Below are 71,399 nucleotides of genomic sequence, written 5' to 3' on the forward strand. Positions count from 1 at the left end.
TCTCCCTCCTCTGCCAGGGGGTGCCCCTTCCCCAGAGCAGTGCCAGTGTCCTAGCCCATGTCTTTTCCCCACCTCCAGAAAGTCTTTCTGTCCCTTCAAGAAAAAGGTAACGTTCCTGCGTGCGGCAGGGTAGCTGCGAGGCCTGGGGATGCGGTGAGCACCTTCCCGGGGCCGAGAAGCTGTTCATCTTCAGAGCAGTTCTCTTTCTTCCTTCCCACTTTGTGAAATTATTGACATTACCTCCCTAGGTCAGCAGTAAGGAGGTATTTACAATGGCAGGCTGACTTGCTATGATCGCATTTGGCAGCTTCAGACTTGGTGGGCTCAGATTTCATTTTAAAGACCCCTTCTGCCTCTCCGTATAATTGAAAGGCGAGCTTGTAGTACAGCGAGGATCCTAAATGGGTCAGATCAGCAGGCGGGCTCCAAAACAAACATCGTTAACGCCAAACCACTGAACCATATAGCGCGAGCTGACAGTGCCTCTTTTGCCTGCTGACTTTGACCACACAGATGCCGTCGTCTTAAAGAAACAGCCGGGGCCGACTAGCGCGGGGACCGCTGGCAGTGACAGCGGGCGAGGAGGGGGCAATGCCAGCACGTGGGGCAAAGCTGGGCTCCCTGCGCGGCCTGGCCAAGGACGGAGGGGTAACGACCCTCAGCAGAGTTGCATCGTGGAGCTGAGCAGAGAAAACATTGCCTGCTCTCTTCCTTGCCACTTTGAATCTCACAAAGTTGACCCCACTTCAGTTTTTGCTCTCTTTTAGGCCGAAAAGGAGGAAACTGTAAGACCACACCAGCTTTTTTTTCCCCTCCTTTCCTCTTTAATGCATCTGCTCAGCTTTGGGGTGAATCGTTCTCCGCTGGCAGCTCCTGGAGGGATGCACGCGTGCATCGTTCCGCTGCTCTGCAGCCTGAGCCGCAGTTACAGCAACGTGCGAGGGAGTACGGCCCCCAGCAAGAAGAAATAAAAAAAATACGAAACTCAAATATCCTCCACTTACAAATGGTGCCTATGGTCCATTTAGTTTCATATACACAAAGTAATATCGTTCATAGGCAAAATCCCGGGAGCCTCCCAGAATACAGAGAGGAACTGTGTTGCCTAGTTACCAGCAGTACACTGGCATGCTGAGATAAATCAAATCAATACAGCTCCAAATATTAAAGCCTTTAAAATAAAATCAAAGCCATGTCCATAATCCCCAATGCTTCCTCTTTAGCTCCTAACAAACATGGCGCTGTGCTTGTGCGCCTTGCGGGAGGAGAAGGCAACAAAGGAGCCGGCTATCGCACAAGCTATTGTCTCTTCTCTTTTTTCCTTTCTCTTTCCCCTCAATTATATACAGAGAATAGGTTGTGTCATCCCAAAAGAGAGACTGGGGCCGAGGGAAGGAGATGTACAACAAGAATGTCTTAATGGGTATGGAAGCAAGGGTGACTTCTTGCACCTCCCCAGTTACATACCCGTGATTATTCTTATGAGCCGTGATGCTATTGCAAAGCCTTTTGAGCTCTTTTCCTTCCTGTGTGAGCAAACGTACAGCCTGAGAAAGGCACGTGGTGGTAGGAATAGTTCTGGTTATAAGTGGCCTTCCTGAATGTGTCTGCCTTCTGCCTTTCTCACTTCTAGCAGAGAGGTTTCTCCCTGGGCAAGGTGCTCCAAGATAAACCTGGAAGAAAGGATTGCTGTGAATGGCATTTACAATTATTTCTATTCCAAGACTGCTACATCGTCATTAAGGCCAGTTGCACTTAGAACAGCCAGGCCTTGCATTGCTGGCAACGCTTGCACTGGAAAACAGATCTAGCAGGATGCCGGACTTGTGCTGCTGTTCCTCTGAGAAGCAACATCAGCAGCTATGCTTGCACAGCTCTGAGATCAGTCTGCTTTCAAACACCCTGAATGTGCATCTGCCCTGCAAATCCTGCTCAGCTCGTTTGCGTGGCAGGAGGCTTCCTAGCGCTAGGAACGAATCTGTGCCAGCGGTCTTGAATGGCGTTGTGGGAGTCCTGTCTCTGCTGAGAAATGGGGGAGAAGAAAAATCTACTCCATCAGCTTTCCTAACAATGACAGGCAATTAGCTGGAAGGACTTCTTAACTAAATTTATGTATCATGTTTCCTTCTCTTCTATTCCTTGTTTCGTGTACTTGATTTGTTTTGTGTGTTGTGCCTTCAGGACTCACTGGGGACACAGACATCAGAGAGCAGCCAATTTCTCCAGAGCCTTTCTGGGAAGCTTGTGCATCATCAGGATCCTAGGGCCTTGTTCACCCTCAGGACTTGACATACCAGTGTTGTGAGGAAGACTGACACACTGCTAGCTGTCCACAGAGATACGATGGCTTCATGCTTGGAGAAAAGGTTACGGAAGTGGATAACTTCAGTGCTTGAGTTCTGCTCTTAATTAAGCAGGGAAGGAAAAGAATCACATGTCCCAAAGGCTGAAGAAGAACAAACACAGCACAGGAAAGGAATCAGACTGGGTGTTTGGCTCACTAGAGTGAATAAAATCTGTGAAATGGTGATGGACCAAACTTGTTCATATAAAGTCACTTGCTGAGACAGATTTTTGTCATGGGCACAGAATGACTGGGGAAGTCCTTGCTCTGGAGTTGGATGCTGGCTGCTTTATGCCCATGTGAAGGGAAGTGGCCTGCCCAGACTCTGGGCTCCAGATCCAATAATTCTGGAGAACCAAAACCCGGGTTCTGTAACACCAATTTAAAGCAAGCTGCAGACCTTGGTACCTGGGTGCAGCACTGAGATAAGTCACTTACTGGAGTCTGAGAGTGGGTTAAGCTGTCTATATAGACACAGCCACTCAGAAGTCTGCCAGGATTAGATCACTGTTGTATTAGATTTGGTAGATATGCACATACAGCCTCCTCTCCCAGAAGATTTTAATGTAAGTAGACAAGTCAAAATAACGGTGAGAAAAAAGGCTGTAACCTTACTCCAGCTCGTAGAAGGCAAACTAAAGCACAACAAGGTTGAGTGGCTTGCCCACAGGGGCACAAGGGTAGCTGAGCTGGGAACCAAACCCAGATTTTCTGAACTCCAGCCCTAGAGAGTGCTCCAAGTGTCAGGACTGCTTTGAAGATGTATAAGCAGGAGTTTGAGCTGATAACTTGCTGGCACCAATTCTGCGCTCAGGCCAGCAAAGTCAGTCCCAGGGGCTGCCTGGCTGAGACAACTTAGGACAAAATGTGAACCCGTGTCGGCAATACAGCATGCAAATACCCAAAACCAGAAGCCTTGTAGAATCTGTCAGAGCTACTGCTTTTCTCTGCCTGTGCCTCTCTGGGTAACTTCACAACAGCAGGGACATGATTATGCTCCCTCGGCTTGGAGGAGGGACTGTGTCGTTCCTGGCTCCTCCATGGGCTACCTGTCTGCAGTAGGTCCTGCAGGAGATGTCCATGAAGGCTAACGGCAGCATGGTGAGGCAAAGCTTGCTGATGGGGAGAGAAGCATGTCTGCAGGGTGACTTTGAGAGGCCTGGTATGGCTCGTGCTCTGAATTGCCCTCCAAGGGAGCTGATCTCTCTCCACCGCTGTGAGTGGAGACCTGGGGCATTCGACCTTCCCGGGCTGCTGTGGGCTGTTGTGGGTAACCCTCTGCCTGCAGTCGCTCGTCTGTAAAAGGGGGTAACAGCACTGCCCGGCCTTGTGGGATGCTTCCGAGTGAACCACGCTCGTGACTGACAGCTTGAGCTGCTGGAAGTCAAGCTCTGGCAGATTTCTAGGCTCACAGGGAAAATCTCATGCTGTCATTGCTGTTCTTTTCTTCCTAAGGCTTTTGGAGATTATAGACAATCACGAGAGTCTTAGCAGGAGGTGAATGAGATTCTTCCCCCCCCCCATGCCCTAGCATCTCCTTGCGCTTTACTTGCAGCAAACAGCCTGGCAGTACCTCCAGCCTGGAGGAATCTCATCCTGAGAGGGATGCTGAGAACTTTCTTGACCAGCCCAGAGGGTTTTTATAATAGGACCACTAAGAGGGCAGGGATGAGTCTCTGGGAAGCCTTGGCTCAGAGAGGTGCTCCCCTTCTGTGCGATATCCCTGTCCTTTGTCTGCCTCTTCCCTATGAAACAGGATATCCAGAACTGCAAAATTGTTCTGGCCTTAACCAGCCCTACAGCAGCTCGAAAAGCATGAATTTTTAAGAGGTTCTCAAAAACACTCTCCTTTGTTTTTCCTTTTAATCAAAAATATCAGAAAGTTGGCAAATTGGCGGCCTCTTGCTGTTACTCACACCAGCTGACTCTTGTAGATAAACTTAGTTTGCCCTTCCACCTTTTCCTGGTGCTATACAGAGCAGCACAACCATTTCAGAAGGAAAATAGATAATTACAATATGCAGCTTCTGTTGCACTAAAAAGAAAGGAAAAGCCATAAAGAGCACAGGCATGCACAGACAGACACATTATGATCCTTGTTCCAAGAGAATGGTATCATGTACATTTTAATTGATTTGGTAGTGTTATCATTAAATCTCAAGAGGCCTTTTCTTTTCCCTTTTTAGCTTCTCCATGAAAAGCCACTCAGACAGGCCTATGCAAAGGGAATTGCTAGTCAGAAGAATTCAAATGATCACTGTCCAAACTGAGGTGAGAAAACACGTTTGCACTGAAAGCAGCCAGCTTAAATTAGCAGGCGGCAGCGTGGGATGCGAGCGGAGAAATGATTACAGACTGATAAAGACAGATGTAAGACATAAACAGCCGAAATTTGACTTAAATATTTATAAGAACCCAGGGTTCTCTTACAAATGTTATGTTTGGGAAGGAGATAGGGTGATTTATAATCACTGTTTGTGCTGCTCTCTGCTTTCATTGCTATTCACTCCATAGTCTGAGCTAACCTGGTTGTCCCACAAATTAGGTGCAAGTTTAAGGTCACATAAACAGTGCAAAGCTGCTGAGTGCTTTCCTGGGCATGCAGTCCATTACAGTGCAATGTGGCCTGCCTGGTGTGGGCAGTCCTGTTGTCACAAAGCTGGTCAGCTCTTCTGGTGAAAGATGGTCCTTCTGCTGAGTATCCTGGGTCACAGAACTGTCCCTACATTGGGATTATGAAGGGTTTACACTGGGAGTCTTGGTTTTGTTTGCCAACAGCACTTGCATTATTTGTACTGTGGTAATAGTTTATAGTGCAGAAACCTCTCATGGTGAGGGCTGTGGGTGGAGGACAGGGAGGTGCCTCCGTCCCACCTAAACTGCTCTCCTCTTGCATGTCCTCCTGCTAAAACCTAGGGCTGCTGTAAGTTAAATTGTAACCCTCATGTCACAACTCCTTTCATCCATGAAGACAAGCTGGATCCTATATACTAAAGGAAGGTCTTCACCTCCAGTTGCTGCAAACAGTGGTAGGGCCACTGCGGAGGTGGAGCTGGCAGGGCATGGGACTGAGCAGTGCAGTGGGAATAGACAGTTTTGGCAGAAATGAGCAAAGGTTGGTAGGAGAGAGGGTGAAGAAGCTGGGAGAGGAAACCAGAAGAGGTCTCTAGGGAAGCTGGGCATGAAGAGCTGAGGAGCAAACATGAGGCAGGAGACTGGACTGGCAGGGATGGGGCCAGCTAGACCTGGTGAATGGGACTGGGCTGGCTGGGGAGGAGAGCTTCTGCATGCTGGTGTGTGCCCCAGCTCTCCAGGAGCCTCAAATGCCCAGTTCTGCTTCAGCACACTCCTAGATGGGAATTAATTGCCACTCCAAAAAGTCCCAGAGGATGCGTGGTTAACCTCAGTGCTCCAGCCCTGCTCACAGCCGAGAGAGGAGAAATCTTTTCTGAGATTCAGGCTGTATCACAACTGTGATACACAGACCAGAGCCCAGACGCTCCCTCATTCCCGCAGCCTGGTGCCCAGCACAGCAGTCCCACTGCAGTGGCAAACGCTGCTCCGCAAAAGGCAAAAATGACAAAACCCAGCTAACAGGAGCTCGGAGCAGGAGAATTTGTCCCTGCACACACCTGAGCAGACCCAAAGGCCCCAGACCTCTGCCAGGCTCTGACAAGCCTTTGGAAAGTGAGGGCCTTATGCCCATGGCGCGTGTCGGGGTGTGACCTCCAAAGGCAAAAGCGCCCGCTTGCTAAACAGAGGAGAAAGAGCTGCTGCTATTAATTATTAATGAAATCTCACACACAGCATTAAAGACTTGGGCAATTCTTTTTGGCAAGTGTAATGAAAAAATTAATTGAATAATCATTCCGTGTAAATAGATTTAGATAAGCTTCTTTTTTTCCGTCTCTCCCCCACACCTTCCCCTTTCCAGTAGAAAAAAACCCTGTGATTTATTGCTTGGAATAGTGTTATAATTTAGAGCTTCCTGTGGTGAGCTGTGGACGTACTGGCTGAGGCTGTGAATTTCCTTGGTTTCAGACAGTCTTATTTAGGTGATGCAAAGTGGCATGAGGGGAGAAAAAGGCTGTTAAAATTTACTGCTATTAGAAACACTTTAAAAGAAACCTGAACGCTTGATTTATAGGGTGTTGGTTTGTTAATGGGTTAGAGGGCCTGATCCTGAGCCTGTTAATGTCAGGGAGCCCTTCCAGTGTTCTGGGGAGCTTTCTCTGTTAGAGATGACCTGCAGTGTGGGAGCACGTGGGATCCTCAATCCAGGACGAGGTCCTGGTTGTGCTGGGTGCTGTATGGTTACTGCAGAGAAGGAGAAAAAAAAAACCCTTTGCAGGTAGGACTGATTCAACATGTGCTACATGCATTTCTTGCAATTACTTTCATCTAATGTTTCTCAGGCACTTATCTGCTTCAATCCCTAAATGCTAATGTGAGGGGGGGGGAAAAGCATGACAAGCCTTCCAAGTTTTCTTTTATTTTTCCCTTCCCTATATGGAGAGTTTTAATTTTTCCAGGGAATTAGCCTGTCTTTGACCTTCAGACAGGGCTGGACTCCACATAAGATACTCGGGCAGGAGCTGCACTGCCAAGAGCCTCCAGGAAGGACACCAGACATTGAGCAATGGGGTGCTGCTGATCTGGGCGATGCTGGACCTAGCTTAGCCCTTCCCAGGGGAGGAACGAGTCTAGACCCCAAACTGATGCAGCACAGCTCCCTCTCCTAGTGAAGAAAAACCCTTTCTGTGCTCCCACCCTGGTCCCAGGTCTCTGCTCCCCTGCTAGGCTGGGCACTAGCTGCGCTTGCAATGAGAACCTGACTTTTTCCTTCTGTGTTTCAGTGAAAAATATCTTTGATTAAATTACATCTTGGAGTATCTTTTCTTTGTGATTTCAAGCATGGTATTCAGTTCTCCAGGCCTAATCCGGGTTATTTATAAGAGTAGAAAACATTTTTTTTTTTTTTGCCTGTACCCAAGGGACTGTGTAGTTTTCATAACTGCAAAGTAGCATAGCTTTAAGAAAGAACCCGGAGAGAATATCTTAAAGGATTTTTTTATGGCATTTAACATTAACAATCCCATTATTTAAAAAAAGAAAAAGAAAAAACAAACCACACTCTCTCCTGTTAGGCCCTGAGTTCACAGACGGCAGCAGAACTGAGAGAAATGGGAAAGGGATTTGGGATCAACCTGTGCTGAGCCCTGTTTGGTTCAGCAGGACACAGTCACTTGCCAAGCTTTGCTTAAAATGGCCAGATCCTTCCAGCTGTGTTCTGCCCAGTATTTAAGAGGATGTAGACCAGCTTTAACTCTGACTACAACTGCAGGCTTCTCCGGAGTAGTGTCACGATACGCGTTCCCTGGAGTCGTATCACAGTTTGACCCTGTGTCTTTTTCAGTTCCTGGTCTTGCTTGACAGTGAATTCCCAGCTTTCTTGTTGATCCCTGCAGTTACAATTAACTTCAAACAGTGTCTTATCATTAAATCAACCTACATGGAACCAGGCAGTTGCCTTAAAGAGAAACTGCTCTTACTTTTTTCTGCACTCAGTCAGCTATTGCCCCTCCTGCAAAAAAAAAAGGAGGAGGGAGGGGGAGGATTAAAAAAATTCTGTTGGAATAGAGCAAGCTCCATGTTGCTGCCTGCCACACCTGTGCCCCAGCACCAGGATTTTCTAACGAGGCTTCTTTGGCTTTAAATGACATGTCAGATATAATTTGTGCTGGTAATCTGAACTGTGTGCCTGTCCTCTGAAATGATGCAGCCGCTCGGCTCGTCGTTACCGCGGTGTCTGGCCGAGCTAGACGTTGCGGGCTCTGGGACCAGCGGCCGCTCTGCCGGGTATCTGCAATCGGAAAGGGAAGCTGGCTCTTTCCTGGGCTCGGTTTACGGGTCTCACAAACGCCCACGACTGTTCTCTAGGGTGTTTATTTCAGTAGTCAATGTGCATAAAATCATAACATTAATAACAGTGAGTCAAACCAAAATAATTAAGATTGCATCTCACTTGTGTTAAAGCACGAGCCTACCTACCCCAGCCCTCACCCTAAAGCAATCTCTGAAGTGGTAAAGAAGTTGCTTTGAGAGTTATAGGAGCCCCCAATAGCACAACTAGAGTTAATGAGCAGTTGCCCTTTGCCTCATAAAGTCTGTTTTTTCAGAGGTTTTATAACCTGGGTCTTCTAATTCACAGTGGGCTAAAGCTCTACATATAACTCGCTATTCTTGTATGATCCAGTCTAAAATCAGCAAAAATCAGTTGCTGGAGGGTTTTTTCTTTAAATATACCTGGAGTTCAGTCCTTAACTAGGCAATCCCAGGCTCATCGGAGCGTTACCTGCTACAATTTGGCTTCTCGGGCAAGTTGCTGCAGAAGGATGAAGTCTGTGGCCCCTGACAAAATCTCTTTGCCTACTGGGGAAAGCGCCCAGCCCTGTCCAAGCGCAGTCCCCTCTGATGACCTTGGGCATTGCCCAGTGGCCAACATGTGAAGACTTTCCTGCTTTGGTCCTCAGCGTGTTGCATAGAGCAAGAAATAGGTTTAAGCAATTCTGGTCCATGTGTTTTCAGGCACTGGGGGCTTCCTGCTAATAATCCCGACGTGGGGGAGCCCACAGACATGTGACTTCTGCACGTGGGTGCGTTGAGCCCCTGTTAAGCCTCTGCCTGATGAGGTCTCTGCTCATCAGAAAGGCTTCCTAGCTTGCAGTGAGTACGGTACCTAGTTATCCGGACAGGAAGAAAGGACTCTATCCAAGGAATTTCACAGCATTCCCTGGTTTTTGTCCTGCCAGCTCTCCCCAAGGCCAATGGGCTTTTCTGCTTCAAGCAAAACCAGCATCCCTAGTAGGGCCATATAGACTCCCTTCTGTTCTGTTTCCTACAGAGTCCCAGGTTTTACCAGAAATTTCAGATGAAAAACAGCAGAAATGCAGCATAAAACAAGGTCAAAAGGGAGATGACAACAACCCCTGACAGATACTGTGGGTTTTTTTCTGCTAATGTTTCATTGCCCTCCCTTATCTTTCATGTTTCTGAAAGTTTGGCTCCATGTCAACATTCTCTGTTAAAATGTCCCTCATGGAGTTTCAGAGCTCTCTTAAATTAAAAAATTGTAAGTAAAAAATGTTAGAAATCTATAACCAATGTAGCTTTGTCATCCTTCCCCCCTATCCCACCAAAAGAGCCAATTCAGCCCGATCCCTGTCGCCTACAAGGCACAGAAGCAGTTCAGGATTTCTCCTTATTGTCTGGGAAGCTCGGCCGTCTCCAGCTTCAGTCGTCCCAAGTCTCCCTGGACATGCAGCGCTGGGGAGGGAGGGCTGAGCTGGGAATACACGTGCGAAGCTGCTGTATCTGGAAAGCAGGAGACTGACGCCTTTGAGACATGAATCTTCTGTGACTCCATGAAAGAAACACAAGAAAGGAATGTTACACAGGGACAGGTAAAGCTTTGAAGGTTGTGTGTTGGACAAAGCCTTTTTTCCTCATGACAGCAATGATTCTCTTAGCTTCCTTCCTACCTGTCTCTCTGAATGCTCCTTATGCACAATACCAAAAATTTAGGCCACCTTTTCAAAAGCGTTCAGCTCCCATCTGGGCTGCTAAAGGGAGCTGTTTCTTTGGTAGGAGCCGAACGCTGTCGTTGCCGCTCTGACGCTGCTGCCTGGGGGCTGGGGGTTGTTCCAACTTCCACGTTTCTGAGGATCAGCGTCCCCTGAAACTAGCTCGTGATCTGGCTTTTAAAAAAGCTTTTTTTTTTTTTTTTACGGAATCTGGGTTAGGTGAACTTTTGCATTTTCCCAGTACTGCCATTCCTCCGGCTCTGGATCTGAAAGGTACGTCATGCCTCTAAATGTTTGTTGTTAAATAGTTTACTGGAATTTCTGTGCTTCTGTTTTCTCCATCATAAAATAAGTATATTAGGCCATCTCGCGGGATTATGCTGTGCGTGATTGATGAAAATCTCCACATAAAAAGGGCTGGAGTTGTACAAAGTGTTATTGCAAAGGTGATTAAGAACCAGATCCTTACCTGGTCAAAGTCTCTTTTGCTTTGTTAAAGTCAGTGGATTTGTCACTCAGTAAAATAAAAGCTGAGCCTGAGGTTAGCGTGAGAAACCACTCAGCATGAGAGGAGGAAAGCTAGTCAGCAGGTCCTGCCTTCCTCCTGAGCTCCTCCTCGAGCCACCAAAGCCCACCGCAGCACTCAGAAGTGACTTGAAGTTTGCAGAAGGAGGGATGGGGGTGCAAACCTCCCCTTGGGAGCAGCCTGCAGGAGGGAACCTCGGGGGGTGGCTAGGGCCTTGCTTGCTTGGTGGCAGCTCTTGAACCAAAGGGGGAATGAAATGGCATTTGAGGAAAGACCTCATTCATTCCCTGGAAGTGTCTGTTGCGTTACTTCAGCTGGGGGCTATGGGAAGCTGTGGCCAAGCAGCAGGGATGTTGTTATTCCACCATTCAAATGATTTATGAAAACTCACTCTCTAGATCCATAAAAATTCCCACGACTGGACTTGAGAGCGCCGTATCTAGCCAAGCTCTCACTTCCAGGAGCCTGCAAGGTGAAGCAAAGGACACGGCATTGCAAGTGCCACATCATTTTTCTGAGCTTGTTTATTTATCCGATATCTGCCTCCAACAATATAGTTAATGTCACCCTCTGTGAGAGGTTCTGCAGAGGAAATGCCTTGGCCGTGTACTGGTGGCATGGACTTGGGAAACGATGAGAAAGTCTCATCATGTGGGAGTGGAACAATAAGCAAGCGGGAGGCTCTTCCCCTCCAGAGCAGGCCTGCGGGAGGTGCTGAGCTACGCGGGTGGTGGTGTCGCCCGTGCACGGTGCTGTCGTCGTTTTCTCACGGGAGCCTCTGAAGGACGAATGAAACTTCAGGACAGGAAATGAAGCAGGCACTGCTTCAAGGAAAAAGCTGAAAAAGTGCATTTCAATCAGGGTGCAGAGGCCTTGATCCATCTTGCAGTTGTGTTGCTCTAACTCCAATCATTTCCAGCCTCCCTCTAGCTCTGCAGCCCTCAAATTCACATAAAAGAAACCAGGACGAGATTGAGTGCACAAATATGAAATGTAGGTACTAGAGATGTGTGAGTACTTGTGCAGCTACTGTAGGCTGTTCCCTGCCAAAATCCCATTCGTTTAAGCAGACCTCGGTCAAACGATAATGTATTATGTCATGGTGAGCTGGCAGGAGGTGCTGCAAGGTTTACAGCCTTCCTGCCTGTTCCCAGTGGGCCCTGTGAGGTGACAAAAGATCTGGGGAAAACTGGTGTATTTTTGACATACAAGTGGAACTTGATATCATAAAGGCTCAGATCCAAAGATGCCTGCAAAGTTCAAGTCACTTTTACAGATCGAGACACAGATGAGAAGTAAAAATGTCATGGCCCTGATTGCAATTCTAGGCCTGATGCAGCTCTGTCTCCTCTCTGGTGCGCTGTTGTCTCTAGCAGCTCTGCATTAAATTTGGCAGAATTTTCCTCATCCATCTCTGCGGTTTCAGACTGACGGTTTGATGACATTTTTCTGTTCTGCTTTGGGATTTCTGTTTTATCTTGGGGCTCTTTGCTTCCCCCAGGTCTGCAAGTCTGCATGGGAAAGGCTGGCAGTGGGCACCTCTGCCAGTGTGGCACAGGGGAGCTGCATGTCCCCAGCGGGAGATGGGGGCCTTGGAGGTTTCTGCTCACAGGAGGGACCCCATGTTTCATCTCTATTGATTCCTAGAGGGCCATCTCCCTGATGCTGGTAGGAGAGCTTTAGCTTCAAATTAATCCAGACTTCAGCTCAATGAGGTAAGATCAATGATATCAGGATAAACTCTCCCGAAAAATACTACAAGTTTGTTCACCTTAAAGCAAGACTAGCTTGTTTGAGCTGCCAGAAATGTGAGCTCATGGGCAGTGCTGTGGCTTCTGGCCCCTCTGTCCTATTAGCAGTGATGGATACAGTGAGCTCTCCTGGGCTGTGGTCATGACATTTGCATTATGCCCTCATGGGCTCCATTTAAAAAGTGCAAGCTTTGGTCATCACTCCCTATGCTTAGAGTTCATATTAAATATTTCCTATATTGACCCTTGCCTTTTATGACCCCAAGACACATTCTTACATTAATTATTACTTGAGACTGGAGCCATAGTTCAATGAAGTTAATGGAAGCTTCTATATTGGACTTTAAATGAGGTCTAAGACTTTGCATCTTTTCCTCTGATCCCTGTATCATGAACACGCAAGCTCCCCTGCACCAGCCCCCTCTCATGGGTAGAGCAAAAAGCCTTGACTGACGAGGGCTGGTTTGTCTGTCCAGGGTCTAGCATGGAAGCTTTGTAGCAAAGCATCGGACACCCAAGAACAGATCAGCTGTGCCAGTGTCCTTCATGGAGGTATTTATGTGGAAGTAAGAGAAGGAAAGACCCAGCTTATTATGGGGGATTATTGCTGTTAATGCAGGTTGCCATGGTGAGTAATTAAAATCTTCCCACACTTCCCATTCCTATACCACGGCAGGTGCCCTATATAGCAGATGTTTTACACACTACGTGCACAGGAGCAGCTTTTGTGCACAGAAGAAACCTGCTACATGGCTTCATCTCTAGCTCTGCTGGTCAATTAAAATGTCCCCTGTCTTGAGTTTAAATAATATTTTAAATGCTGTTTCACAAAATGTGGAGGAGCTGCAGGGCACAGGTTATAATCTGTAGACATTTACAGTCTTTGGGAACACTATATATTGTTCACAACTGTCATAAAGTTACATCATATAATTGCATTAAAGAAAAAGACCTCAGAGGGGCAGAGGAATGATGTGTGCCTTGTCTGGTATCAGGCAGAGGTCAGACAGCTGCTCGTCATGCAGGTGCAGTAATGAGTACCTGCAGGAGGAGCGTTTAATGGATGACAGTTCCCAGTTCCCCCAGCCTTTTAGTCTTGGCACTGAAGCCTGTGAGTCTTTCCTTTAACAGTGGAGCACAAATGGCATTAAGTTTTCCTTCCTCTCCTTCAGGATATGTCTGTGAAATGGTGTGATCTGGGGAGCTGAGGTCAAAGCTCTTGGTGCTGGAGCAAAGATCTATTGGGCCCTGGTAGTATAAAATAGGAAAACAATCAAGCCTCTCATGGCAGCTTGTGGATGATTTCTTTTTCTCCGTCCAACCTCTTCAGACTTTAATTTTATCTATGAGAAGCGTGACTGCCCAGGGAGCCCCTCTACACATTCTGGTTAAGATCATGGACTCTGTACGTGTTCATGCTGGGCACCGAGATTATTTCAGCTCTAAAGCTGGTCATTGCCTACTTTTCAGGACAGATCTAGGTATAGGCAAAACAGGTCACTGTCTCTTTGTGACAGCAAAATGGCCATACCTCAACCCCATTTGCCTGCTTCGCTCAATTAGGGCCTTGGAAAGCCAAATTAGCTACGGTCCCTCCCAAAGACTGACATAGGTAGAGCAGCAACCATTGCCATGTAGAAGAGGTCAGTGGTAGCAATCGCTGCTCCCTCATTAGTGCTCTTTGAGTAGCAGCAAGAGCAATGTGCCCGTCTGTCCAGGGCTCCCTCTGGCCTTCCAGCATGCCTTGACAGCATTTCTTCTTTCTTGCCTTCTTAGGAGAACACCTGGGTCACCTTTTCTCTACCACTGTCTTGAGCTAAAATTTCAAGGGTTGATGAGGTGGGGCTGGTCATGGAGCTAATTCCAGCTTTGAGCATGTGTCCAAAGAGAAGGATGCCGCTGGGGACAGCGAGATGGCAGCAGCTTAGAGCAAACACATTTGTCATGCCTCAGCAGTATGCTGCAGCTAACCAACAAATCATCCACTGGGGTAGGACGGTGACCGGAGGAGGCAGAACACAGCTCCTCTGATAGAATTGTGCGCCTTTTTTTTTCCTCATCTGCAGAGCAGATTTTGCAGCATTGTCTTTCATCCTGAGTACCTTTAAATGTTTTATAGGGTGTTACAGAGGTTTGTTACTTATGTGTGGGGTAGGTCTTCTGTGGACCACTCTGGTTCAGGCATCTCCTGCGTAGTCCCCTTGCGTTGTGTGGGATGAGTCACACGGGTAATTCCAGCCTTAATGGCCTAAGAGCATAGCTGCAATGTGCCCTGGGACCTGGCACTGCAAATGAGTGTCTGGGCAAGACCCACCCATCTCGGTCCTACCAAGAAAATAACACTTCCTTATTCTCAGTAATACAATAAGAATTAACCAGTTAAGACTAGATTCTCCTCACAAACGCTCCCCAGCAGAGGTAGAGAAACATCGTTGTAGATGAAGTGTCCTACTGATACGTATTGCAGCACACTCTGGAGGTTCTAACTTATTAGACCAGATACTGAACAAGCGTATGGTTAGAGGTATACGTTGCTCCAAAGACCACTCAGTCCAAATAGAAAAACTCTACTAAGGGTGAAGGAAGCATGAGGTTAAAAAATACTTGAGTTAATCAGCAAAGAACAGTCCAGCAGTGTCCTTATCTGATATGTCTAATAGGTATTGAATATCCTAATGAAAGAGGAACTGAAAAATGATCAGTTCATCATCAAATAGAAAATACAAGATTCATCATGTCCTAGTTCTTGCTTTACTGTGACTTGTCACACTGCTGCTTGCTGGAATTTCCCATTTCAACCATGAAAAAAATGATAGACCATTAGTACCCTGGTTTTTAATTGCTTTGTGGATTTTTTTAAAGTTCCTTTACTTTAATTGTCTAAAGGGGCTAGGAGAAAACACGAACAGTTGCTCATGTATTTATCAATAGACTCTTCCTCGTGTCCTCTTTGAATCGTTATTAGCAATGGTGCTGCTTCCTAGCGTGGGATACATGACAGTAAGAGAAACCATTGGCCATGTTTGGCAGCCCGGAGTACAGAAACTTGAGGTCCTGTTTGTTAACTTGCTGGAGTGTCCGTAGGCAGGGTACTGCTAGGAAGTGTCTCTCTGCTCTGGACAAGATTTTCAGGGTGTGAAAAATAGGGGATGAAGTGGAAGTTGTTTGAGGGCTGAGAAACTCCGCATCTGTCTTAACCTGTGCTGTTCAAAAGACCCTGAAGTAGTGATGTGGCTGCCCCTGTGACTTTCTGTATCTTCCTCTCCTAACCTTTCTGGGAAAAATCTCCACCACAATGGTTGAATAATTTTGCTGCATCCTGGGACTCCTTTGACCTCCCACTCATGCAGCTACTGCTACTTTGTCCCTCCCTGAAGAGCAGGGACACGCACTGGGCTTTGGCCGGGAACCTGGTGATCCAGAGGTCAAGAGCTGCACCTCCGGTGGGCTGCTTGCTGTGGCGAGAGTGAGAGCTCAGAAGACCTCAGAGACCAGGGAGCTGGTGGGGCAGATGGCAGCAAACCTGCTGTGCGCTCCTCTCCGTTATCCCCAATATACGCCTGACGTGGGGCTGCGGCGCAGGCGAGTCGTTGTATGGTATCGATCACAAAAGGAACAAAGGCAAAGCACAAGTAAAGCGCAATAATCATGTGAGAAGAGAGAAACTCCAGAAGTACACCACAGGTTCACTTAACTCCTACTTGGTCGATAAGCTGCTTATTGAAACGCATTATTCTTCTGTTCCTGATTCCCAGAAGTGTCTGAGCTGCCTGGAAGACCATAACAAAACAGGCTGCCTACTACGTCTGCCATTGATTTTAATGGAGAAAGACAGAGCACTGTGTAATAAAGTGTAAAAAGATGATTCCCCCAAAATGAATAGCACAGTAGTATAACAAAGATGGTGATTATCATGGAGTTGTTTCATACTCTTGTCTTTTCACAGTGAGCCTCTGGCTGCTTGACATCACCGTGCTTGTTTTATGGCTGCGATGGATGCTTGCTAATTTAGGGCCACAAGTGAAGCAACCGTACTGGAAGACAGTCCAGTCCCCATACAGAATGAAAAATAAGATCATTTAATGTGTGTTTCACTGCTCTGGTATTTTAATTCTTAGACTATTCATAATTTAAGAACAGGTATTTCCTTTTTCCTCTTCCATTTGAAGCTAGAGCTCCAGGTAAAACTGTATGAACTACAGATTTCTTTTGGATTTCCTGCCTAAACAGAACATAATGTTTTGGAAAAACTCCTTTCCCCCTCCCCCCCATAAATAAAAAAAATAGTTTCAGGTTTACCAAAAGTGTCTCATTAATGAAAAATGAAGTGTTTGGGGTTTTGGTAATGAAGGGCATAAGAGTGAGCAAAGCTATGCTTTTAAATTAAATTTAGGGAAATAAAAAAGCACAAATAGAAACACTCTGCCAAGAAAATATCTGAAAATTGAGCAATGATTTTAAGAGTAATCCCCCCCCCCTTTTTTTTAGTAATAAAGGAGCAAATATTAAGAACTGATTTAAAAGTCACTTTTGAAAAGTAAGATCTCAGACGCATACACAGACCATATAGATTCTGTCTTGGAGTTAGTTAGATTTTCTTTTTTTTTTTTTTTGTCATGTTTTGAAATAAGCTTGAACAGGGAGCTTGAACAGGGAACTTGAACAGGGAAAAAAATGCTTAATTCATTCTAAAAGAAGATATAGATGAAGAAAAAAGTTTATAGTTTTAGTAGCTATGCCAGCCCCATCCCAGATGCTGTTATTTGCCATAGGGCCGCAACGTTGGCTGCAGAAAGAGGAAAACATTCTCTAATCAGTCAGACCCCAGCTCCGGCTGGGGTAAGGCAGGGCGCGAGTGTGCACCAGGCGTCAGCCCTGGGTAGCTGGGAGGGACCGTGATGCAGAAAGCATCATGCCGCGATGCCAGGGTTAGAAAGCCCCTTCAGCGTAACATGATTGTGTTGGCTGTTGGAGCTGCTTGTGCTTTTATGAAAACCAGGTGTTGCTCTTTGCTAAGCCCCCCTCCAAAGTGCAGCGAAGTCATGGGAAAGATGCCCCGTGCCTGGTGCAGACTGTCTTCAGTGCCTGAACGATGCCAGCTCTTCTGCGTGGCGTCGACATCTCTGCGGGGGCTGCTGGGGTGCTTGTGAAGCCAGAAGTTGATGCCAGTAGCCCTGTCATTAAAACCCCTCTGGATGTTTGCTCAGTCCTTTGCTTCCCCAGCCATTTAAAATCAGGTATGCCCTGTCTGCCCAGGCCTATACAGCTGTTACAGGAAGCTCTTCCCAAGGATAGTTCTTAAAAACCATTTCACAGTGCTGGCCATTTGCCAGCATTGATGGATGCAATGTCCCAGCTTACTGGAAATTTGGTGAGTCAAGTGCAGAGAGTGAGCAGGGAAATACAGAGCAAGCGGTGCTAATGGCAGCGACTGCCCCACGTGCAGAACTGCACTGCGCTGACTGTGCTTCAAGAGCCACGTCTTGGATGCTGGGTCCCCCCAGATTTCTAGCTAGCCTAAATCTGAGCTTGCTTCAGAAGATGTGTTGGGGGTCTTGTTCTTCCACTGTTTGGATGAGCAACAGGAGCGAGCATTGGGGATCGCACTCCTGTCTTCCTCAGGCCCATGGACCTTTCCAAAAGCCCTCAGCTGCCCCAAGGTCTCAGCACTGCTGCATGTCTTGGTCTCTATAGCACCTTGGATGGTTTAACTTTGTTTATAACAAGCCTGAGAAGAGACGCTCAGATCTTCCCAGGACCTAATCCAAAGTCTGACCAAAGCTGGGGAAAGTACCCTGCATTGCCTTAGGGACAAGGACCTTTGCTCAGCACAGCAGCTTGCACTTTGGAAAGGGTCAGCATGCCTTTTCCGAGCTTTTGCAGAGTCCTTCATCCTGAGAAACTCCAAGGCAGTGAGGTGCCTGTGGGCCTCATTTCTGGAAGCGCTAAACCTTGACCATCCCTCCTCACCACCACTAGGACCCTTTGCTGAAGCCGCTGTCCGAACATGTGGCAGCTTCTTATTTAGTCTTGAATTTGAATCCCCCAGAAATCCTTCCGCTTTCCTCTGACGTTTCCTTTTCTAATAACTGACCGGCAACGCCAGCCACTCTAATTTCATTTATTCATCCCAAGATCTCACAAAGTCGGCCTACCCACGGCAAAACGCAAGGTGACAGCTGAAGAAAAGACGTGGTGTGCAAGCGTGGGTAGACAGGAAGGCCGAGCAAAAATTCATGGTGAATTGAATTTTTTTTTTCCTCTCTCTCTCTCTCCATAGGTTTGTGTCCCACCACCCCCACCTCGCAGGAGGCTGGTGTCACCCACAATAGCTTAGTTTTGAAAAGAAGGTGGATAGGTAAAGGAGAGAAGGTATAATTATGGGTGGAATCTGGGATTTTTTTATCAGATTGTGACACTGTAGAATGCTTTCTGCGCAAAGTATACTGTTGAAAAGGCAGTGATTGTGCCTTTCCCACCACCATTATCAAAGCTCCAGTCAGTCAAATCCTCCCTGTTATTAAATGCTGTTCTGCAAGTCTGCATTGTGAAGCTGAAGGATATAATCACAGGTGCCAGACATGGGGAGAGAGCTGATCCAAAGGTGTGAAAAAAAGAAAACACAAAGATGAGCTGAATAAAAACACATAAATGAGGTGTAAAAAATCAGATTACAGGGGGCAGAGGAGGTGGGAGTAAAATGAAGCAGAAAAAAATCCATTACTTAGGTTTCTTCTTTTTTTTCTTCCCCCTCTTTTGTTAACACAGAAGAAACAGGCGAGAATGTAAGGCAGCGCTTTGTTGGATTTGACTGCCCTTGAAGCGCGCAGTACAGACGTTAATTCATGCACTCCTCGACGGCTGCCTCATCGCCAGCAATGAGCAACGTCTCGGCGGTGTGACGGGCCCGTAGGCGTGAGCTGCCAGGAGCGCCCTGGGAAGGGGCAGGGGTGCTCAGCTCCTCACGGTGCTGGCCACCAGGTCCGCTTTTCCCTGCACGCAACCACCTGAAGATGCCTCAGCCAAGCACCTCATCAGCGGTGTCCTTCTGGACCTTTGGCGTGATGTTGGGGTGACGCCGCTTGGCGGACTGAGATTGAAGGAGAAACAGAGCAAGGGTTGAAGGCACTGTCTTAAAAAGATTGTCTAGAGCCATCAAGGACCTTGAGTCCAAACCTCTGAGAAGTATTAATACAGGCTTGGGACCTAGGTAGGATATTTTCATTTTTCTCTATCAAAGTGAATTAGAAAGTGGATTATGTCTATCAGAACCTCTGTTTCAGGAGGACTGAGCTGCTGTGCATTGCCTTCAGTGATTAAAAAACCCTCATATTCTGAATGATTTTAATTGTGAAGCCAAAAAATAATTTGAAAACTAGCTCAAACTGCTCTTTTCCAACAATGTCAAGCCGGAATGGCTTGCTGCCACTGAGCACTTCATTTCAGGGTGTTTTCAGAATCAAAGGTTGTTGAAGTGGACATATTCCTGTAGCAAATTTCCATTTTGATGAACTTGCATTTCTAGAAAACTTTCAAGCAGCATTAGCTCTGTCTTTTGAAGATAGCTAACACACAAAAATCCAATTTCCCTTATTTCCTTTAAGAGTGGATATATCTAGCCGATTATTCACAGTCCTTCTTCTATCACTCACAGCTGGCTTTGTGTATTTTACAAAACCTCTTGTCTTTTAACCAGGAACTTGACCACAATAAAATTGGAGTTTTGTTGCACACAGTCAGGCGTACGCATAGACTCCACCGGTGTAAGAGTGCTTATTTCAGCTTAGGCTAAGCCTGTTTGTAGTCGATCTCAATTAGGACAAAACTGATATAAGTACATCACGCAGCTGTTCTGCAATAGGTTTCAAAAATCCTTTGAAAATAACGCTCTGAGGTCAACCGGTGCAACTTTGAACAGAGGATGCTTGCTAACATTTTAGCTGGCTTTTAGAAACATTCCTGGGTAGAAGATCTATTAACAGGCAACACAATAGGTCACCTTTTCTGTGCATAAAATGCCAATAGCATATTAATGTAGCTCTCACAACCAACCAGCCCCTGCTCCCTGGGCAGGCATGCCGTCTTGCTTATATAACACAGAACATAGATTTTTCATTCTGCCCAAAGCACTGTGAAAATTTGGCCCTATTTAGGTCAATTGGAATTTTTGGATTTTGGCCCAACTCCTCCCAGAATTAAGCTTCGCTCAAACAAGTACACAGGTCTTGCTGGGGGAATTTCAGAGTGATGTTCACTAGCCTGTTTTACGCAAGAGAATAAGCGAAATGATGGTATTGCTTCCTTCTGCCCTTTGTATCTACCAGTCCAAACTCATTTGTCCGACATCATTACTCTTCCACCCCAGCAGTCCATGAGCAGTTTCCAATTAGCAGCTCATTCCTGTCCAGGCTCCTTTGTTGCTAGAAGTGACACCCCCCTGCTCCTTGCAAACATTTTTTTTTTTAGTTACTCTGAATCTTTGTGGTTCAGAGTAATACTTGTAAACCCAGCAGCACGTGCATTGGGTAGAGTTAATCTTGAACACAGCAGGTCATCTCTCAAGTTAGTATGACCTTGGTTCAAACTCTACTATATTTCAATCATTATGGATTTTCAGTGCCTCTTTTCTGAATGGGCACCTCCGAAATGAAATAATATGAGGTGCTATAGATCTGCTTGCCAGCAAGGTTATCACAAAGGCAGAAAGGACAGTGTGCCTGAGAGAGGATGCACTGTAAAGACTTCAAGGTCTTCTCATAAAGTTTGTGAAATACTACCACTATAGACATGCGTCATTGATGTTTAGGGTCAAGTTTTCAACCTGACCTATAGACTGGCTGAAATACGCAGCGGTATTATCGCGCGATCACTGTATTGTTCAGGCGAATGATGCATGAAAGCCCAAGCAGCCCATACGCAGTGAAGGGTCATTCGGGAAGAAGCATGGCTGCCCAAGGCAGCATTTCAAGGACACTCCAAAGACAGGCTTGACTGGCTACAGTTTGCCACTGATTTTCTGCTCGTAGCTACAGAGAGGCAGCTACAGAAATTGTGTGAAATAAGGCACCACAGGAAAGCCTGGAGAACCTGCAAAGCTACTAAGCACTACGTACTCCCCTTGCTATGCAGCTGTCTTCAACTACAAGAGACTCACTACAATGACAATAACATAATAGTCGTAGCTGGGCTGTCTCTGTATTTTTCGACTGCCAAGTGGGATTATATCCAAGTTTGGTATGGAATGACATAAACCATACACTCACCATTGGCTGAGTGAGATAACTGACTTTTGTCCCATTCCAAAACATGTTGCATTTGCTTGGGGCATTTTCCTGATGTTATTTGCAGATCCAGCAGGTTGGCTGATGAGATTAAAAGAATTTTCCAGCTAGTGCTTGCTTGGCAGGCTTTACCTCATCTTCTGGGATATACAGCTGGAGGAATTAGTAGTATTGTCATTCATTGGTAGTATTGCCATTCATGGTCATTAAGCCACATGCTTAAACTATGTGGCACAGCTTTTGGTATAGCCATGGAGAAAAAGCTAGAGTTTTTGTTTCACATGCAGAGATTTCTGCTACTTAGACAGAACTAAAATCCTATTTACCTGCTAGCAATATAGAGTCTATTAAAAAATCTTTAGGTCTGACTGTGTCTAGTGGAGATCAGTAACATACATGCAAGGAACTTTTATCCTTGGACATCCATGCTCACACAAAGAACACAGTAGATTTATGCATTTCCTTTTAGGTGTTTATAATAGCGATAGATTTCAATGGGAAAGCTCTTCACCAGCTTTAAAAAGAACAATGAAATACTGTAGTGAGGAGGGCCTGATTGCTGCTCCGTGGGGAACTCCTGCGCACATTATAGACTATCTGTCTTATACTATAATGACAGACAAGTAGATGACCTTTCTATGCTAATGATTTGGCTCCTCTATGAATTCATCCTATGTGATGCTGGCAACTTGTCTTTACTCAGTGATGGATCATGTCATGGGATCCCAGAGCTTTCGTATGTTAGTTAATGTTCTGTCAACACGAGCCCCTGAGAGAGTGTCCCATATGTCCTGTATGACAGTTAAGCTCTCTTCTCCAATAAAAGAGATGGTGACTAGTGACTCTCCAGAACCTGGCACTCTTCCTAAAACAGAACTGGTCACATCCCAACAGAAATGCTTTGTGTGTCCACTAGCTTGCACTCTGCTCATAGCATGCATCTTAAGTGCAATAGTGAAGTTAAAAATCTACAGTAAACTGAACGGGAAAATACCGATCCAGTTTAGAACAGAATTGCAAATCCCCAAATGATCACATCCTAGCAATAACTGATTTTTAATACCTGATGGTTTTATCTGCTCTGGTGCACTTCATAATGATAGGTAAATATGTTAGTGCATATAGCTACTCAAGAGCAGACATTTTGATTCTCCTATACTGAGTAAATACCATGTATCTGGCCTATCTGTCACATCACAGTTCTGCAATTAAGCAAAATCCGAGAGAACTGGGTATGCAGGTCATTTTCAGCAGTATTTGGGTGCTTAATTGCCCTTTGTACCTTCACATTTAATGATGATTTTTCTGCTTGTGATGGGACTAAGTGAAGTTTTCCTCTTCCCACCCTACAGCTTTGCAAGGTGCCCCAAAACTGCTTTTCAGCTGGGATGTGGGTTCAGCCTTCACAGACAATCGGTTCCTCGGCCTCTCAGTCCAACCTGCCCACAGGTGAGCTAACTGCTGCTGACCTACTCATTTGCTTTCTAATGTGAACATGCCCTCTATGTCTCTTCAGAGAGTTCAGCCAGGTGGAGGACAAAATGTGCCATGTGGGTTGTGATGTACAGCCTGAATGCCATCATCGACCTGCGTCGGGGCCAGTCCCACAGCTGGTGCACGGCGGGGTAGTACCACAGACTTCCCTGTAGGGAAGCTGCATTAAAGCAAGTTGAACCCAAACCCAGGTACTACATATCTGGGTGTTTCCATATTAGGTGAAGATCAAAATCAGAAAGAGGGTGGTAGAAGACATGATAAGAAATTTTTAATGTATAAAGATTTTTAATCTGGCACGCAGCTCCTTCACAAATGCTGAGGGGAAACCTTGTGATTGTAACGCACGGGAGAGGCTCCATAGTCACCTTGTTCATAACAGAAGCTGGTGTCACTACTTTTATCCCTGCACACGGCTGGAAGTAATCTGAGACATTTAATATAACTTCAGAACCATTAAGTGGGTTAAACCTATAAAATAACATGCACATTGTCCCATTTTAAATGAAGACAGTACTGCAAACAGTGTTCTCTTAGCCCAGTTCTGCACTTTCTTATACGCCTTTTTTTTTCTAAGTGGCTAATTTGCTTTGGTAGCTGTTGAAACCCACCTTCACTTGGCGATTGCTAATAAGCTGGTGTTGTTCAAATAAGCTGGTGTTGTTCAAACCACATTTCAGTTTTCCATAGCAAGAACCTGTAATCTACACGGGATTTCTAACAAAGGGCTGTAGACATCAGAGGGGTTAAATCATTTATCCACATGTAGCATCGGGCCACGTCATGATTTCTTAAAGAACTGCGGGCACTCCATGGCTCTCCCAGCCTTCATTTCACACACTGAGCCCTGCTGCCTTGCCCTTTTCTGGCCCTTCCAGGTCTCATTCTGCCTTTCCAAATTTCAGCCCGTCTGTTCGTCTTCCTGCCCTGCTGCAGCTCCCATGGTGTCATGCTGGGAGGTTGGTGTCATGAAGGCAATGGCGAAAATGGACTCACTTTGCATGGCTCAACAAGGAGGATTTCAGAATGGTTCAGCTGATGTCCGCTTTGTAATGTGCTCTTCTGATAATGTCCTTTCATTTCATGGAAATAAGAAGCTGCAGAATTATTGTCTCCTGTTTTATCGCGCTCGCACTGCATTTTGAAGAGGTTGTAAGATGCATCCCCATAATGAGATTAGCTGCCCTCATTGCTTTGCAGTATACGTTTTTATCTGGAGGTATATATAGAACAGGACTTTTGACTGCATAAAGGTGCTACAGTGAGGTTCAGACCCTAATGTATGACATTATCTCCTCTGATGATTGCAGCCAGTATCAGGCTATGCATAGAAAAGGCTGTTAACTGGCATTCGGTAGTTGCGTGCCAAAATGACATGCACTCACCGAGTAAATGCAGGCAGCAGTCTGCTCCCTAAGGTCAGATCCTTAGGTGATGCGAATCAGTGTAGCTCTGCTAAAACCAGTGGAGCAGTGCCAATGTACACCAGCTGGAAACCTAGCCCGTGCGTATGCTACAGGTGTTGCTGAACTGACGGGATTCCTGCTACAGGCACGGCTGCGAAAGCTGATGGCTCTTTCTTACATCCACTCAGCAGATTGAAATGACACACTGGTGAAAATCATGGAAGCAGCTGGAATTTGCTCTGGATGATTTTTGCTTTCAGAGTTTCTAAAACTCTGGTTTCAATGCAGTAGTGCAAGATACAGCTGCAAACTTTTTTCCCGGATTCTGTGATATGGACGGGGAGGAAAACTCCTGACCTGTTCTCAGGACGCTGGTGGGTTCAGGCTTGCAGGCAGATCCCTGGGCCATGCAGCTGCCCTGGGAGGTGAAAGGGTTTCACCACACTTCATCAGGGCCCAAGTGGTAGGGGAATGGTTCTGCAAAAGCTCTTGGGGTTGAACAAAATCTGTTCCTACTGAAGCAAACAGCGCAACGCCCATTGGCCTCATCTGGCACCAAGCATTTCCAGAGGCTGCTGATGGTCCTCCCTTCCCTTTCAGCCCCTCGGTGCTCGGCTCTCAGCATCTCCTCCTGCCAAAATCCTGGCTGCTCTGAGCAGGCCACGCTTAGGCAATTATGTGAACTCTGTGCTGTGCTTCAAAAAAAGAAAAAAAAACTTCCAAAGGCTGATTAATGCCATGCAATTAAAAACAAATCCAAACCCCAGCAATCGCTTGTGGGATAACATGCTATTCGGTGTGTCAAGTTTCAGGCAGAGGTGAATTAATATGGGTTTTGTATAACAGAAACACACGAGACATGGAAAGGTAGCGGTTTGCTGGGCGCCGCTCTAAAACACGGGCAGGGAGGGACCTGGCCAGGCTCGGCACAGAGGGTCGCAGAGGAAACCCCTCCGCCGCCACCCGCGAGATACTGGAGATGTTGTTTACATTGCTCTTTTTATAGACGAGGAAAATCCAGAAGATTGTTTTTTTCTGACTTCCAAATAAAGTAAGATCTATGAAACTCTAGTTTCCCCAGTAGACAAATAACAAATCTTTACTCTGTTCCTGGGGGTACTGCGCAGTTTAGAGAAAAGGAAGCATTATGTGGCAAAAGCAACACTTCAAAGCGCTCTGCGTGAGCACGAGGGAGCAGGGACGTTGTGCTTGCGAAATAAATAATCAGTCATCCCAGCTCTTTCAAAGCGACATACAGTTACTAATAGTACCGAAATACCACCTAAGAGGACTGCACAGTCACACCTCTCAGCAGCTAAAAAGCTACCTGCCACCAAGCCCTGAGATATAAATGGGTCATGAGTGGAGTTTGGTACGGTCAAAAATGACAGTTTTCTTTCTCAGTTTTTATTTAGAGCTCATCCAAAACCATGGTGGAGCAGGTGGCTAACCATGTCTCAAAATTCAGTGTCTTCATCCCAAAGCTGAAAGTCTTCATAGTATATTTTCATTAAAATTGGAAATTTCAGAGATTAGGCTTTCTGAGAGGAAAGTCAGCTGTTCAGCAAGAACCAAAACTACTAAAAATGCCAACAATATTTCTGTTTTTTCCAGAAGTCTTGGAGAAAGACCGACTGCAGAGAGAAGTATTTTAAAAATCAAGGAAATCACACGTATTATGTCAGTAATTTCATTTGTTCAAAAAAACATTTCTGTCCAAATGAAACCATATCCACTTGCTAGAGGGATGTGGCATGCAAAATATTTATTACTCTCATAATTTTTGTGCAGCCCTCGTTAGTGTTGTCAGCGCAGGCCTAGGAGTGAATGAATACGGGAACTGCTTCTATTTCAGATTTCAGCACAAAAGAAGGGCTTTTGTGCCCAAAAGCTGATCTACTTTTTCCAGCTCTACTAGCTGCTCTGAAAACAGAGCTTGCCTTTCTGATGGAAATTGTGGCATTTTATAAATGAAGCTGCACCTGTTTAGCTAATGGTGCAATATTTAAACCAATTAGTTCAATTTACATAGGAAACCATGCCCTGTTCGAAATAGCTTGTTTTGATTTAATTACGACTAAATCCTTATTAATAAATTTTTTTAAAGGCTGGTTCTGACCGCCCCTGTAACACCAGCCAAGTCACTTCATCGAGCTGCCCCGGCACGAAGCCCGACGGGACGCTCCGAGCACGGTGCCGGCAGCGCGGCCCCGCTGGGCCGGGCAGCTGGATCCGGGCGTTGATCCACCTCCTGCTAAAGGTGTCTGACATTTTTCTGCATAGCTTTAACTTCCAGTCGCTTGTTCCCTCTGTTTTGTTCCCTCTCTGATTAAATGATTAACATCAAAATGAAGTTTGCCAGCTTAAGCAGCAAGAGCAATGCATGGGGGGCCTTTGCATCGCCACAGCTGGCTTGCAATCACACCGTCATGCAGCACAGCTGTGTGCGGACACAGACCTATCAAATAAGGGTTGAAGCTGCCTGGCTTGGTGACATGAGGGGCTCAGGGTGACCAAAAACTGAGTACCTGTTGCATGGAGAGTTGGCGCTGTCTCTAGAGCTGCCAAGCCAGAACTCCGTAGCAGTCTGCGGTTCACTCTTAAAGTAAAGCAAATGAGCAAAGGTAATGCCTGGGGAGTCTGGGTGGGTTTGTGTCTCTGCAGACCTGCCAAAGCTTGCTTTTCCCTGGCATAACACACCTGGGGAAGGCAGCCTTCCCTTTCTGTTTGCCCTTTGACAGGGCTTTTTGTGAGAGGGTTTCAAATCATCGATTACCTCAGCAGATGTCCTCTCTGTTCTCTGAAAAATGCGTCATGTTCCTGCAGGAAAGCTATACCCTGTTCAGGCTGTGAAGAGCGGCCAGGACCCCTTATCTGTACTTTGAGCAGGAAATCCTTTCCCTGATGAATAAATTGGCTGTGATGGGTATGGTCCATCTCTGAGTTTAATGGGTGAAAATTCACTACAGGCAATGTAATTATTACAAATATTCTTTGTTTGCATTTTACTGTAACTATTGCATTTCACAGTGTAGAAAACTGAGGCATAGCAAGCATTGAAAAAGTAACACTGCTCTGTTTTCCAGGCTTGTTACTAGTTAACTGAACTTTATAATGTCTCTTGGAGCTCAGTAAATACTGTCAGGAATGAAAGAGTTAGCAAAAAAATATTTGTGTGTCTTCTAAGGATTGTTATTGAAAGGTAGAATATACTTCAAGCCTCGTAACCATAAGTGCTGAAGCACAGTCAAGACAGCATGGCAAGCTTCTAGGAGGATAAAACAATCCAAACCTATAATCCATGTTATGAGGTCATCGAAAGGACCAGTCATACCTAATATGATCAAAAATTAGATTTCTCTGGTCGAGAAAATTTGATCTGGCATTTTTCACAGTCTTAGTGTCTTTCCTTTGAAAGAGTCCTTTGTTCTGCAGGTCTCGGAATGAAATTAAATCACAGCTCGTGTAAATAATGATTTTGAATGGCTGGAAGCCAATCCTGTATCCTGTAGCTGCTTTTACCCTTCCCCCCCCCCCCCCCCAACACATACACACATCATGTTGAACTTCTCCCCATCCTCCAAGGTGGGAAAGATAGGAGGGTATTTGTTATTTCCCCAGAAACCTTATGGGAGGAATCGGGACTCGCAAAGGGCACGTTTGTGACTCTGCCGTGGGGAGACCATTAACTCTATAAGCAGAGCAGCAATTTATGGACCTCAGTGGTTTGGATGTTGCTGCAGCCGATAGAGTGAACTTGCTCTAATTTTTTGCCTTTTCATTTGTGAATCGTTCAGGAACCAATTCTGACTCAGTTCTCTTGGTTAAAGTTCTGCTTCAGACCCTTTGGCTGGAAAGCTGCACTCAATGAGCGGTTCAGTCCTCTGTGAGTACTCAGTGTTATTCATTTTTGCGTGGTATGTGACTGGTCACCTCGGTCATACTGTATCATTTTTATTTCCAGGTTGGTTTAAATTAGGGAGCAATGAATAACAGACTATGAAATTTGGGGTGAATGCTAATTCATGCTGACTTGTGTGAAGCTTTTGGGAATTGCAGACATTTCCCAAATGCCCTGTGGTTTTCCAAATGCTAGTGAGTCACAGCCAGCCACTTTCATTCATAAAAATATTTACAAGATTGTTTTTTTAACTATTTAATCAATTCTGCTGGAGTTGGAGTTTTGTTTTCTGACTGAAGTTCATGGAAATAGTTACACTAATGTCACTGGGACATGGATCTGGCCTAAGTTACCATAACAGCATGTAATTATATACAAATATAAAAAATGCAAAGTGCATTAACTCAGTACCTTCCAAAATTAAAAGCAAATGCTCAATTAAGATGAAAAAGGGCCTGGACTGAATTTTGCCTGGGAGACCCCCAAGCCAATGTAATTCTGGCTGTGATGTAGCTTCTTCTGGGACAGAGGAACACTTTCAGCATGTTGGTTTGGGCTTTTTCTTTTTTTTTCTTTCTTTCTTTTTTTTTTTTTTTTTTTCCTCCCCCACCCCCTACAGCATTAGTTGGGAGCTGTTCAAAGCTCCGGGATTTTGGAACAAGTCCTGGGGGAGATGGATTAGCAGGCAGTAGGTTGGCGAGAAGGTCAAAAAGACAACATATTGCATTGCTAAATGCGCACTGCAGTTATCTCAGCTGTGCGTCTCTATGCCTATCTATTATACAGCAGTACATTATATGTATGCATTTCTGCTTTAGGAAAATTCTTATCTCATGTGGTATGCACATCTCTTATCAGTCCCTGGAAATGAGCCATTGTAACTACCAGCAATCTCTCAGCATGGACAATGCGTTTTACTGAAATCTCCCAAATCTCTTAGCTTGACTGATATCGAATTTTTTTTCTCTCCCAAAACAGCACACTTAAATTTGAGTATCGAGGTTTGAATGCAGTAGCTGAGTGCTATCGAAACAGATGTATAAAGAGCAGAGGTAACTCAACTAACTGTGTCTAAGGCTCTGCCTTGATGCCAGCCCCTGCTGCAGACGGGCAGCGCTGCTGTAAGTCACAGAGGAGCGATGCGGCGTATCTCGGTTTTGGGCAGGGGAATGACTGAATAGGCTGCCTAAAGGACGGGTTTGTGCTGGCACCGGCGGCTTAAATCCCCCGTGTAATCAAGGCCTGACACACAATTGTAGACAGCTTAGAGAAAGTGCCTCGCTTGTCACTACAAGGCAGTTCATTGTCGCCCTGTCAGGCGGTGCCGGGGCTGCTGTCCTCTGGCCAAATCCCAGCCTGGGGCTGCAGCAGGCGAAAAATCATCCCGGTCAGGCAAACAGTGAGCTTGCAAGCTTTGTTTTATTGAAACCATCAAGCTTGGCTAAAATTTCCAGTCTTGGAGAAAAAGCCAATGACTTCATCCTTGGAGCTGCCTTCATGTAACCTTTGCTTTCACAGATCTATTAGGAAGCTCCCTGGGAGGGAAAGCCCAGCTGCCAAATAAATCACACCTTCCCAGCAGAGAGGTGTGAGATGCTCAACAGGAACCCAAGTTGCCTGGAACGAGAGAGACAAGGGATCTTCTGCAGAGATTTTCAAGCTTGTCGAGATGCCAGCAGGGCCAGATCCTCAGCCAGAGCCGGTGGATGTAGCTGCAGCAGTTCCTGGGGAGTTCTGTTGCTCTGCTCCCAGTGAGGATTTGGCTGGAGCTTGTGTGTATGTGGTAGGTAGGGAGGAGGCTGTAGTCAACTGTGGGACTCTTTATTTTTCTTTCTAATTAAAAGCAGATATATTTCTTTAAAACATTTGCAGTGGGAAACTATAATTTAGTTTTAGAATTTCCCATTTAATACTCCCCTAATGCCTGTGAAAAGCTTAGAGTTGCGGTTCATGATTTGAATCTTTATGGGCAATTAGAAGAATGACTTGGAGAAATGCAGGTACATATTTTCAGAACTTGAGGCAGGATGATGAGGGGAGGAGAAAACCTACGGACTGGGAACAGAGGAAACTTTGCTGTAAGGGGACGGGGGAGACCCTCCATTATGGCATTTTTTTTTTTTTTTTTTAAAGATTCTTGAGCATCAGTGTTGCATGATACGGGGGTCATGTCAGCAAAACATAATTCAAATTTTTTTGGACCAGAAGCCAGATTTCTACTTGCGTATCTCTCTGTAATGCACATCTTGTCTCCTCTGCATTTAATTTGCTGGATCTAACAGAGCCTATGTTGACTTGGGAGGAGAAAAAGAGAGACAGAACACACGTTCATCTTATTCATGCACTGATTTCAGAGGGGTTTGGAGAGCAGGATGAGAGAAGATTTTAGTCTTTGGGCCTGTATTCGCAATAGGCTAGCCTTTTTGCATAAGAATGTCGATGCTGCTGGATCGAGTTTCTGGTCCAGTGTTTTTCCTTGAAGACTTGTGAAATCCAGCTACTTCAGAAGATGACACAATAATCTGAATTGCTTTTTATCTTTCCTCTCCCACTCCAGTGAAAGGTTTATTGCTCCTGTATTAAGTGAGAAGAACGATTTCTGGCTGCCACAATTTTCGTTGGCTCACATGCTCTGTCTTTGTGGACTGTCTGCTCTGAAATCTTTCCTGTCCTTTGACTTTTCTTCATGTCTGATTTTGGATACTCTCCTGTGAGCTCCTTCTACTTCCACAGTATCTTTCTTGGAACAGGGTAACCAGCCCTGCCCGCAGTATTTCCCCTTGAGGGTATGCTGTCTGTTGTAAATGCAACAAGTCTTACAAGCCCATTTATAGCACTGGGTGTCTCCTGCATTTAGAAAAACAAATATCCCATGCCAAACTGTAATGCTATTTACTTCCAAACTTCCGCTGGCAAATAATTTTGCTCAGTGTGTCCCCAAAAGAACCGAGGAGAGACTGGGAAGCAAGTTCTGTCCTTCCAGGGAAGAAATGAATGAACTGAAGTTTCACCTCTGGCATGTTAATTCTTGGAGAAGTGACCAGAACTGGTGGCTGGTGTTAAATCCTCCAAGGGAATGTATTTCAACCTGCCTTGCTGTGATCCTACAGTACTTATGCTAGTGTCCAAGGGAAGCAAACGAGAAGTGAACAAAGAGGAAAAGGCAGGGTTTTCTCTGCTGTTGAACGTGGACAAAGGCTAGTAGGTAGTTAGATAATAGATATTTGTCTTGGCATTAGCGGTTTGATACTGCAGTGACAATCTCCAGTGACTTTATGTGTAACTCATATAGGGGCAGGAGGGAGGGGGATGACCCCTGTGACTGCGGCAGATGTGTGCTGATTAATGGCACCCAGGTGAAATCAAGGCTACCTGAGGTGGCCCATATGCTCTTCGTCAACCTGCAGCTGTTTTGCAATGAATGTCTTGCAGCAGCAATAGAAGAAACACCAACATATTCTCACAGCTGAAATGGTGACTTCTCCTGCTGTTAATAGGTCTTCCTTGCTAGTCTGCTGTATAAAGCTTCCCATTTGTGTGCTGTGGCCGTTCTGTCAAGGTATAAGTAATCACTTTCATACTTACTGAGCTGCACGGTCACCAAGGTGTAATATCTGATGGGCAACAGATGCCTTTTTTCTTCCAAGGTTTACAGCATTGTATTATTGCTGTTATTTGCTCTGGCTCCATGCTGCCAGGGAGTGGAGGAGGGGAAAATATCAGCAGCCTGCTGAATGAATGGCACCTACAATCTTCCTCTTGCTTTGAGGTCTATTTTAAAGTGCTTGAATAATACCCAGCACTCACAGATCTTGTGATTTCATTTCTGAGGTGTGCATCTCCTGCAGTGGAAATTTCCAGTTTATTCAGATAGCCTTTATCCAAACAAAGCACCATTCTGCTAAGGGAGCCTTATTGCATTTGTTAAATGCCCCTGTGCCTTGCACAGTGTAACAGAAGATAAACAATGAGAAGAGACTCAACCAGGTCTTCTGAAGGAGTCTCTCACAAATGTGACGCACTACCTTTGTGTTTAGTTGTTTGCGTTCAAGGACCAAGCAGGCAAATGTGCAGTGATTCACACAGTCTGGCATTTGAGCGTGCTTGATTGAGAGAGTGCGGTGGTGTCTCAGACTCTGCTCCAGTGCTGCTGCATTCCCTTTGCTTCTGAAAAAGTGCTGTGCAGCCTTAAACTTCCAGCTCGATACCCTCCAGGAAGCCTGGTTTAACACCTCATCTGAAGGACATGATATGAGTCATTAAAAACATTTTTTAAAAGTCTGGAGGTGACCTATGGAGCTCCAGGAGACTGATTTTTTTTTTCCCTGTACCAGCAAGCAGCCAATTCGCATGGGCTACCTCTGAGCCGACAAGTCTCTTGAAGCGATGCTTCTGCCCTCTGCAGAAAGGACTTGGCTAATACTGAATCCATCCTTCCCTTCCTCAGAAGCTGTTGCTGTGAGATGCTGGGAGACCACTAAGATGTGAGCTGTGGGGAGAAGCTGTGCCAAGGCCCCTGTTCAGACCACCTGAACTCAGCTCAGACCTGAGCCAAGTGCTTCCTGCTGACCTCTTTTAAGCAGCCCCTGCTCAGTACTGTAAGTTCCTTGACCCACTCTTCAGAAGTGTCAAGCTCTCCATTACCTAAACATGCATGGCCCTTCATGCACAGAAAGTATTTGGGAGTAGCCTACAGAAAGACGTGCAGGCAATGTAGAGTTGGAAAGATGTAGAGACCTGGCCCTTGCCCCTGCCCTCCCCAGGAAGGCTGCAGGCTGTATTTACTGGTAGAGATGCCACCTGAGTGCTCCCTACGTTGTTTGGCCAAAGCACACATGCGAGCTAGTCTGGAGGTGGCTCGTTCCCTTTCCATAGAGTTACTGCTGAGACCATGGTCACTGGACCAGTCTATAAAACACCTCCAGTAAGCTCTGTCCTTTTTTGCAGTGCTACCGTGCCTGGAAGCTTGTTGCCCATTGCTGGCTCAGCTGGTGGCCTTTCCTCCTCCTTGCAGTGCTCAGACCCACACCTGGAAGTCCCTGTCCCCTCTCCCAGCCTGGCCACCCACGGTGTTACCAGCACAGCCCTGATGCAAAGTAGGAGTCAAGCTCTCCTGCACCCAGCAAACAAAATACGGCAACTTTGATATAGAGTGAGCCATAGAGTTTATTTCAGCAGGAAATGGGGCTTTAAAACCTCCAGGAGAATGAAGCTGTCATAAAAGTTGTATCCCCCTCCATGCATGCATGATTCAGTCGTTAGAGCTACAGGATGGAAAAAGAAATGCCAGCTCAGGGATATAATTTGGCTCCATGGAAATACCGAAGCCTTGTCTGCGCTAATACTTGCAGTAATAGGTATTAAATTGGCTCATGTAGACACAGCCCCGAAGGGCAAGAAAACAACTTCACATCTCCTTTTTAACCTCTCTCTCTTTTCAAGTCAACCTTTTTTCCAGGCGCGGTGTGTCTTTATGGCTGTTTACGCTCTGATATTGCCTAGAGGTCCTCACTCAGATGGCAGGCCCGTTGTGCCAAGAGCGCTGTGCACGTTCAGGGAGAGAGAGACCCACAGGGAAGAGTTTAAAACCCACGTAGACATGACAGGGAAAGGAAACATTTCTCACTCCATATCGCAAAGCGAGGAGCCAGGGGCTGACTGGGGAATGCCGGTGGATTAAATTCAGGGGGTGAACATGGCTGTGCTCTCTGCAGAGAGCTCTGCTTGGTGGTGGGGTGCACCGCACCACGTGTGAGGCAGCCCCCAAAACCACTCTTGCAAATATGACCAACACATGCATCTAACTCGCTGCCAGTATCAAGCTACTTCAGTGTCCCTGGCTATAAAATGCCTGGCTTAACCTGCCTGTGTTTCTGATGGAACATCCCAGGCTTGACTGTGCTATCAGAAATGTGAACCTGGCTCTCCTGAAGCAAAATCTGGTGCTTTGCCACAAAATCTCAGGAAGCAGCTTGTCCAATCCAGTGTGCTCATCTTTGCTGCAATCTGTTCATGGAGAGGCAGCCACAGTTCCTGCCTGGCAGGTGGGTCTCATCCTGCTACGGAGCAGCACTACACGGGCTGCTTTATTTTTCAGGATCAGGAGTAGTTTTCATCCAGTCTTCCTGAATAACAAGTCAGTAGGTCACAAACTCTTGTCATTGTGGCAGTTAGCTTTTAAAAAAGCGAAATGCTTTGACCATTGTTTCTGAAACTAAATCAAGAAGAAACGGCATCTTTTCACAACCTTTTGAGGAAAACCTCCATGAGGTGCTAAGCTGTTGCTCAAGGGGTGTCTCAGATGAGAGCATTCTTGCAAGATTGGCTCCCCAGCAATTCAAGGGTCATGCATCTGACCAAGCTCTCTGCAGTATCAAACTACTACCCTCAAGCATAACAAAAGGAGAAAAAAAATCGAGTCAATAGGGGTGAGCTGGATGACTGAGTCAAATTCAGGAGATGTGTGCGCCTGTCTTGCAATGATGTTTTTGCCTTTTATATGTGCCATTTAAAAATGTATTGCTCAAATCCTGTTTCTTCCACTGTCCTCTCTTAGCGGAAGAAATGGGGCCCAGCTCCTCTGGTCAGCTCCAGGGCTGAATGTGCATCCCTGTTACAAAGGCATTTGCATTTGGAGTCCCGTTGTGCCCAGATTAGAAGGTCTCTAAAGCGCAAAGGGCTCTCAGTCTCTCTTCTAAGTTGGGCCCATCTCCAAGGCAAATACAAGTATATGCAGACAAACTGTGGAAACGAATGTTTTACCCACTCAGGGGAAGGGGAGAGAGGTCTGGAAAAATACTATTACAAATTCCTGGCTCAGATGACTATTCTTGTCTTTTCTAGGGGCTGTATCTCCCAGCAGGAACACACTGAGTGTTTTCAGTAGTGCATTAACGTTGAGACTGGTATGTCAGGTACTCTTCTTAGCAGGGCTTTATTCTGAAGGATCCTTTCTTTGCTTTTAATTGTTGTCTTCTCAATTTTGGTGACAGCTTTCTGAGTGAACAATGAACTGGTGAAAACCCTGGACCCTCCTGTCTCCAGTATGCGTCCTCTGAAAGGAAAATTTGCACACCTTGTCTGCCCGAGCATCCGCTTAATAACGTGACCCTGAGAACCACTTTTCACTACCTGTTAAGACAGCAGAGCTCTTCTGACTGCTTTCCAAAGCAAAGATGAAGTATCCCACAAAAGGTACAGTCATGATCTGTCCTGCATTAGCACAACCAACGTACTCGAGTCCTATTAATCACCCTTATCTAAGTTAATGGACGTTATTTTCAACAAAGGAAGGAAAGAGTCCCCCATCTCTCCCCAAATGCCCTAGGGTTCACATATGAGGAATGTGAAGAAATGGCTTCATATTCATAGTTTCTCTCTTAGGAGCTTAGAGGCAGTGTAGAAAGTCATTTAGAAATACCAGGGGCAGAGGGAGAAAGATAGAAGATGTTGGTTTTCCACAGGTCAAGGCTCAGATCAAGTCTTGTGCAGGTCAGATCACAGTGTATACTCTGAATCCTCAAGAGCACCCTCAGGACTGGCACCTTGGGTGCTTTGAGGGTTTTAAGGCATTGTGTCTGCAAACTTGGGACAATGAGGATTACCCTGCAAATGCAGTGAGCCAGGTCTTCTGCATGTGTAAATGGCCTTGCTTTCACTGAAGCCGTGTGATCTGCTGGGGTTTGGGTAAGGTCTGAAGTGTGTTGTTAAGCTTTGGTTGTACATCAGGTCATGACATGCCTTCTAGCTGAGGGGCCTGGACGTGTTGTTCTTAGCAGATGTACCTGGAAGTGCAGAGAGCAGAGCAACTCTGATGGCTGAGCAGATGTGTATGTGCATTTGCTGAGGGCCTGCACTGAGGGCAAGGGTTGGTCCGACCAGCAGAGAGTCAGCATGGGGCTAGCAGAGCATACAGGTCTTCACCGTTTTCTTCCTAATGTTGCTGGTATCCAGGTTACCAAGCAGTGCTTGCAGGTAACATGGGTCATGAGATGCTCTGGTCACTTTTCTCAGATCTTTCTGTGGGACGGCAAAATGTTCCTGCAATTTCCCTCAAAATACTTGGGTTGCATTCAGCTGTGGGAGGAGAGTGCTTCTGGCTCACTGCTGTTGAGTGTCGTCTTCCTGCTCTGTGTATAAGCTCTCCTTGGTGTGCCACGTGTTATCTGGCCTGCTGTGCCTGGTCCACCGGGGGCATGAAATAGCTGCAGGTGCCAGCCCAGGGGTTTGCGTAGAAGTTATTCTCAAAAACAGAATGCAGAGTCCTAAATCACTTAGGAATTGAAGGGAAGAGGGAGATAATTTGCTCCCTAATTCTGCAAGAAAAGCTTTTAAGAGTAATGAATGGTCCTATAAGTTTCTTTACTCACCTCTTAGCTCTCCAAGTCTTACAGACCACTACACAATCTTGGATGAGTCTTCGTTTGAAAGGTTTTCCTACACTGTACTGGGTGCCCTCAAAAATTGTTCACCCAGATTTTGTTTTTGGCAAGTCTGATTAAAACTTCTAAGTTATCCTGAGAGATCCTGGAAGTCACTCCAACAACAACAGGTTTGATCCCTTCTCTTGAAATAAAGTCTGAATAAATAGTCTCTTATGTTAGCGCATATGGCATATCAAAGCAAATTTGCACACTCTGTGAAATATATTCTGTATCTATCTTTTCCTTACCTGTAAACTAGGTAGAAAAGCATACACACACACACAAACTATTTGATGTTTTTTTCTACAAATCAAAAAACTGTCTCCATGGTCCTATTATCTCCTTTTATTAAGTATGTTTTCATGCTGTGCTTTTTTTCATGCCCACAGTCAATAACAATTTAAATGATACTCTTTGATGCCCTTTGTTCACATCATTTATTTCCATCTCTTTATCTGATTTTGCCAACAGGACCTAATTTGAAAGAGGCTGCAGTTCAGCGGCAGGAGGGATTTAAACACTGTTAAGACTGACATTTTCCCTCATCTCACATCCCGTGGGGTACCTGATTGCAAATTTATAATACACCAGAGGTCTTGCCATCCAAAGATACAGACTTACAGTAACAGCAACTAATTTAAAAAAGATCTCCAGCGCATCAGTGTCTGGGGCTGGTTTACACAGACTAATTAATCCTTATTTGACCTGAATTAACTCTTAATCTGTGTGAAATGAAAGAGCTTTACTGGGATACAGCAAATTTTCGAAGATGGAAAATCCTTTCAGAACAGGAGGTTTCTGCAGCTGGGTGACATGTGGATTAAAATACTTGTTGGCTGCTGCTGTGGAGAATTAGCTCTTTCGTTTTCTTTCTATTCCCACCCTGCTTTTGCTAACCAGAAAATACAGAAGAGAGGCAGATGATTTTCAGCCACCAGCAATTGCTGTCCCTTGGTAACTGATGCAGGAGGAGAGAAGATCAATTGTCCCTACTGTTTCTTACTGATACCTTGGGCTTATCGAAGAAGTCTGCAGAATGGCACAAGTAAGAATGACCATTTTGTGACAGATCTTCCCCCCCGGTATCCCTTCCCAAACTACACAGTGTCTAGGTAACAGATTGGCTTGTGCACTGCTTGGGAGCAGTCCCATTAGTAAGGATTGCAGAAGGGAGCACTAGGTAAATACTTAAGCATCACAGCGACTACCCCCTACGTAGCCTGCTCAGAAGCCGGGAGACGTCTCTGCCCCATATCTCTGTGATATGAAGGTCGGGGATGCTAAGCGTGCAAAATATTTTATTAGACTAACTCGTACAGATGGAAAAAACAAATTTTCAGGCTCAAAGTTCCCTCATTGGGTCTGGTAAGTGATGGTCTGTAAGAAGACAGGCTCAATCAGGTGAGGTGTTGTTACTCTCGCTTCTCAGGGGAATCAGCCAGAGCACAGGATGAGTGAAAGGCTCATCCAAGTTCACATCAGGAGCATGAGGGGACAGATGTGTCCCTGGCCATAGCACAGCCTGACTCAGGGGCTAAGAGGGACATGCCAGGTTGGAAGAGAGAATTGGAAACCAGAGTTGGAGCCAAGGCAAGTCAAGGTCACCCTGCCAGCTGGTGAGCACAAGGCAGGTTTTCACTGCTGAGGCCTGAGGGGACCTTGTTCTGCATTTGTGGGAGCTTCAAAGGGCTGACTAGGCCCCAGGAAAGCTGTGGAAAAAAATGAATGGGTGGACAAGGTCTGACCTGCACGTGCAGCTTGGTGTTTCGGTTAGCTTTGCTGCTCTGCTTATTGCATGGTGTCCTGCGCCGAATACCACTGCCTGGGGACATAGAAGCTCCCTGAGGGCTCGTCTCTCTTTTACTCTTGTCTTTCTTTCATCGTGCAAAGACTAGCAACAGATGCTTGGGAGAAACCAGAAGGCTGTCTGTTATGTGATGATATGCCAACTGGGCCATGTCAGACGTCTCTCCCAGCCCCAGACAGGCGGTAACGTACCTTTCTCCTTTATGTTCTTGGCACGCTTTTTTTTTTTTTTTTTTTTTTTTTTTTTTTTTAACACCCTGCTTACCTATGATTTATTCTCTTTGAAACTGCAGTCAATATTAGGTCTGTTGCACCTTATCTAAATACTAAAAACAAAGGGCAGGATCCTTACCTCCACTTCATGAGGTGTGGACCTGTCCACAATTACCCGAGATATCTGAGGCAGAAGGGTGGTGCGAGCCCCTGTGATGCAGTAGGATCTTCCCTGCTACCCCATGTAATTTCAGTGCGAATGGCTTTATTATTCCATTAAACATCCACTGCCCCAGCTACGAGAGAGAGGCATTTAAAAAGATGCTACCACATTACACAGAATAAATGTCACCCTCTCAAATCAGTAAGCTGTCGATGGCTGGAGGTAACCATTTAAAGGTTATCCAGTGCTGTTTGTATCTCTATTTTCAATTATCCCCACTTGTTGGCTTTGAAGTCTTTAGCATGGAAAATAAATCATAGTGCTGTTTCCATCATTCAGTAATGCCTGATGTGACAGTCTCAGAAGATCACAGATTATAGTGATAAGGGTCTAGTTTTAAAATGTTTACCATTTCCCAGTTGTATCTTTGACCTCGGACTGCATTAATGTTGTGCCATTTTCAGGTCTAATGCCAAACTCTGTCTTGCAACATATCATCATTTTAATGCCTGATTTACACTCCGAATTATGGTAATTTATTGTAATAGTGTGATTTGACCTTTTCAGTATATCCCATTTTTATTGGCTAGATGTTTCATCCCTTTCCCCAGAGGTTAGCAGCACTTCAGGGGGAGCAGCATGAGGTGAGCAAGCCTATCAAAGCACACAATACTGAAAAGGGCAAAACGCAAGAGCATCCTGCTAATTCAGGGACTAGGGAACACATGGAAATTCAGAGGTGATATTTGTGACAAACACCATGACAAGAACAGAGATGACATGTTGTCAGCATTATAGATTAAAGGGCATCTTCAGGAATGGCTTGACATCCATGAACCTCCATGTGCAAAGTGAAGAGATGGAAATGCTTGTCGTGCCTGCACGTTGCCGGTGCGTATGTTGCCATCACGGTTTGAAGTTGGTATTTATGGTTTGCGCACGTTGAAATGCCCTTGAGAGTGGATGTGTCTGCTTTTAGAGGAAATCAGCTTTGGGAGTTAGAGTGTTCCCTGATGAGCAAGTAGAGGTGTAAAAGGCCAAGAGAGGAAGTAAAAGGGGAATCCTAATGGTTTTTCTTTTTATCGCCATCTACCTAGAAACACTGCCTTTCTAGGGTAGGATCTGCAGCCGCACAATGAAAAAGGAAATGATAACACATGCAGGTGTATTATTTAAAAAACAAAAACACTAAAAAATCTTTGATAAAAGCAAAGCTGAGCCCAAGGGCAGTGCCACTTCTTCACCCTGTTGTTGGGGCTCAGTTTTGCTTCAGAGGACCTAGCCTTGCCTTCTTGTTTTAGATTTTTTTTTTTTTTTTAAGGACTGCCCTTTGACAGTCCTGGGAACTAGGTGTTTGTGCGTGGCTTTGGAAAGGAAAGGTGAGCAGTCAGCTCTCGTAATGGCCCCATTGCCTTTCTTGAGAGCAGCATCTTCAATCCTTACTGCCAAGGAGTGAGAAATCACTGCAGAGTCAGGCTGGGACTGTACCTCTCCAAGAGGCAATTTGAAACCTTTGCTAATAGGACTCAGACAAATATGGATCTCATCCCACCCCAGAGGGGTGGCGATTGCTATTATGAAGCCTTGATGGGAAACAAGCGCAGAGCAAAGAAGAGGCAAAGCCGGTGTTGAGAATTTCTTGCTTTAAGGGGGAGGGAAAGGTGCTACTGAAGCTAGTTCAAGTTGAATAGGCTGCAAATGCAGCGGGACTGGACCCATCTCTTTGGATTTGTACAGCTCCGAGCACAATTGATATCCGGTACTTCCCTTGGGCACTATTGCTGCACTGATAATGAGGAAGAGAAACGTGAAGTCTGTCCAGAATAAGAGGCAAAGCTAATAGACGTGCCTGGAGAAGGCATGCAATCGTTCTCCCTCCCAGCTTGGGAATGTGCCGACTGAGGGGCTGCGCGAGCAGGGCTGCAGCACGAGGCGTGCCGCTACTGCCGCCTCTTACATGGCATTACGGACCCCCAGGCAGCAGGCGTAGGCTGATGTGACGTGTTAACAGGGAGATTGAGGGAGACTATAAAAAGGGTATTGCGTGTATATAAAATCATATTCTCAGGTGCCTTTGACTTCTATTGAGCCATCCAACTCATGTCTGCCTAAGAGTTAATTTATGGTGTTTACTCAAAGTGAATGGTCGAGGGCAGGCGATGGGATGTAGTTACCTAGTAAAACATCTTCCTCCTGCTTCAGCTGGTGGACGTGCAATTCTTCTTCCTCTGTGTGTGCACTGGGTGTTTTATAATCTCGCAGACAAACATCGGTCCTTTCCCCTTCATTCCAAAGGCCATTTCCATTATCCCTTGGTTGGGAAGACTAGAAACAATAAGGCTTCCTAGTGCTAAGATTCAAAAAAAACCCCTTTGAATATCTCAAATTATATGACCTGTTCCTAACACCAGTGAGCACTCAGTACCTCAGAGAGGAGGTTTTTCTTCCATTGTCTCTAATGGGATTGTACTGAATTTGTCCAGTGGCCTTTGCCAGAAAGCTTGCATGTGACAGTGGCTGGAGAGCAGCTTCATTTTTTAGCCACCTCTTTATTCGAGAAGTAGCTACCAAAGGGGCTGCAACATTAACTGCAACACAGGGGTCCAGAGATTTCACTTCATTTATGTAGTGCCTGGGTTTACTAGACACTTTTCAATAAGTCATGCCCTGACTTATTTTACAAAATTGATAGGAATTTCCTGCCTTTGAGACTTCTGCCCCTCAGTCAAGTCTGGCTGAAATTGCCAACAGTTTGTCACCGCTAATGAGCATTGGTACCTATAGGCTGTTCTCTTAACCACAGCCAGATGCAGTTGTCTTTTTCCCTTAGATAACAAAAATAAAAAGGGTCTCAATCCTGAATGCATGGAAGTCCTTGAAGAAACTCGCATTTATCCAATTGCATAGAGAAAGATTGTGTCTGCCCTGTAAAGAGTATTTTGGACTTGCCATGCATAACAGCATATGTCAGAGGTATCTGGGCAGGGGCTGGTGGAGCCCAGGACCTGAGTTATTCTCACCAATTTCCTGGATGATCTGAGGCAAGTTTCCTCTGTTTTGGTGTTTTTTTGCCCTAACTATGAACAGGACAACAGCCACCTGGTGTGTCACTGGGATTTGCTGAGGTCACTCATGTTTGCACAGGTCTCATGGAGACCTCATTTGGGACTTCATGAGAATTTGCTGGTAAAAAAGTGGGATAAATGCAGACAGCTCCTCTGTGTGTCTTCATCACTGTCCTGCTGGTTGTTCAGTTGAAATCTAAAGGCTGAATAATTAAAATATGGTAGGTGCATATTATAACAAGATCATCTGCTGGAAGGGAAACAGTCAGGACTGGGGACTTCCAGAATTATCAGCTTTCTAAGCAGTCTCAAAAAAATATATGGAGTGTGATTTCTTCCAGATTTTTAATCCATTCAGTTGCTTCTACAGCGATACAGACAGAAGTACACACAAGTTAGATGCCTACTTTGTACATACCATCATCTTCATTAGTTTGATGTGCAAATGGTCACTTAGAAATACTAATATCTGCAGTGAGCTGTTTCAAATGACTAAACACACAGAGCTAGGCATAAAGCTCTATGAACGTGCTGTGGACACTGGTGCCTTTGGAAACTACTCCTTTTAAGTTTCCGCTCACCTCCTGCCACTGAACTGGGATTTTGCACAAGTATTTTAAAATAATTGTTTTAACATTTTCATGCTCGCTTTTAAAGTAGATCATCCTCTGTGATCACAGACAATAGACACAATTGTTCAGTGGTCTCTTATTCTAATCTAGCCAATTTGCTTTGCTGGGATTTCCCTCTCCCTCGCATTCACATCTCAGAATGCTAGGACCAAACAGAGTGAAGCGGATCTAATTAACTTCTCTCAAGGGTATTGACTGTCTGCAAAGGAAGAGGAAAGCAATGAGGAATACATTATGAGAGCCTATTCATTGCCAGCTCACACACAGTAGCAAATCTTCCTCTCGCAAAACCAGGGTTTACATAAATTTCCCTATTTGATTATGTTTCCTATTGCATAGAGGTACCAGGGGCTGTGTGAACTCTTATGCTTTCTGAAGATCGAAAGTCAACAGGAAATAAAGCAGAAATGCTTTGTATAAACAGTGGAAATTAGAAATTCATAATTAGGCTTCATTCATTAGGAGGATGAAAAGTGAAATGTAAAATAGGCTGATATATTATCTTTTCTGTTTTAAGGCGTATGCATGTGCGGATATAAAAAAAAGAGACTAATTCAAGATCAGCTGTTACTTTTTCTCCCTTTAACACCTATGACAGCAACTAGTGCTTCACACCTATGCACAAGGTAAGCCCAAAGTTTGGAAAATCATGTAAATGTGAAAAGCTGGTGAAATAATAGGTCCTGCAGGCAAACTTTAGCAGCTAGCTCTTCCTTCAGCTCTGCCGCCAAAGGGAATGGGCACGAAGAGGATGGGCTGGCCACCGAGGGAGCCTGGCCGTTCATCTAGAGAGAGTAACATGCTGATGCCTCAGCAACATCGCAGCTGAACAGCAGCAGAGCAACTGGGCATGGGCTGCTCCAAGGGGTGAATAGTACGTCAGTGCATGGTGGTGTCATCGCACATTTAGGTGTCGGTGTCATAAGATACCAAAATGGTACCACCCATCACTGCTTGACACAGACGCCACAGCGCTGCGTATCAAACTGAGCTTGTCACTGCAGCCCACCTGGAGCCACCAGCTCAGGATGCTGGCTGTGTCCCTGTCCTTGGCACCAGTTTTGTAGATGACCCTGGCCTCCTTGTCGCCCTGTTTCTTCACTTCCCCTTCATTACTATGGGGATAATGAAGTCAGCACTTTTATAAATAGTGTTGAGATCCATGGATGAAATCCCTGAGAGATGAGCTTTCCCCTTGAGATTTGTTACACGGAGCTTACAGCACTGTTGGAAAATGTAACACTGAGAGTCAAATTTCTGTGGTTTCCACCTACCTTGGAGTGTTACCTAAAGGCCAGAAGTTCATATTAGTGCCATTTAAAACTGACAGCCAAACTATTGCGTGCCTCTGTTTCCTCAAATGGAAACCGCAGCGTTAATAACGTCATACAGACACTTGAAGGTTTAGTCCGTGAATGTCGACCTACAGTCATTCTCCCATAATGAACTCCTCTCCAGCAACTGATGTCAGCTAAGCACAATAGAGATAAAAATGGGAGTTCACATGCCACAGTGATAAGAATGTCACTGGATAGATGGATTGTATCTGTGCTGAGATACGTAATGTGCTTGGGAGAAGGCAATAGTCATCATCTGTAGGAGTGCATTTGCCAAAGAGTTTCACGTAAAAAAGGGCCACAAAAGTACCACAAGCATTGTTACTTCCGAGTAATAAGAACCTGTGTCTGTATAATGGAAAAGTCACTGTCACCTGTTGACACAAACTTAAAAGGACTTTTCATGTATCCTTGAAATTCTGGTGGAAATATTTGCTCCCATAATACGCAGCTTCCTGCAGCTGAACAATCGCATTGCCTCAGGGTCACCTCTGATATTGGAGACATGGACCTCTCCAGGCAGAGAGGAATGGAGTGAAGCTGAAATGCGGTTACTTTTTCCTCTACAAAATACAAAGGAAGCTTTACATCTCTCTTCTCTGAAGCATTAAACAGTTAGTAAGGCTTTCTGACCGTAGTACTATGATGACTTAGATGAAGATGGCGTGTCAGGCTAGCCAAGGTAGCTCACAAGCATCTGGGAGCTATTTTCAGATGTCAGAAGTTAACAAGGTGCCGGCTCTACTGCTAAATTGAAATACATTCTGAACATCCCTGCTTCTGACACAATCTGTTGATTGTCATCTTTATTAAAACGTGTGCAAATAAATGCATAATAGCATCTTGCCAGAAAGTGTTACCATTCATATCGTACCCCTAATGTGTATGTCCAACACAATCTCAGCATTTCCTAATGAATATATTTCCCTACCAATTTCTGCAGTATGAAAGCCCTGGTCTTGCAAAGCCATCACAATCAGAAAAGATTGCAACAGACATTAAAAGCTGTAACCTGAGCAGAATAACTCTCTTCTGGGTACAGCTGCAAGCAGTCAGTGCTCCCAGAATATTTTTGCTGGTGCAGCATCACCTGGTTTACAACAGGACTTTTTACAAGCTTTTAAACTCCCCTGTGTCTTTGCAATTCCTATAGGAAGGCCAACCTGGGTACGACTGAGCTTCAGTTCTTGCCTTGCTATGGACCTCTTGTGTTACATCGACCTTGCACGAGCTCTCAGTGCCTCTAGTCCTCCTTGCTCCCGTAGTGAATGTCCTGCTCTGCAGCCTCATCGGGTTATTGTGAAGATAAATAACTGCTGCTTGCTCAGAGAGTAGAAAAGTAGGGGTCATTCACACTGGGATATGGAGAGGAGCAATGAATTGAGGCAGCAGCCTGGAGTTAGGGCCGTTGAGTATTTTGCTGGCGGGAGGTTCAGGCAGGTGACTGAAGAAAGCCTTCCTCGCCCTTTGCTAACTGTCTTTGCTCACCACGAGCCCAGAGCTGAAAGCCCTCTGCACTGCGTTGCTAAACTGACAGCCTTGTGCAACTCTACCCCCAAAACCAATGCATGGGAAAGGCAGGCTGAACCAGGCACTGAGAGCCAGAGTTTTCCCAAAGGGCTGCAGTATTGGTAAATGGTGATAGATCCTCCTCCATCACCTTCCCTAAAGAAATGCAAAGCCTCATATTTGCCAGCAGCAGTGTTTGGTGGTTCCCAGCTCATTCTCACTTGTTTGACGGCTTTTGCAGCTCAATGCGAAAAGCCCTCTGCAGTGGGAGAGCCCTGTTAATGGGTGACCATAAAGGCTGAGTTGTGACATTGAGATGTTTTAGCAACAACAGTGACTGGCATCTGGAAGAAGCATTAGGAGAAGATTGACATAACGATGGAGAAGCATGAAACGGCTGCTGTCATCCCTTCTTCTCTCGCAAAGGTAAAGAGATTCATGTGCATTAAGATGAGCAGGCACTCACACGTGTATGTTTAAACCATCCTTTAGATCCCTTCATGTAAGCTGTGTTGTATTAGTCTAAGATATCCATAGCAGAAATAGTTATTAAGTGCAGTAATTACCTGTACTCTAAAGAATGCCCAATTTGCATTCAAATGTGTTCAGTTCCATATATTGTGCTGCTGCACTTAATAAACAGAATGAAAGGTGGTTTATAGGCTAGGGCTGTGCTTTTATCAGCTTTCCACTGTGGTCATCAATTAAATCATTAAATAATGAATGGATTGGCTCAGCTCTATTAAATGATAATCTTCGATCCCATACATTCTGTAATTTTCACCGCATGTGCTGGGAAAGTGTGTGCTCCTCTCTTTAAAGGCATCAAAGCTGGGCGACTGTTTACATCAGGTGCTGAGTTAATCTGTGCTGCTGCCGCATAGCATAGCAGGGACTTGGCACGTCCATAAAGCCCAGGTTTCTCAGTGCTCAGGCTGCAGCCCTGATTGTCAGACTCTGTTTTAATAAGGATCTTGCCCACAGCAACTCTTTGCTAGTCTTTTTCCCCTATAGAAACTTGAATCCTAGCAGCAGAAAAAGCACGTTGGAGAATCATATTTCTTCCTTTGCTGCCACAAAATGCAATGCGGTTTTGGGAGCCCAGAACTACCCCAGGACTTGTTGTGAATGCCCGCTAAGACCCTGGGGCAGTCACTTGGCCTTTCTGTGTCTCAGCTGCCCTGGAGGGGAAAGCAGAGAGAGCAGGACTTCACAGAAGGGTCGTAAGGACAAATTAATGTTTCAAAGATACATCTGTAGGGTACTGCTGTATTTGGCCAGAGGCAGGTATGTCACGTCGAGGCTAACAGATTAAACATGTCCAGGATGGCTCCACGGCACAAACACACAGCAGCAGAGAACTTGCTAGCCCCCTCCGAGACAGGGCGGTGGGTGCAATGGGGCCGGTGGCAATGGGGCCCGCAACCCGCCGGCTCCGTGCCGTGCCCAGGCGCTGCGAGGGAGCGCGAAGGGGGCCCAGCCCCACCAGCTACGGTTCAAACAGGTGAACGTTCCCATGAGTGGGGCTATGCTCTTGACCAATGTTACCACAGGCTGTGGCGTTGAGCTGTGCAAGTCAGCAGCTGGGATTTTGAAAGGGGCCCAGGTTCAGAGACTTACTGAAATGCAGGTGCTTAACTCCCCCAGGTCCCTTAGGATCACCCAGCTTGACGGCTAAAAACAGGCAGGCGTCCTTCGGGCTTAGCCCCTGATCAATACAAGACTAATTCAGTAAAGCCTCTCGCAGAAGACACTGGACTATTAGTTGTGCCTGAGAGGCGACTAGTGCAGCAAAGGTGCATTTTAGAGAGCAAAAAACGTTAATTTTTAGGACAGCAATCTTCCTCCTCAGGAATCCCATCTTCTCCTGCTGGGTGAGTGAGAGCAATACCTGATGCTTGCTGGGTTGGCTTGTGCAGGCGTTGCACTGCTGTTATCTTCCTTCAGTGCTTTGTATAGCACTTGGGGAGGACTTGGCAGGGGGAAAGGTGTTTCTTAAACTGGAAGTCTCCTGATACTATGCCGTAGAGAAGCTTCATTAATTAAATCGTAGTCACCAACAGGGAGGGCATTTTCCTGGCAGTTAAAAGGCTGCAGGATCTGAGGCCCCCAGACAAAGCCAAAGGTATGCAGTCCAGCAAGATGTTAACTGCCAGGAAATATCCCAACAAGACAGCGTTATTGCTGTAATTCACTTAATAAAACATTCTAGTTTTCCTCTGGCACTGTAGGCACCAGGAAAGCACTGAGAAAACATCCAGCTGTTTCTATATATCATTCTGCTCTGCTAGTAAAAATAGCAGAAGTTGCAGGGCACTGACACCTCTTAGCCTGGACTGAGCCAGGGCTTAAGGAACCAGGATATGACCACATTGCAAGTCAGTAGTAAAACTCTTGAATTATCCCAGGCTTGCGAAGAAACGCTCTGCCACTTTGTAGGGAAAGAGGACCAAGGAGTTTAGCTGGATTCAAGCTTGTCCCAAACTAACCTCAGTGATTGCTGAGTCCTCCCTGAGGTTGGTTCCCTGACTGCAAAGCAGAAAAAAAAAAAAAGGGTTCGCCAGCCTTTCCTCAGCTCCCCTCTTCAGCGTGCACAGCCTGTCAGAGGTGGAGGCTAGCTCTTACTTCGTGCAGCACCAAGCGCAGTAAACCTCCCCACTACACATCTTGCAAACTTGAGCCAAACCTGCATCTCACTGGGAGTGGTTAAGACAGTACTATTACTCCTGTGAGAGGAGGTCTTTATCAACTCAAGTCTCTCCGGAAGTAATGGCTCCCGTAATAAAAGCGAGTGAGATCATCACTCTTGGCTTAATTTTTCCTTTTTATTGCCTTTCACATGTACAAGTAATGATCAGCTGCTTAAACATCTCCAAAGCCAACACTTAAGGACATGCTGAAATCTCTTTCTTCCTAATGAATGACAGTGTCAGTTCTAGCACATTCATGGACCAAAAGGACAGACTCTGTTTAGGACTGGCTCCATCGTTGTCTCCAGTCCTTCAAGACCTCTGAGGCAGGTGAAGTCCCTGGTCCCACAGCTGAGAGCTCAGTGCAGGCTCAGGTTACGCACCACGTGCCAGTTTGAAGAAAATGGCAGATATTTCCATGCCTGTCTACTCAGCCCAGGTCAAACTATGACCTTCACAAAGTTCCACGTGGCTAAGGGATTCCTTGGATTTCCAAAGAACCTTTCAGGAGAGGTTACTGGATTATAGACTGAATGCTTTGCTTAGGCTTCTTCCACAGAAAGACTGTGGGCTCTCGGTTTGCTGACTATATCCCGTAAGGAATGTCAGAATCATTTTCAGATGTTATTTAGATATGGAAGCACCTAAAGGCAAGTGAGGCTCCACGTGATTTTAATTCCTAAATGCCTGTATCACTTCCTAAATTGGGATTTGAGCTCTAAATCACTTCTGAAAACCATCTCTCTACCTCAGCTCTTGCTCAGTTGCAGAAAGAAAGAGAGCCCTGAGTTCCTGGGGACCAGTTGTGATTCTGCTGAAATCACCAGCACAACTATGATTGAACGGGAAAGATAAGACACACTGCCTCATTTGTCCCTCCTATTTTTCATAAAACGTGTGCTGTGCACAGGATGCATGGACTCTGCTCCAGCTGCCCTGAAATGACCTGCAACTCGCGGCTCTTTCACAGCGCTCAGCTAGCGAGGTGAGAGCTGCTACAGAAAACCCTAAGATAGCTAGTGAGACAGAGCTTCCACTGCCAGAGAGCCGAGAAGTGCTGAAAGGTTTGAGGTATTATTGTCGCTGCATTGACTTCTTCCTCCTGCTGTATGAAAAATTGATTTACTGTAGCTGTAAAGAATTCACAATGTACTTACATAGGTATAATTGGTTAGAGTACTAGCTGAGAGATACAATAGAGCATTTTGCAGTCCTCTGCCATATTCCTGCGTTCAGAATAACAGATGCAGTGGAGGGGAGCTGCACAGCGGAGATCACGGTAGTAGATGAGGAGATGGAGGAGTCTGCCCATTGCTGTGCAGCATCAGACATGCAAAAATTAATAGTTTTTCTTTTCCCACCTACCATTAATCTGCAACGTGCAAGAATTGTAATTAAGCTCGTTTAGAGTAGGGCATTGTATGCAAAACACTAATATGAGGAATATAGTCATCCATATTAGCTCCATTTGTCAAAATAATGGTATGGCAAAAAAAGCCTGTCTCACGTAGCTCTAAGCCTGAATGAGTAGTGTGGAGTTCAAATGCTTTTTTCAAAAGGAAAGCTGCTAAATAGCACTTTTCCAGCCCTCTGGTCTGATTCTGAGCTTCCTTTTAGTGGTTACACTGAAGCACCTCATCCTGGGAGTCCCTGAGAAATCTCACCTAGGCTGATGAGATCGTTGCCTGGTGTAATGTTCGTGTTGGGTGAGGATCTTCTGGAAATGCTTAGGGGTGCAAGCAGGGACCAGGTTACCCAATGGCTGGGACTTCAGGACATAGAGCCCAAGCCTGTCACACAGGCAATGCCTGGAAGGCAGGTAACAGAGAAAACCGAAGCAGGTGCTAAACCATCATGCCGTGCCCGCTACATCGTGACACATCCAAAGCCACCACAGCTAGCACAGCCTCTTTGCAGGCAGGCCACATTAAGAGATGCAGCAGTCATACATGTACTGAGTTTTGCAGAACTTTTTCCCCTGGGCAGGGTGGAGGGGGGGGCAGCTACCTGACTACAGTCCCACTGGGTCAGCTACTCTGGCTCTCTACAAAACCTCTGGTATTCAGGTAACGTGCCTTTAAAAGAAATCAAGGAAAGGCTTCAAGCCAGGGAGATCCAATTAGCAGTTGATTGCCTGTGCTCAGTGGGCAGGGATGAATCTTGTGGAATGGCCTTACCAGGGAAAGGCTGAGAGGAGAAGCTCTGAGTTTGGGAAGATTGAGTCTGCTGTGTCACTAAGCAAAGGGAGAAAGGTGAGGGTTTTTTTTAGAGAGCATCTAGCAGGAAATTACTTACAACAGTGAGTACTTTGGTCTGTTTGTTTACTATTTGTGAGGGTAAATGAGGGGCTGAAATCTCTCCTTCCTTCCTTCCTCTCCAATCACTGCAAGTCACTTCTGCGTTGCAGGGCGCTGCTCGCAAAGCAGCTCGGAGGAACCCTCGCGTCGCGCTGAACCTTGCTCCCGCGTTCAAGCTCAGTGAGCTGCCGTGCCGCAGGTAGGGATCTCATCCCCGAGCTTCAGTGACTCGCCGCATGGGAAGCAGCGGGAGACTGGCAGCTCTCGGGTCTGCCTGTGTATCTCTCGGGTGTGCCTGTGTATGTGCTGTAAGCCTGATGCATCCCAGATGGGTCCCTGTGCAATGCGAAATTGTTCTGTGCACGCAGTGGCTGTGAGTTTGGGATTTGGGGACATCTGGCAGCCCAAGCTGTGTGACATCTGGAAAGCAAAGAGGTTGCCACCCAAAGGGGGACTCGGCAGGTCTGGGGTTTGAATGCTTGCCTGCGACCTTGCCGGGCAAGGTCTGGGAGGGAGTAATCTTCCCCTCCCCTGCTTTCGTAATTGCGTCGGTGTATTTGCTGGGGCTGCACAGGCTGAAGTGCTGACAATTTGGGAAGGCAGCATTCTTCTAGGAGGAAAAACTGGAAAGCAGATACATCTGTGAAGTATCCAGCCTCTCTCAGCTGCCAAAGCTGTTAAGTAACAAAGCTGCAATGCGCTCTGGTTTCAGATGTTGTGCGCTCCACCGTCTTAGAAACAGGCCTCTTCCCACCATGGTTCATGCGGCAGTGGCTGTGAAAGTACATGAGAAATGCTATTGTTTGAGGCAAGCTCTTGCTCCCACTTGTATTTTTTTTCCTGCGTTTGAAAGGCCAAATAAGGTGTGGGCTGAGTCTGGTGAGCCCAAGTTTTCTGCTGATGTGGAGAAGTTCTGCTTGGGACAAGCCGCTGGGAGAGCCTGAGGTTTTGAGCTCTTAGTTTCCTGCAAAGATCTGGATATCCTATGTATTTGGCCTGTGATCCATTGATAGTCCCCTTTTTTCTTCTCACCCCACCCTTTCCCTTCTTTTTAGCTGGTGGATGCTCTGACCCTTGTTATTGAATGGGAGCCTTCTAGGGCTATTTATTATTTAATGCTTCAGATCCTGCCTTTCTTTTTTCTATTTACCCTTCTGCCACGTGCTGAAGAAGTCCTTGGTGTGTTGTCAAGTCTTTCCATGAGATATTTGGCTTAAAATGATTGGAACGCTCTGTGTATCAGCTTTCTGGCTGACAAGGAAAGATCTTCTAGCTTGATCTGAAAGGAAATGCAATAGATGCCTTCTGCTCTCGCGCTCTCTCTCTCTCTCCCCTTCAGCAGAACTCAGATGAATTGCTTAATTTCAAGCAGATTTGATAATAAGGTGGAGGTGTCAAAAGCTATTACATCTCTGTGTGTTGGCTTTTTTTGCACCTCCCCAACAGGTAGTAAAGAGACTTTGCTTGGACCTCCTTTTTTGGTTTCTGTGGTTTTGTTTTGTTTTGTTTTATTTTTTTCCTTCCCCTCTCAAAGGAAGGACAAAAGTAGTTGCTCCCTACTAGCTGCCCAGGCATCCAGGCTCAGAACCAGCTTGTATTGGCTCTGCTCTCCCAGGGATCCTCAGGGGACCACTGTCCCCTGTGTCCCTGGTGAGGCAGCTCTGGCTTCAGCAGGTCCTAGACATGGATGAGCCTCCCTGAAGAGCAGGGCATTTAGCACTGCGCGGGCTCCAGTTTTGCCCGGAGTGGAAGGATTGAGGTGCTATTCTGTGAATGACCTTTGCAACCCACCTGTGCACCTTTAAGTGGCTTCTGCCACGCGTGAAGCAGTGGCATTAATAATACTCCTATTCACACCAGAGTCTCCTGGGCAGCTGAATGACAGTATGAATGTGGATTAATGTGCCTTAGCCACAAGGGACTAGGAAGGAGCTGATGGAAGCATAGCTTGTGAAATTAATAATCACCACCCACTCGGAGGAAAAGGAATTGGATTATAGGGGCTCCAAAATTAATAGTATCCTGGGCAGGCAGAGGCTATTGAAATATTCATTGGGTTCAGATAACCTAAGACAGTAAAGAAGCAAGAGCAGTATGATGCATTATGTAGCCATGGGCCACGCTGAGCCATCGTTCCCAGCCCGGGGTCGGTGCTCGGGAGCTGTCTATTTTCTGCGCGCTGGCAGTGTGGCACTAATTGGACAGAGGTACACCGTTATTGACGGGAGCATGGATATACGCTGATGAGCGCTGCCAGGTATTTTTATGCACAGCATAAATAAAGCAGCAAGTGACACTCTCGGGCTGAGGCGTGGGGAAAGCGTGGGAGAGAAAGATCTGGATTCGGCATGCCAAGGCCGTGTTGGCAGCCCTCTGGTCCCGGGACTGCCTGGGCAGAAGTGTCCCTGGTTTGAGCAGCTCTGAGGAGCTCACAGCACTGCGTGAGGCCCGGGCTGGGGCATCACCGCGGGACAGGGCAGGGGCCGGGCACGGGAAGGTATGTTCGCTCCCAAGGGACACATCTGCCCATGCCAGCAGGAGAAGCTAACCAACCTTCCAGCCAAACGCACGTGACTGGTGAGGAAGACGGTGAAATGGCTGTCCCCAAAAAAGGACTGTGGCCTCCCAGAACCTGCTAGTTTTGAGTACTTAAATCCTGTAGTGCTGGGACAACGGTGGGAGGCAAGCTTCCAAAACCACCTTTGGGACAGGGGGTACCTGCTAACCTGGTTTAACTGGATAAACGGCCTTTGCGCATCCAACAAGCTCCTTCTGGGAGCTCTGCTGACGGCCAGGCCCCTCCAGGGCCTCTCCAGGTGTTAGACGTGTGTCCACGGCATGTGCTGCAAGCTAGGGAAGGAGGCCAGGGATGAGTCCCTGGGTGTGAATGTATAAAATTCAACTTAAAAATCAAGCTTGGCTTGGCACGGTTATCAGTCAGGGTGTGGAAAAACTGCTTGCACTAGTTATAGAAATGATGGTTCTTCAGCCCAGCTGATGCTTCGGTGGGAGAACCAGCAGCACAGGCAGGAAATCCCCGAGAGCCGAGAGGGCAGACAGGCGCTCCTCTCCCTTGCACCTTCTCCAGGAGCTGTGCCACCAGGACAGCTTGGTCTCTGGAGCAAGCTGTAGACCAGGAGCCCAAGTACAGGGGTGTTTTTGCTTGCTTTAATGCCTGAGTTGCCGCCTTTTGCCTTGGTGGTCCCTGCGCAGCAAGCGGTGGCGAAGGAAGCGGGATGCTGTGAAAGCCAGACGTGGCCCGTGCTCCCGTAAGGAGGATTCATGGAGCTGTGGCCACTGCCTCTGTCACTGGTGAAGCGCTTCCCCCCCACCAACGATGGTGGGCATAGAAAGAGTTTCCATTTTAAGCAGCTTCTGCTCCAAAAAACTATTTCTGAACCAATCTAATCCGTGTCTGACCAGAAAGCTTCAGGCAGAGTGCTCTGAGCTCTCTTTAAAAATTGAATCTGTGGCAAACCTGCATCTGGTGTGAAGATGCTGTTTGTAGCTCTGAAGAGGCTCGGCAGGTTGCGTTGATTAGGGAGGTAGCCATCTGTAAAATCTCATGTACGCGCGTGCAAAATGGCATTGGGCTGCCAGCTGGGTGCTGCATGACCTCCTCCCTCTGTCTGTCCGTCCGTCCCTCCCAGGCTCAGTGGCACCCAGCACTCAGACAGGGACCTGGGCCAGGGTCACATCCAGGGAAGCACCATGTGCGCTTGCTCCCTGGCTGCTGGTATCTGCCTGAAGCGTTATCTCCTGCCAGCTGCCTCTTCCTAACCTACTTATGCTCCGTGCATCTTAAGGGAAGGGAATTCGTAACATGCAATTATTTAAACAAAGCCTTTGTTTTACTTTCCGCTCTTCTCTGAGAGTTTTCTGCTCCTCTTGAGACAAGTCTCAAGAATGGCTCTTGTGAGCAGGTTGGGTAGTTGCTGATGGTTGGTCTCGTGGCTGTCTGGACCCTACAGAAAGTAGCTGAGGTCCAGGCTCTGTGACACGTCATGGAAGCAGCGTGCTTGAGAAAAAGAAGTGTATGTGGGAGGGCAAAGCCACCACTAAATTAAACTGGTTGCGCTATTAAAGACGGGAGCATTTCCACTGTGTTGATAACATCAAAGTCTACCAAGCTAATGTAAGATATGCAGTGACACTGTGGTGGTGTTGGTGTGCTGAGTTACCTCCTTTAGTGGATATTTTAAAGAGTAGATTACTACAGGAGCTCATTATTTAATGAGTTTGAATTAAAGATTCCCCAGAAATACAACACTGTATGTTTAATAAGTTAGTAAAATGTCCTAACTCTTAGAGTGGTTTCCACAGCTCAGCTCTCCTTCAAGAACACCAGTAGTGTTTGATTTAATTCTGCAAAGAGGTTACCAGAGCGACTCAATTAAAAATCTGCCCCTGTGATGTTCAGGGGCCAGTCAATTCTCCTTTGCTGGTGGAGGGAGGATCTAGTGCCATCACAGCATAGCCAGAAAAAAGATTGCCGTTGTGCATGTAAGAGCTGGTCTAAACTTTAATGATTTTGCAAAACACATCTCCTGTTCATCCACCCGGGCTACGTAAACTGGAGTTAAGCCTAGGCAAGTTTACTTAAGTAGAGCTCTCAGTGACTATAAGCTGGATAATGGGTTTGTTTTGCTGTGTTTACAAGGAGCAAGGAAACACTGGATGTGACCCAATGCATGTTTAAAATTAGGAGGAGCCTTTCTGGTGAAGTGAAGTCTCCATATGAGTCCTGCAGTAGATGTCTCAATAGGCAGTGGGCAAAGACCTCCTGTTAACAGCTGGGGTGAGAAGAGTCCTCGAGGGACTTGGAGTCATGTCCAGTGGGGATGTTTCCCTCTTTCTGCATTGATGGCTTTCTTTAAAAAAACCAAAAAAAAACAAAAACAAAAAAAACAAAAAAAAGCATCCTAATGAGATTTATGAGGCTCGTTTAAAATGGAGAAGTTGCCTTGCCAACAAGACACATGTCTGCTACATAAAAAAATATGATGATGAAGGGATGAGATGACAGCTTTGTATCCATAATGCTTTCATCCCAAGGTGCCTTTATGCAACTGCTAAATATTTAATCTCCTTTAACTTCCAGCCTCAGATATTTTTAGCAGAAGATGAACCTTCTGCCCCACATGGATAGGGTGGGGACAAGTCTGCATGGGGAAGACAGATGCACAAACGGCAACCAGCACAGCCTTCTGTCCCCCAGGTGTTCCAAAACTTTCCACCCCTATCACACCTTTCAGCTGAAAAGTGCTTTGTGAGCTTAAGGTCTGGTTTGTACTCAAAATCTACCCTTGTAGCTGTCTTTGATTAGGAGTTCAACATGACCTGAGGAAAATATTTCTTAGCTCCTTTTCACTAGAACTGTGATTTACTTAGGGCAGGATTTGGGCCACTTTCCTGGACTGCTGTGATTAAAGTAGTGCCAACTTCCTAGTGTAGGTGGATCAATCAGACTCAGCTACAAAGATGCAGCGTGTCCTGCTGCCCCGTTCTGGATGGGGTAGGAGATTTGTGCATTGTCCCCATCCAATTTTCCACACTGTAAACATTGTGCAGAGCGGACATGGCTTGACCTATTTACTACAGCTGGCGTAGAGGGAGGGAAGTCAAGGTTCTTCCATTTGAATTTTGCTGGTGGCAGGGGGGAGACAGAGAACTACTTTTTTCTACAGCCTCTTTTTTTTCCTGAACCTTCTGCAAAAAAGAGAGTTGAAATGTCACACCACAATAATGCTATTGAAGTGGCAGGTTTACTTTCTTCCTCAAAAATGGGAATTCTCCCCAAACTTCTTCAGCTTGAACACTGCAAGTGATCCTATTTTGCTATTGTTTCTTCCCCATGGACCAAAGGCTGAGGGCTAAGGTAATCAAAAGAGACTTTTTTGGAGTGAGGTTTCTCTGCAAGAGCTGTCCTTGCACCCTCTATGGTCCCTAGGGAGAAACAGTTATGGAAGTGTAGCATGTAATTCATCTTGTCCGGCAATACATGTCCCCGTTAGGTGAGGTGGATCGTGTCCTGGAAATACCTGCTTTCTCCTAGGCACTTAAGGGTAATTTACAGCCAGCTCAGATATAGCTAAATATGCCGCGAATGTTCGGAGTTCAGTGAAATAAATACCACTGCTGGTGCATCTGCTGTTGTGAATGCTTCATGTCTCTCTGAAAGGAGCCCAGATACTCCCTCTCTTTCCTTGGGCACACTGCTGCAAGGCAAAGTGTTCTCGGGTCCCCTTGGCTGGACCTCAGAAGCTATGAAACCCTGAACCTCTGCTCACTTAAACACTTCTGGCCCTTGGGCTTTAATGCAATTCTAGATACCGAAAAGTATCTCCAGCTGTCCGTTGTGTCTGAAGGAGTGTGAATAGCTCCTGCATGCTATTCAGCTGCCAGGCTGCAGGTGACCAGTGTCCAGCTTGCGGTGTCCAGGGCTGTCCATGCAGAAGTGCCCTAAAACGCATGCACGTGGCATCCCACAAGCAGCCGTGGTACTGCGTTCAGCAGGGAATGCGTACGCCTGCGAGATGGGCTTCTGCTCCAACAGCTCTCGCAATCTCCTTGTGCTTTTTCAGAGCCATCTTGAACAGAAATGAGAATAATAATGCAATCTAAGTGGGTATTATACTTTATGAAGCTTTAAGTGCAGCTGAAGGTGTGAATTGTAACACCCTTTCTGTGCTGCTGCAAAAGGAAAATATGAGGGCAGGATTGTGATTTTAGGTTTCCAAGGCCACTAGCATGCAATGTAATAAAAAAAAAATACGGAACCATATGTGCCCCAGAGAAGGCCGCTGCGCTTCCCCATGGCGTAGCTGTGGAGCTGAATGCTTAAGCTGGCTGGAAGCTACGTCCCCAGGGAGGATGAGCGCTCGTTCTGCGTGCTCTCTTCCCCATTCCCCTTTAGCCCCCCAAAATCAGTGATTGATTTTAAAGCTGCAGGTAACTAAAATGAAGAGGCAGATTTCTGATTCTCCTTCTCGCCCAGACCCAAAGTTTAGAGTTTAGTGATTTTTGACTTCCGTTTCCTTTTAGCAGGGAGAAACTGCTCCTGATGAGGAAGCCTGGCCCAAGGCTGTTGGAGGAGATGAAAAGGCTCCCACTGACCCCACTAGTGAATGGCACCAGGAGCCGTTCACTACCAGTTTGTGGGTCTGGGCCCATCTTGGGACTCTTCTAACCTCAAATGTGAAAGGTGCCAGGGTGTGTTGGAAGCTGAGCTTTGACCCTTTATGCAAATCAAAGCCCTGAGGAGGGGTGGTGTAAGGGAGAAAGAGGAGCAACCCAGAATGTGATTCTCAGGGAAAAGCCTGTGTAACATCATTGGTTGTTCACTCTGAATTGGAATGAAGTCAGAATTACTGATACTGTGCATCTGCTATTGCCTGCCTAGGGCTTTATGCCGCCCTAACACTGACTTTGTCCATCTGCCTCAATGAACTTGAGAGGGTCAGTCCAGCTCTCTGACTCTCTCCTAGCCTCTGTCTCACCAGAAATAGGGTTCAAGTAGCTCGGTTCTGTGACTGTCTTCCACTCCGTGCAATCAGGGCCTTCATCTTTGGGGTTGTTGATGCTATTCAAAGGTGTGATTCTAAGTAAGCTGGGTTCTTTGGTGTGTTCAAGCTGCTTAGGAATTTTCTTGGCTGCTGAGACATTGACTGGGTAGTGGAAATTTCTTCCTTCTATTTGGAAAGGCCTGAACAAAAAGCACCTTCTCTTCCCTTACTCCTTTGCCCATCCCACAGAGGGTACAAGCGGTGCCAGGCCACGTGAATACTGCTTTACGCCGGTGCAAATAACACCTCACGCAAGACCACTTGTGCAGATGGACCAGGTGCCCCTTTGCTTTGCAGCTGCCCCTGGGCTACGCCGCCCCTGAGCCCCCGCCGCGGCCGGTGGCATGGCCACGCGCTGAGGGCTTGGCGAGATGAGAAGCAGGGCGAGAGGAAGAGTCCCTCAGCTCAGTGCAGCAGCGAGGAAAACCACAGCGTACGCAGTGTCAGAAGTGGCTCCAAAGCAATCCCCTTACCAGCCCTGCTGGAGCGCTCCGTAATAACCCGGATGGGCTCTTGCTCCCACCGCTTCCAGCCCCCATTCCCGCTGCTCACGGCACTGGGAGGTGGCACTGGACGCCAGCCTGGGGAGGAGGCTCCTTCTTTCTGCAAGAGCTCAGTGAAGCCAGCGGATCAGTGCCTGGACTGATGTTAGTCCCTTTATTACTGCCTGGGTAATAAAGCTAGAATAGCACATGGGAGTTTGTCTGTTGGTGTAGCCAGCAAGGATAACTGTCCTGAGCTCCTGCACCTGGGAGTCCCCTCCTGCCTGCACTGCAGAGGGAAGTGCCACCTTAAAAATGGTGCCCAGATGCTTGGTGATGGGGTCTGGAGAGGGATTTGAAAGGGGAGTCTTTTTTTTCTTTTGCAATAGCTATTGCCAGCTTGTATGGACCAAATCTCACACTGTGATTTTTTGGCCCTTGCGGTCCCCTAAAGGAAAATCTCTAGACAAAACTCACAGCAACCAGCCAGAAAATAGTATTGATCCGTCAGTGTCTTCTCAGTCTGAGCTTGCGAGTGTCCAATTCACCATCTAGGTAAAAAAGTATGGGTGAAAGGAAAATGTCAGGTGTCTAACACACTCCTGTCCAAACTGCCTTGAACCACGCCAGGGCGCATCACCCTCCCGTATCCCACCTCCTCCTACGGCGGTGCTGGTACCTCTCTGGTCTGCCACGCGTGCTGCGTTAGCCCCAGAATTACTGGAATCTGGCTCGCAGCAAAAGGCTGTTAAACCAATTAAAACTGTAAAACAAAGCAAAGAGACAAAAAGTCAGGAAGGCAAAAGCTACACAAATAATTAACACCAAATAAATCCTCATTCTGTGCCATGGACTCTTTGGATTAAGTGTTGTCTGGCTGACTCCTCTCTGTGCTCCAGCCTGTACGTACACTGACAGCATTCGGATTTTCTGGCTTGCTGTAGCAATAGCTAAACTCGAGTTCAGTACTGGAGAACTTGGTTCATCTTGCACTAGCACTTTGGAAAGCAGGCTTGGGACAGGATGCTCCCGTTTCCTGGTGTCTGTTCACCAGCCGAAGGGGAAAGGTCATGGAGTGCGTCAGAAGGGTATGGTAAGGCCACCTGGTTGGCCAAGGAAAGCAAGAATGAGGGGTCCTACAACTTGGAAGGAGACCATGAATGTTATTGATGGGAAATCTGATACTTAAGCTCAACCCTGATGCTCGCAAGATGTCAGTCTGCTTCTTAAAAAAAACCTCTGGACCAGGACTTTCCTATAGTCTTTTTCGAGTTTCCTTTGGTTGTCTCTTGTGTGGCTATTTCTGTGAGTCTCCTGCAAATGGGCTGCCACCCCGGTCTCTCCCGCTTGCAGCAGCACGAAGGGCAGGGAAAGCGCCTGCCTGCGAGGAACCGAGGAACCGGGCCGTACCTTCAGCTGAAGCAAGCTGGAGTTGCCCCACTCGCTTTGAAGTCCCCAGGCTGATTTCTACCACCTGAGGATCTGCCCTTTGTTCTTTGACAGCTCTCCCCACTAGCATGCGAACGGTTAAGCGGTTCAAACCGCCTGCTCAGGAAAGCACTTTGTTTGCCCTGAAGGGGGGTGAGAAAAAAAATCTGGAAAAAAGGACCTCTGGGAGACCTTGTAAGATTAAGCCAACATACCAAGCTGCTGAACAATGGTTGACATAGCAGGACTCCACTCCCCCTTCCCTCCCCCTGTTCTCCTATAGATCATAAACATATGCTCCGTGCATGCAGACTTGCAGTCTTTTATTTCACTATGTTTCAGTTCTCTTCTATCGTCTCTTTTTATTCTGAGTGTGACACAAAAGTTAATTTGAAAAAAGGGATAAAGTGTCACATTCTCTTGAGAAATGAACATGTAAATGGCCTGGAAGCAACATCATTTTTCTCTCGCCCCTTTTTTCTTTTTTTTTCTTTTTCTTTCCCTACCATGATAGCAGCATTAAATCTGCTCTCCTGATCTGCCATTTCAATAGCAGCTTTGGGGAGGATGGATGGTCTGGTGGTGAAGCTAAGTTTGGGGCAGCGGGCTTGGGAGTTGGGGTTGTCCAACCACCCCCCCACCCCCCCTTCTAATGCAGTTACGCCTCTTCTGAGACTTGAGTTAATGCATCGACCCGGTTCTGTGCTGGGTCGTGAAGATGGTTGTACCCCCAGCAAGGTCCAGGCAGGCTGGTACCTCGGGTGCGTTGTCCAGCGTGACCTGGTCTGCAAGCCAAATCGAAGGGAAGTTGAGGATCTTGCTCGGCGGTGGCTCCCAGAGCTGATCTGCTGGCGGTGGGAGACGCAAGCGTGTCCACACCACACCTCTCCCAGCACAACCGCTGTCTTGCTCGGCTGCAGGAGCACCAAAATGAGCAAGGCAAAGGGGTTCTGCTGTTCAGCAGACGTTGTGACCTCAGCTCTTGGGCCCATTTCAGACAGGGCAACGTGGCAACCCACATACAGAAATGGGTTAAACGTGGGTGTCACCTGAGCGTGCCTCCTCCTAGCGAGAACAACAGATAAGACAAACTGATTTTTTTTTTTTTTATTACTTTGGAAGGAGGATTCAAGTTTTTAAGTGACTTTTGAAAACGGAGGGTATATGCATACATCAGAGGCTCCAATTATGCAGAGAAAAATACATGGCTCTAAAAAATAACCCTCCCTTAGAAAGACTTCAGCGCTATAACAAAATATTAATGTTTAAAGATATTCCTTCTTAATATTTCAGGAAGCAATTGGAAGTCCCACAGTGTAGTTCATTCTACTTTTTAAATGGAAATATTTAACTTGGAGCAACAGAATTCACATTGGCTCCAAGATAAACTTTCCTTGGCAGTTGCAGCTCATGTATAATGCTAAAAGCAGCTCCATCTTTGGGGTGGCATTTTTTTTAGATCGTCTTGGAAAGCCAAGCTCTGAATTAGAGGAGGGCTTGAGCAGCTGGTATTTTGCCGACGAATCCAGAAGCTTGTCTGCAAATCAGGAGTAGGGGGAGAAGGGCTGTCTGGAGGGGGAGGGAGGATTATTGCAGAAGGTCGGGCTAATTAAATCTGGAGAAGTCACCAGAGAGCCCAGTGTTTCTACGTATTATATCTTCAAAGCTTCCACTCATGTGGGGCACGATAAGCAAGAGGGTCATCCTGACACTTTCATCTTCTCATGAAAGGGCAAGAGTTGAGCCAAAAAAAAAAAAAAAAGCTGATTACATAGGGAAGGAGGGACAGAAATATCTGCCTGTTCTAACAGCTAATGTGTCTCTTAGGGCTCCATACGCTGCTTCTGCTTGTTCATAGGGTGATTTTTTTTTTCTTTTTCTTTTTTTTAAAATCTGCAGATCAAGTGCTGTATTGCATGAACTTCTGTTTAGCATGCATTCCCGCTGGCCTCCGAGATGAGCCAGCCTTCCCCTCCACCCCCACCAGCGCTTCACTTGCACACATCTCCCCTGACTTCTGCAAAAACATGAAAGTGGAAAAGCAAACATGTGCGTGGGGTGTGTGTCTTGTTGTCGGAGCTTTCTCAAGGGAGAGGCGGGCTGCAGCAGGTTGTCCCAGCATGCAGGCTTCTCCGTTTCGGTGTCACGGCTTGTAGAGCAAAGGGTCTCTTCTCTGCTCTTGGAGATGCTGAGCACTAGCCGGTTTCTTTAACTGGGAACACTTGGCATGTCTGAAAAATCAAACCTGCAGCATGTGAAACTAGAGACTTTGAGATTTATAGCAGAAAAACCTACCAGACTATCTGGGGACCTTCCAGTACAATGTCCATGTGCTGGTGCCCGGGCTCAGGTCCCGGTGGCAGCTCTCTGACAGTTACCCTAAGCTGAGGCTTCCAAAAACGTGAGGCTGGTGGACGGGAGATGGGTGAAAAAACAAAAACTGAGGATTCACATCAAAAAATGATGTGAAAGGTTCAAGGGATGGGTGTGTGTGTGTGTGTGTGTTTTTTCTTAGATAACCTCTAGTGACTTTTCTTTTTTCCAACTGTTGTAATTGGTAATGCGGATTTTGAAGTTGAGCCTTAAGCAGAGAGATTGTCTTTGGAGACGCAGCGTCCTGACGTGGTGGGTAGGGCAGTGACTCTGGAGGGGTTGATTTTGCATTCATGCATCCTGAAATTAAATCCTCCTGCAGCCTGTAGATTGGCATTCATTCTGTAACAGCCTGAGAAACAAAACTGAGTTACTCCTGTTATTTACATTAGTAAAAAAGTGAAACAGTGGTCTATGGAATAAAATACGGTACGAACAGACCCTTTCTAGTAGTTTGCTGGACCCCAAAACCTTCTCAGAGAAATGAGCTTGCCATTTGCAGGGCTAACGTAGTAGCTCCAGTATGGACCTTCAGCCTCAGATGCTTGCACCAACCAGTTGCTCCTTGACACGTCACGGCCGCACAGCAAAGCACAGGGTCCCAGCAAGGCAGAGGGTGCCTGCAGCAGCTCTTTGACTTCCACCTAGATGGAGATATGGACTCGTGCATGGTACAGTGCAGGCACAGGACTACACAGGGGCTAAACCCCTCCATTGTGGACTGCCCAGAGCCGGTGTCTGTGGCTAATGCAACGCCCTGTTAGTAGACCCAACTCACTGCCCGCGGTTGGGCTGTATCTGTGCAAAGGCCGCTTGTCAGCTATTTGCAGGCTGCCTGGCATCCGGAAGTCCCAGAAAAATGACCGAATTCCTCTTTCTGAGCTCAAACATATAAACTTTAAAGTGGAAAATGAGGACGCGTCTGGAGAAACCCAGACATGCAGAAGTCGCAGTCGTCTTTCTGTGTTGCTCCAGTCAGTTACTGCAGCAGCAGCCGGCTCCTGGCCACATACCCCTCCGGTGAGGGTGGTCACGGGCGGCTGCGGCCCCGGAGGGTACAGCAGCAGCAGTGCTATGGGCTTGCCCGCTTCTTGGCCTTGTCCCAAGGCACCTACAACTGCCCACTCTAGGACGCGATATCAGGCTAGATGATAATTATAGAGTGAAATGTCAGGCTCCTTCACAGGAGCATCATTACCCATTAGCTAATTAGGCATTAGCCATTCCAGCACTGCTGTTAGTTGCTTTTTAAAAAGCCACTAGATATTAAGAGAAAGAAACACTTTGAAATTGCACTTATGCTAGTGGGTTTTAAAGACCAGGGATTCCTCTGATGCTTTTAGCATGGTAGAAAGCAGTAACCGATTCACAAATACCTCCTTTTTTCTCCCCCAACTCAGAGATGAGGAAAAGAGGAAATACGTTCACATTTTTGAACATGTTCTAGGGAAAAGGATGTTTTCATATCAGCAAGGGTGTAAACTCACAGTGACTCAGTTCTCTTCAATATCAGTAGCAGGACCAGGGAAAAGTTGGGCAGGGAAACTATGTTTGACCAAGACCTGAATTTTAAGTTCAATTCATATATTTGGGTGTGGGAAAGTCTGCTTTTGGCAGGGGGGACTTTGTCTTCTGGTTTCGAAACTTGAACCTATGAAAACCGAAAGAGCTTTTGGTGGTTGCTCAAAACCTTCTGTCCAGAAAGGGCATCGTGGTGCCTTGGAGGAGCTGTGGTTTGCCATGTGCTCCCCACTTTTCTGCGTACTGTGACCCCCGCAGGGCACCGTGCTGCTGGGGCTCCTGGATGCTCCATGGCAGCTTGGCAAGAGACCAAACTTGTGATGGGCGAGTTTTTTTATTTTGGTAACTTCCCAGTAACTCTCACTGTGTTTCCACTTTTGCGTGGCCCTGACACGACAGTTCACAGGAGACTTGATGGTTTCCCACCTGTCTTGTACAGAAGGGAAGGCCATGTGTGCTTGTGCCACAGTCCAGAAAAGGCAACCTAGCAAGGACGGACAGAAGTTGGATGTTCTTGAGAAGGCACACTTTGGCTGGTTTTCACTCCCAGGCTGGAGACTAGCTAACCTGTTTCCTTGAATACCTACATCCCTCTCTGAGTGAGAGCTACCTGTGACTGTTCTCACTGCCTTCTTGGCTCAAACATTAGCCGCCCAGGCTCGTAGCCTTGAAAAGACCCTGCCATGTCATCATCACCTCTCTATATAGTAAGAACATGCCTGTCTGAGGTCCTCCCCGATGAACAAATGAACTAATCTGCCAGTGGTATCTCCAACGTAAGTTTGAGGCCATCTTCGGTAGGTCTCCAGTAATTGTGGCTATGTAGAGTAATATCACCCAAGCCCAAAATGGTTAATATGTAGAGAGAGGCTGACTCTTTTCACCAGGGCAGGATGAAGACATTCCTTCAAATAGCTAGAGTGAAGGATAGATAGAGGAGGAAGATGGCTCCTCTTGCAACAGAATGGGAGAAAGGAGTAGATCCATATTTATATAGATCTGTCATATATATGTAAACCTGGGGAATAAAGAGCAATTTTATGTACATTAGATAAGGGAGCCATGTTCTCTTTTTAAATGAAGCAAAGATTAAATTGGTCCCAATAGGATGACTCTTAATTCCTTCCATTTATATATTCTTGTTTTATTATGCTTGTGTGATAGCAGTACTTTGTAAGGAAGAATGAACAGATAATGTAATCAAAGAAGGTCCATAGGAGCGATTTGCCTGGCTTATCAATGTTTCTGACACTACTTTCTGCATTATTTTCTTTATATCTCTCATTGCTTCTTGGCTTTTCAGCTATGAGTCTAACAGCAGCCTGGAACAAGTCTCTGCTCTTCTGCCTACAAGCATGCACTTTCTGCCACCCTAAAGGCTAAAGTACACTCTCCTGAATGTATCTTGACAACCCAATTCAATCCAATCTGAGAGCATTATGTTTCCATTCAGTGTCTTTGTACCTCTCAGCCTGCAATTAAGAAGGAAATATGGCCCAAGTACCCTCTACATGTTACAGCAGGAAGAAGGCTCTTTTACGGTAGGCAGTAAAAGCATTACAGCAACCTGGTTTACTAGTGATGCTGAGCAGTAACGAACTCCACGAGCTCCTCTGAGTTCACTGGCCCTGTGTAGCATCCAGCACGCACCACACCATCTGCCTAATGATGGCCCTGGCCCCAAGACGCTGGCAAACTTCAGCTGCCCTCAGGCTGTGATTTAGCAGATATTTATGCACACATGGGGCAGTGGAAAGTTTAAAAATGGAAAGACATGTACAAAAATCACTTGCTGAACTCAAGATTAGACTCTGGAAATGAAGGGAGATGCTAAGCACACGTGAGCAAGATGTGTGCTGGCTTGTCGTTCTTGTGGTGTTTGCCTTGCTCTTTCAGCATGCAACAGTCAAGGCTCTGGAGGGAGAAATGACAGGTGTGAGTCCTTATTACGTGCTTGTTGGCTGTGATTGCTTTGTTTTGGAAATGGTGTGAATATTTAAGACTAGATGATTAAGGTATTTGAAAGTACTGTGAGACTGAATTCATACTAACCCCGGGAGACCATGTCCAGAGAAAGGTCTGAGGTAGGCGTTACAAGTGCATGCCTGCACAGTGTGAAAGTACTCCAGGGGAAAAACCCACGCTTCCTCAGATATCGGAGATGTTGGGGAGAAACAGCAGTGAAGAGGAACACCAGCATCCCTGTGCATCTCGGGCAGGGCACGGCAGGGTGATGGCGTGGAGCACTCTGCTCTTGAGCCACACAAATTCCCAGGGCAGACAGACACTACAGCAAACCAGAGTGAATAATATATATATGATAAAATGAGAAGAAGGATTTGGTGATGGGAGAGAAGATGAATTTATGCCCCCAAGCCCCTAGCAATGGCACCAACACTTAACTCCATATACAACTGGATTTAATTAGTTAATCTCCAGTTTACTGAGCATATGTGCTGGCCAGTGAGATTTGACAGCGGTGCCCGCTGAGGTGAGGAGCTGAGGGAGACGGTGTCTGTGCTGGGCTGGAGGCAGCAGGCAGAAGCGCTGGCTGGTTTCGGCGTGCAGCCTGCGCCTGCATCGGCAGCGTGCAGACGTGCTGGGCTTTGCTGGGCTTTGCTGCACTGTGTGTGAACGGCTCCTTCAGCCTGGGCTTGTTTCAAGTGTAAGGGGAGGTCAAAAGCGAAATTAAGCTAGTGGCGTGTCAGCTCCAGAATACATCAGAAAGCCATGCTACGGTGTCGGCGGCGCCAGGCAGTGCGCCTGGCACGGTCACTGCTCCGAGAAGACCCCGGGTGAGCGAGCATAACGATTGAATTAGCCCTTCTTCACAGAGAGGCCAGTGGCTGTCCCTGCCCCAGGGCACAGGCTCACGTTCCCGGGCTGTGTGCTCTACCAAAGCGATATCAGGCAGTTCTGCATGTGACTTCTTTACCCGGCCACTGTCCAGAAACTTGCAACTTCGAGAGCAACTTTGAGAGCAGAAGCACTTGGACAAACTGGGAGGCTGTTAGATTTGGAGGTTGAAGCAAAAGCCCCCCCTGCTCCTTCTCCTGAAATCCTGGACCATTTTTTGGTAGACGAAAATCTCTGTAGTTTCTTTAGCTTCATATGGACTTTGTTTATCCAAATCAGTTGAAGATCTGGCCTGGAAGAGGGGGAAAAAACTAGCATTTCATGTGAGTTTGTCCAGAGATGCTGTAGGTACATGCAGCACATAGGCAGCATGGGGAACGGCACTGATGCAGGTGCACGTGGCCAGTAGAAGTGTAGGGTGAGGCAGGTTGTGCCTCAGCCTCGTCCTGTGGCTTCCAGACGTGAAATACTGAGTTAGGAAAATTCCCTCGGTTTTTAAGGAAATCCACAATAAAATACAAGGGACAATCTTTTCTTCCTGGTTTAGCTCTGACAATTTTCCTGATACTGACTTAGGACAGGTCTTTGACCCCGAGTGCTTCTGTTGCTAATTGAGGCAAAGTCTGGGTGTTTGATGAGTTGTCACAGGTAAACACACAGCTTGGAGCGACTGCTTCAACACTATGCAAGGGATGTTTATGCTTGTTTTCTGTGGTGACCAAGTACCAAAAGCTCTCTTGGCATCTGCTTCGTGCTGAGGCATTTAGGCTCTCCATGAAAGGGCAAATGTCACTGTCACTATATAGCAGTGAGTGTGTGCTAAATGCATTCCTCAACAAGTGTGTGCATGGGGGTGTATATGTGCAGTGTAGTAGTTATCACTCTGTACTTAATAGGATTACAGAGATCTACAGACAAATGAACATACTGCCATGTAGCCTTATCATCTACTGATAAGCAAAAGCCTAAAGATTGTTGAGACAATTATGTTTTGATATTCATCTTAATACTTGTTCAGAAGAGAAAATGAATAAATCAGATTTTGGTATTATAGCCTCAGTTTAAAGGCAGGCACAAGTGAAAACCCTCTGGTGCCTGGAGTGTCAAAGTCCTTTTCTGGCCGTCCGTCTCCTATGGTGTTCTTGCTTGTGCTAGAGGAGGGCTGGAGCCTTTTTTCACCTCCCCAGCCTTTGCAAGACAGATACAACCAGAATATAACCCTACTGAGCTCCTCACAGCAGCAGCTCTCAAAGGTCTTCACAAAACAGATCGTTTCTCCCCAGTTTGCCAGAGGAAACTAAGGCACAGAACAGTACTGCAACTTGCTGGCTGTACCCAGACCTGGCAAAGCAGGAATTGAAATTGGTCTTTCTCCCATCAGTCTGTTGACTGCTCCGTGGCTGGTGTAACTTGCTCCCGTGATGCTCCCCTTGCTTTGCCCAAGGCTCAGCTCACCTTCTGCTCCTCCACCCTCCCCTCCAGCCCCTGCAGTGGCCAGTCCTGGTGCATAACAGCAATGTGACCATCTGACCGGCAGCCAAAACCCTGTCCTGCTGCACGGCTCCGTCGCTGAGGTGCGAGTCCACCCCGGCGATGGTGGGGTTGGTGCCCTGCACCCAGGACCCTGCTGCGGAGGGAGGTGCTGGCTGCGTTTGGGGCAGTTCAGGGTGCCCGTAAGCTGCAAAGCTGCAACGGGATGCTCTGCAGAGAGGCCTTTGCTAAATAACCTGCAGCTGCGACTCCGGCCCATCTTGCCACACTTCTTGAAGGGTTGTCCGGGCTGGGAGGGGACATTCACTGCATGTGCTCTGGAATTCCCTAGCTATAAAAGTCGTTGTAGGGGCAGGACTTCTGGCCGCTGCCATTTCGCACAGTGAGGCCGTTCTTCATTTCCTGACGCTCGACGTCTGGCTCCAGTGACCCGGCTTTGCTGTTCCCTTCCGGAGGTAACGGCTCCTGGGGGATGGCTGGCGAGCGCCGAACGGGAAAACGGCCCCTGCCCCGCTCGGGGGAGAGGATGCAGCGCGCCCATCTCACTGGGACGCTTCACAGCCGACGGCTCACGGGAGCCAAGGCAGCGCGAGCAATGACGACAAGCTAGCAGAAAGCCAAAAAGATGGAAAGATTTGAAGATGTGCATCTTTTCCCACTCTCGCCATGCTTCCCTCGGTGAGGGACTAGGGGAGAGTGAAGGACAGCTGGGGATTACTGGTATCAAAGCTACATTTAGGCCCTTTCAGCTGAAACGATATCTGTGTGCTGAAAGCGCGGTGGCATCTAAGCAAATATTTTGCTAAGGTGGATCTTGGTGACGTAGCTCTCGTCTAATAACTCTATATTGATCTACACATTTCAGATACTTGCAGTTTTATCTGTTTCTGATGTGCTGCAGCTTTAGGGGGCATGGAGAGGTCTGTCACACGGAAATAGTAGTGTGCATCCCCTTCAAAACTTCCTCTGAAGGACACCGTTGTCCTCTGGATGCTTCTAGATGTGTTCAGGGCCCTCCTTGCGTTCACTAGCATCTCCCACGGTGTCAGCTCACCTTCCCCCCGGGGGCACATCCCTTCTCCCGCTGCTGATGCCGGCTGTCAGCTTGCTCCGGTCACATTTTCCAAGGACTCTTCTGCTTTCCACTTGCCTCCCCTGCACACCTGGAAGAAAATCTGTTACAGGCTGTCAAATCACCTCCGTTGTCATCCTGTGAAGTCCTTCTTAAATGTCACTTCTGCCTCGATGCTTCCACTGTGTCAGCAAGGTCTTGGGCTCTGGGTGGCTGCGGTTGCCACTTAGGCTGGTCCCACGGCTCAAAGCATTTTGATTCAAGAAGTTACTACTCCCAGCTGTCAGACGTACCCATCTGCTGGAGGAAAACAAAGGAAAAAAGGAAGTTATCCCCTTCCCAGCTGAAATGGCCTAAGCCAGCCCTTGGTAGGAGTCCCCATAGTCTGGGACTATTTCAGCGCTTCACAGCACAAAGGCTGCAAATCTCATTTTCCCTTTGCTAGATCTGTTTTTTCCTTTCCTTTTCCTCCTCGATTCCCACCCAAGGAGCTCCCCAAGTAGAAGCAGTAACACAAACATGGACTGGCAGCAGTGGGTGTCCCTATGCACTCTCCGTGAAGGCTGAAGGAAGCCACCGGTTAAGCGCTGGTAATCGTCTCCACTAATGCTTCCCTGTGGTGTCTCTGCTGGCTGTGGCAACCACAAAAAAAGGGCTTTTGTGGATCCTCTGCAAGTACAGAGCAGGGGGAATGGGAAATGGGAGCAGATACAAGAGCCTTGCTGGGGGAGAATATTCCCACCCCCTGGTGTCCTGTACTTTTGGCCATATTCTTGTACTAATCTGGAAAAGCTTTTCGGAAATATTGAAAACAGCTGCCCTTCTAGTTAGGGTTGGGAATGTTTATATTACTGAAAGTGTCAAATTGCTTCGTTACAATAAAAATAGGAGACACTTTGATCCAGAAATTAGATGACTTCAACTTTGTATGAAGCTGGGGCTTTCCTTAATGTTTTAGGAACAAAGCAAAGAAAAATAGAGTGGTAGATGCTCTCAGCTATTATGCGTGGGCACGTGTTCAGGAGCAAGTTATACAGCATTAGTCAGCATGGTGCCTTAGACCATGAGCTAAGGTCTCAGGTTATGCCAAGCAATATGGTTACAGTGGAAAATTTACAACCAAGTAAATTGTAAAGCAATAGTGTGCATTGGAAACAACATCAACGTTTTTCAAAAATAATTGATTTTCTCATAAGTCCATTTTTGTATACATGAAACTGCATTGAAATCTCTCCAATTTTCTTTGAACAATTTCAGTTTAATCAGAAAGTGTATTTTCTAGTGGGAACCATTTCAGAAAGGACTCCTCCATGACTTAAAGCAGGTCTCCTCTGACCAGGGCCTGTAGTCCAAACCATGCCTGGCTCTGGTGGACCTTCTGTGTCTGTGAGGAGCAGAAACAGTCCATCTCATGTTGTTACGGAGCTTGTACCAGGCTTTTTGGTTAGTGCTTTGTCCAGGGAGTTGTATGGATCTTTCCTTGGAGAGGAGCTTCCCCAAATGCCAGGACACTGCACCAGGAGCAGGTCTGGGAGTGCTGCCTGCACAAGGGTTACCATGTGGAGCAGAGCTGGTCTCTGCCAGGCTGCTTCCCAGGTTTTCTGGGCAGGGATGTAAGCAAGCAGCCTTGAACATGAATCTCTAGTCCCTGTTATCTGCACATCCTTATTCCAGACAGGCTTTTCCTCCTAAGGGGGTGAAAAGGAGGCAGAAGGAATCTGCCATTACCTGCACTGAAATAACACTGGAGGGTTGTCATCTTTAAATCCCACCAGACAGATGCTTTTATAACATCTTAAACCTAACCAATGAACCCAGAATCAACCTCCCTAATAGAAAAGGGAGATAAAAGATTCATCCTTCCACATTCTTTAACAGTAGGAGAGCGCTGATATTTCAAAGGCAAGACAGACATCCCGGAGGTGAAGGCAAAGTACACGTGGGAAGCACAGAAAGGAAGCAGACTTTAAAGGTGAATAGAAGGGCATCAGTGCTCAGCGCTATGAATGCTTCGGTCTCGAGATGAGACCTCTTGATTCCACACTGAGGTGGAATTGCACATTTCTGCCTCTTATTTACTCTGCAAACAGAAGGTAAAATCCCAGCCCTGCTCACTTCCAGAGAGAACATTTGCCATTGCCATGATACTCTGCTGTGGAAAGGGGACTTGAATGTACTGGCAGGTTGGCG

At 46.5% G+C, this 71,399-nt stretch overlaps 2 long non-coding RNA genes across 2 annotated transcripts; both read left to right on the plus strand.

Moving 5' to 3' along the window:
- Nucleotides 1-10,162: 10,162 nt before the first annotated feature.
- On the plus strand, nucleotides 10,163-19,917 carry LOC135330290 (uncharacterized). The gene is made up of 3 exons (XR_010392214.1): nucleotides 10,163-10,200; nucleotides 11,955-12,168; nucleotides 18,973-19,917. It is a non-coding gene; the product is annotated as an uncharacterized LOC135330290 (long non-coding RNA).
- A 15,219-nt stretch (nucleotides 19,918-35,136) lies between these two features.
- Nucleotides 35,137-37,688, plus strand: LOC135330291 (uncharacterized). Its single transcript, XR_010392215.1, has 3 exons — nucleotides 35,137-35,191; nucleotides 35,279-35,480; nucleotides 37,181-37,688. It is a non-coding gene; the product is annotated as an uncharacterized LOC135330291 (long non-coding RNA).
- The last annotated feature ends 33,711 nt before the right edge of the window (nucleotides 37,689-71,399 follow it).

Source organism: Dromaius novaehollandiae, chromosome 19, assembly GCF_036370855.1.
Source record: "Dromaius novaehollandiae isolate bDroNov1 chromosome 19, bDroNov1.hap1, whole genome shotgun sequence".
Taxonomy (NCBI): Eukaryota; Metazoa; Chordata; class Aves; order Casuariiformes; family Dromaiidae; genus Dromaius; species Dromaius novaehollandiae.